Source organism: Poromitra crassiceps (assembly GCF_964638095.1).
Source record: "Poromitra crassiceps genome assembly, chromosome: 1".
Classification (NCBI taxonomy): Eukaryota; Metazoa; Chordata; class Actinopteri; order Beryciformes; family Melamphaidae; genus Poromitra; species Poromitra crassiceps.
In genome coordinates, this window is record NC_139623.1 from 48,367,032 (window position 1) to 48,439,120 (window position 72,089).

At 44.8% G+C, this 72,089-nt stretch overlaps 2 protein-coding genes across 2 annotated transcripts; both read left to right on the plus strand.

The window, feature by feature from the left end:
* Positions 1-17,331: 17,331 nt before the first annotated feature.
* Positions 17,332-33,606, plus strand: foxred1 (FAD-dependent oxidoreductase domain containing 1). Its single transcript, XM_083637148.1, has 12 exons — positions 17,332-17,590; positions 18,416-18,636; positions 22,409-22,519; positions 22,853-22,971; positions 23,397-23,491; positions 23,827-23,928; positions 24,171-24,247; positions 25,145-25,305; positions 25,517-25,646; positions 25,751-25,855; positions 27,174-27,435; positions 33,216-33,606. The coding sequence occupies exons 1-11, from the start codon at positions 17,437-17,439 to the stop codon at positions 27,426-27,428; spliced, it is 1,530 nt and encodes a 509-aa protein (XP_083493274.1). The 5' UTR covers positions 17,332-17,436; the 3' UTR covers positions 27,429-27,435; positions 33,216-33,606.
* A 22,228-nt stretch (positions 33,607-55,834) lies between these two features.
* Positions 55,835-56,974, plus strand: kcnj1b (potassium inwardly rectifying channel subfamily J member 1b; the record flags this gene model as incomplete). Its single annotated transcript, XM_083641910.1, has 1 exon — positions 55,835-56,974. One exon carries the CDS (start codon positions 55,835-55,837, stop codon positions 56,972-56,974), a length of 1,140 nt encoding a protein of 379 aa, XP_083498036.1.
* Between the last annotated feature and the right edge of the window lie 15,115 nt (positions 56,975-72,089).

A 72,089-nucleotide genomic window follows, 5' to 3' on the forward strand; every position in this document is an offset into this window, starting at 1 on the left:
GGGGGTCGGCCCATCGACGATGGTCGATGCCATCATCCATAGTGCCAAACCTAATGTGAACAGGTTAGCTAAAAGTTTAGCGTCGCCAGCGAGGGCCCCCACCGTTTCGGTCGGGGACGGGGTACGTTTCGAAATCCCTCCAGGCCTGAAAACTTTCTAGGGGAAACACTGCATTGTGACAAGACTGATCAGTGATGTCATAGGGGGCACACACAACACACACACACACACAGATGATGTTGTCAAGGAGGCACCTGACGGAGCCAGATTTTTTAATTAGGGCAGATTTAATTGCCCTAAGGCTGAGGCTATAGTTCAGTGATGTCATCAGTGATGATGTCATCAGTGTGAGGCTATATAAGTGATAGGAGTATTAATAAGTAGGTAGAATCGGAAGGAACCAGACAGAGATGATGATGACTTCCGCCCCTGGGCTGTGCGGGTGACCTGACGGAGCCGGATTTCAATTAGGTGATTGCCCTAATTACGATGTCATAGAGCAGGCGAGTCCACGACACGCAGTGGTCATCAGTGATGTCATAAGAGCAGGTGAGCTACAGGCAAGGCCGTGCAGCGGCTGGGCCTAGGCATCTCGCGCACTATTTCGCAAATGCCCCAGACAGACAGTGGGGTCAAAAGTTGCCCCCAAAATATTTTTTTAATTTCCTACACTGTTTCAAATCAATAGTCAACAATTTAATGTGACCAGTGGAATCATCTGAAATGGGTGATTGACACTGGACATTCATTCACACTGTGAGCGACATGATCAACAAGTCACCAGAAGTCCATCATTTCCTATAGAGGCTGAACTTCTGCAGTCATCATCGCCACAACGCCAATCAGTCTTCTGCACTTCCTTATTTCTCTACCCTGTGATTTAGATTCATGAACAGAAGTTCCGCCTGGCAAGTGCAAAATAGACGAGAAGTTGATTCCAGCCATTCAAAGCTTCTCAGTTTGCAACACTACAGGAAAAAACATGTCAAAAATGACGTTTGGAGACGGCCCGGTTGGATCCATCATTGAGGCTTATAGGCTAAGCTCTGAAACCATTTTGTTATTTGTATTTCCTGTCAATTTATGAAAGGCAATACAAAAAATATGTGCCTGTTCAAAACAGCGCTACAAACTGCCACATAGATAGATGCGAGCAGAGCCTCTGGCCCTGCCCACAATCAGCAAGAATAGACCGGCCCATTAAACAAGTCGCTCAGTTAACGGAGTCTGAGTGGCCCCTGCGACGCGTATGTTTCCCCATGCCTTCGATGCCTACTAGTGGCCAGCTGGGCTATCTGGTGAAAAGGGCCTTTCTGTGTGGAGTTTGCATGTGTTCTCCCCGTGCTCATCTGAGCTTTCCCTCCACATAGAAACATGCAAGAAGATCATGGTTTGGCCAGCGGCGGTTGGAAGAAGTTGGTCCCCTGATGCTTCACTGCAGCTGCCCACCGCTCCTGGCCAGCCTGGGGAGGAAGGATGAGCCAGGATGGGTCAAACGAGGAGGACAAATTTCACAGCGCCTCCAAAGCATGCGTGTGTACTGGCTGCCGTGCACGTGTGTGTGTGCATGCCACAATGGTGTTTGTGACAATAAAGACTGGGTTTAATCTTAAACTCAGTTACACTAGTTGTTGATTAATCAAATGTCAGGGTGGTGGAAGGTGTATCACAACCGCTGCAATTAAGGATAGTAGTGAGCAAGTTTATCTACTTGTCAGCCTTGGGAATATAATATTTATTGAGGGCGTTCGGATTTATTTTACGCAATGTAATATTCCCATTTCTGTCTGTATTCGTGGCTGTGTTTCATGTGTCACTTCCCGTCAACTATTTCATTTCAAATTATGGTACAGGTCAGGAAAGCTTTTAAAAATACAGGGATATGTAGCAACACACCTCAGTGGTTACTACCCTCAAATGTTGAAGGAGCAACTTGCTACACACCATAGCCAAACCCTCTTTCTGGTGCTGTATAGTTAACAGTAGAGACCAACCGCTAAGGATTTTTGTGATACCGATTACCGATTTTAGAGAGGGGGAAAATCACTGATAACCGATATGGCAGCCGATATAGTGAATTTTTGAGCTGGAGTGAAAACAGACCTTTTTCTATGTGGATTGTGCACAGATTTTGCACCGATATGACTATGCAAACGTAACAGTACAGAAGGCTGCTTTCTTAAACAAATGAAAGAATATTTAACATTATTAAACATTGTCAATGGATTATAGAAATTAATACTGAGAAAAATAAAGAATAAAAAAAAATGCTAAATAAACATCAGGCAGGCAGGCAGGCAGCTTTTGCCAAAATATAATCATATCTGCTTCTCTTGCAAAATATGACTCCTCACCTGACATCAACATTTTATTGTGAGATTATTAAAAAGCCATTTGTCCTTAATTTTGTAAACAGACTTTGGGTTCAGTTATTTACATCTGAGGATGCATTGCTGCATGTAAAGTCTGCTTTCATCCTACCTGGGTGCTGTCATACTCCTCAAAGTAACGTTACAGGGTGAGCGAGCACTGGTTTCTGATGATTTTTGAGCATGTTTTAAACTGTATGACAAACTATAGCAGAGATGTGCTGCAGTGTTGAGAGTATTGTAAACAATGCCAGAGCCTGCTCTGATCGATCCAAGCACCTTTTCTGCATTATATATCCAGTAAAAAAACAATTTTTCATACATACCGGCAATATCGGCAAACATTTAAGCTGATACCGATATGACGTATAACGCCAAATAAGGGGTTATATTGTACCGATATATCAGCATATGGTCTCTAGTTAACAGTACATTAGCTTGTATCAGAGATGTGGATATTATTGGCCAATCAAGATTTGAGTAGGTTGTTTAGGTTGTTTCGGGTTATTTTAACCGTGGTACATTAAGGAGCGACAGGTAGATGAGGTGAGTTATTACCTTCCCTATGAGACCCCATGAATGCCATTCAAAGATTCATCACCAATTCCTCCATGTGCCAGAATTTGTAGAATCGGGGTCAATCCTACATACTCAAACCACATTGACATCCTATAGAAGACACCTCAAATGTGACTATTCCCAGAGTCAAATATTGTACAAAATGTAACACCAATTGTAAACATCAAGCTCTCTAGTAGGATATGATTATAAGATGTCATGCTGTTTACAGGAAATGAAACAAGCCAGTTGATTAAACAAACTACATATTTGCAGTTATTGGAAATTGACAACTTCACATGTAAAAAAGGAAAAAACTCAGGTTTGCGTTCTGTGTTTTGTGCATTTTGGGAATAATATTTAGCACAAGTGTGCAAGTGAAAAGAGCAACTTGGGTGACTGTAGTTAGTTACAGGACTACAGAAGTAGCAGGCAAACCATTTATTTTACTGTCTTTATGGCTTTTTGACTTTTGACCAATGCTAACTTTTTTCTGCAGTCTAAGTTGTTGTTGTGAATTATTATGTCTGTTTTGTGGGCTGACACCTCAGGTTAAGCGCTGCTCTTGTAATAATCACCTATCTACTTTCCACATCTCAACAGAAACATCCAGTAAAGATGGAACAATCATTAAATAAAGAGGATTACAAAGACACTCAAGAAAGTATAAAATATAATCCAAAAACAATATTGTCTTTTCCTTTGCAGCTATGAGCTAACAGAATAAGACTACATTCAAAGTAGGCCGCCGACTACAGTACTCTTCAAAATGGGACATTCAAATGACCAGACAGGTTAATACAATGGCATGAAAATATGATGCATAACATCAGTATCTTTACAGTTCATAGATTCTGCTACAACACCAACAACAAAAGGAGAAAAGTTCTAACGCTAAAGCTGCATTTATTTTTGACTGTGGCTAACAGCGATTTGTGCTTACTGGGGTACAAATGGTCAATTTTCTGTGGAGATTACCCATGTTTTTGAAATATGATTCCACATTTAAAAACAAAATCGCACAGTACCAGACTTGGCTCAAACGTTCTGTCTTTATTTATCTAAATACTTAAACTATAGCTTGCACCTTTGCTTGGTAGGTAACGTTAAGCTATGACCTTTAGCTAACGTTAAATCACGTTACTTTTCCTCCGGGCTTGATCACGTTCGGTTCTCTTGTAACGTTATGGAGAAAATCTTATACCAGACTACTTTGAAAAAGCTAGCGATTTAATGCTGCCTTGTTGATCGGCAACTGTGTTTCCTCGCAGAACATGATTCAATATATATATATATATATATATATATATATATATATTACAAATCATTCAGATCAGCTCTTAAATTCGGCATAGATTAAACACCAAGCAATATTCCAACTTTCACAACTGATTCGCTAGCAATTTCACTATGTCCTTCCACCAAGATAAGTTACATCGTGTAATCACGTAACTTTATGGCAGTATTGCGAGCAGTCTGAACCTTCTAAAAGTTAACAGTATACATTTTATTGGAGTAAAATGCTGCTTTGTGGGTTTACTTGTACGCCGAAGCCAACACAGTGCCCCCGTTATTCGTGAAATGTGTTCAATCGTGTTCCAGGAGATATTAGTTATGGCATTTTGTCGATAAGCAAGACAACCACATTTTGTTGAATAGACTTTGGCATGACGTTCTCTTCATTCGAGAGGGAACGGGGCACTTATCGGGGCTATTCTCCCCCAAAAATTGTGTCACACGGGACTTCTTCCAAATGTATCTTCCTTCAGAGCGATTCCATGAAACGGACGCAGAAAAATAAAACTACGAACACTTCAGAACAGCACACATTTGCCGAGTGAAAATGGGAAATTAAAGTTGAAACCAGTCGGTCGGCAACAAAGCGTACATTTTCAACCATTAAATATGCACCATTTCGTCGAGACCGTTTGCAGACAAGTAACGTTAGCCTGGTGGGGCTACAACGGGACAACTCACCTTTCTCGGTGGGGGTTGCATTCTTATTTCTTGACATAAAAACTATGCGAAAGACGAAAGTTTATCCGGAAAACTTTGTGCAAAAGTTTCTGAGAAATGATATTACAGAACGAAATGTGAGCCTGGGTCAATCGGCCATAGTCCAATGAGTAGTAAGTTAAGAGTCCCGTTGAAAACACTGTGGCCCCAGGGAACAGAAAAACACCAATGTCAAGCTCGCCACAGTAAAACAACGTTTTTCCGGTTACCTTCCAAATAAAATCACGGGCAGCCTGAGCAAAAAAAGAACACTTCCGTTCATAATATTCAAAATAAAAGCTTCATTGACGAACATGAATTGGGGGGGGGGGGGGATCAATCGCTTTGCCATTAATTAATTAAGGAGAATGTTATAGTTTCTTGTGACTATATACTACAGAGAACTGTCACAATGTATAATACCCCAGTCTTGACAGCAGCACACAACACAGTTTGGGTGGTAAGAGCCTTTTTATATAAAAGATGCGGCAGCAAAAAGGTTACACTTGTGGGAAAAATCAAATAGACAGCAGTCTAAAACCAGCAGTGAATGTTTAAGATAAGTCCAGGATAAAAGTCTTTATGACGCTGCTGGAGAGGGGGGGGGGGCGTTGTCCGGTGAAGGCAGTACAGTCAGTAGGTATGGGACGGGCAATGTTAAAAACAGTGTCAACTGTCAATGTTCTTAAAGATAAGTCACTGAGTGCGTTTACATGCACACCAATAAACTGATAACTGTGAGTAATCAGTTTATGGCAATAATCTGATTTCTGCGTTTACATGCACTTTAATAATCCGACAATAGGAAAAACCCGGGTTTACATGATTCAGTCAATTAGTCAGATTTCTCTCCAGAAGGCGGCGGTAATTCAACTTTTTACATGCAACTTGTACATGCGCAGATGTATAAACCCACAAGAAACCTGATACGCTGTATACATGCACTGAAAAGACAGGTTATTGGCCAAAAACCTAGGTATGTTTATCGGTTTATTCATAACCTGATAACGGCCATAAACGGATAAAGCTTATCGGTTTATGCTGTTTACATGACCATTTGAATAATCAGGTAACTCCAGAAATCCGCTAATAAACTGTTTATTGTCTGCATGTAAACACACTCAATGACACCAGTCTTTAGGCCACCGCTGGTGGTGGTGGTGGGGGTGCTCGTTATTGTCCAGCTGTCCCACCGTTTCCTCTAACATCGGCTCCGTGCCGTCCTCCTCTGGGTCTGCACTCCACACTGCCCGTCCCGCCCGTCCACCTTCCGTTTGTCCGGCTGCCTTGGTCACACCAGCCCAGTCGGTCAAGTTGGTCAACTGGGCCCAAGATTTGGCGTAGGGCTGCAACAACTTCCCCCCGTGTTCTTGAGTGTGTTCTGAGGTTTGTTTACCTTCCAGTAGCAAGGCTTTCACCACATTTAGTGTGGGGTCCTTCTGCTGGCGTGCTTCCCAAGGCTCCACTTGCTCCGGGCCCTCTGCATGTGCTGCTGTGATGGCCATGGTGGCAGAGGCCTCTGGTGGTCTCCGTGACAAGGCGTCCGCATTGCCATTTTCTTTCCCTGGGCAGTATTTGAGAACATACCGTAGTTCAAATTTGACAGCTGTGCCACCCACTTCTGCTCCACTGCCCCAAGCTTTGCAGTGTTCAAGTGCACTAGTGGATTATTGTCAGTAAACACAGTAACCTCAGAGCCCCACAAGTAGTCTTTGAATTGTTCTGTTATAGCCCAATTCAGGGCAAGCAAGTTCCAATTTAAATGAGCTATAGTTCTTATCATTTCGCTCATTAGGGTCCAGTGATCGGCTTGCATAAGCTATTACCCGTTCTTTGCCCTCCTGCACCTGGGAAAGGACTGCCCCCAAGCCCTCAAAACTAGCGTCCGTGTATAGTCTGAAAGGCAGGTTGAAATCTGCATAAGCCAAAATAGGGGCGCTCACCAACTTGTTCTTCAAGGCTTCAAAAGCTGTTTGGCAGCTGGAGTCCCACTTGACAGGCTGAGTCTTCGAACAAAACTGTTTGACTCCACGTGTTAACGCTTGCAAGGGGGTAGCAACTCTGGCAAAGGCATGGATAAAACGCCTATAATACCCCACCAAGCCCAGGAAGGAACGTACCTGACGTACAGTAGTAGGTGGAGGCCAATCCTCCACGGCTTTGACCTTCTCTGGGTTAGGTAACACTCCTTGATGGCTCACTAAGTGGCCCAAGTAATGCACCTCCTTTTGAAACAGTGTGCACTTCTTTGGTTGCAACTTCAGTCCATGGGCTTGGAGTTTCTGAAACACTCGTTCTAGGTGGACAAGATGTTGATCAAAGGTTTCGGAGTACACAATTATATCATCCAGGTAAATTAAGAGAGAATCATTTACCTGTGAACCCAGACATCGCTGCATCAACCGCTGGAATGTGGCTGGCGCATTGCATAGTCCAAACTGCATTCTGTCAAATTCGAACAGCCCCAGCGCTGTGGTGTAAGCGGTTTTCTCCCGGTCAGCTGGGTCCATTTTGACCTGCCAGTAGCCACTGGCAAGGTCCAGGGTTGAGTACCACTCTGCTTTGGACAGGGTGGTGAGGGACTCCTCGGTGCGTGGTAAGGGGTAGGCGTCTTTATGGGTGAGGTCATTCAGCCGCCGGTAGTCAACACAGAACCTCCATGACCCATCCTTTTTCTTCACCAGAACGACTGGTGCTGCCCAGGGGCTGCTACTCTCCTTAACGATCCCCTTCTCCAGCATGGTCTGCAGAAGGGACCAAAGCTCCTGGTACAATTTAGGGGGCACCGGTCTGTACCGCTCTCAGGAGGGGGGGTGCATCACCTGTGGGGATTCAGTGTATGACAGCATCGGTGTGCCCAAAGTCTTCCATCATCCTGAGAAAATATGCACCTCCATTTTGAGAGGAAATGTTCCACCCTCTCTTGCTGTGGTTGAGGGAGGTCTGGGCAGTGAGGGACCCCACCCGATGTACCGTCTTCAGCAGTCTCTTGGATGGCTCGCACCGACACCTCCAACTTCCCCTCCGATTCCTGCAACACCAGGTTATTAGCATCGATTTGTTCAGGTGATATTTGACAGATTTTGGCCAATGGCTGACGCTGTGGTATTTCAATGGGGTAGGGATGTGGATTGCATAACCTTATAGGTACTTGGTTTCCTTTTACCTCTACCACGACATGTGCAACTTGCCACTCATTCTCACTGTCCAGGCCTTCTATCAGAGCTGTGTAGTGCATCTTACCAGTGTTCTCCGGAACATGTGTCCATAGCACCATTTCACTTTCCGGCGGGACCACGACTGGTTGCTGTTTGGTCAGACGAGCAGTGACTGGTCTGACTTCAGTGGGCCCAGATACCAGGACCCGTTGGCAGCAGGAACATGCCCGTTGCCACTCCTTTTGAGAGACAGGCGGAACTGTGCACTTAAAAGCTTTGAGTCCTGGATAAGCCCCTCCCTCAACAGCCTCCCACACTGGTCAGATCACATTCATGCCCAACAGCCCCTGGTGGGGCCCCATGCAGTCATCAGAAACAATGAGGACCCCCCTCTGTGGAACATCAATCCCTCCCACTTTAAAATCCAGCATTGCATAACCTACATAAGGAATCTGCAGGCCATTTGCGGCTTTCAATTTTAACCAGTTTATCTTTGTGCCATTTTCTGCCTGCACATCTTTAAAATTAGTCTTTAAAAAGGTTTCACTAAACAGGGTTACCTGTGAGCCTGTGTCCAGAAGACAGGGGATGTGTGTTCCTCCCACCAATACTTCTACTGCGGGACATTCCCAAACAAAAGAGGGCTGCTTGTTCTGTTTCCAGACCTCCGTCCACTCGCCCTACAGTGGCCGGGCCTGGGAGTTTAAAGGGGGCTGATTTGTTTGGCGCTGGGGGCACTCTTGTTGAATGCCCAGCCTGTCATTCCAACGTGGGTGGGTCTGGGGGCGCCTCTACCTGGACGGCTCGGGTACAGTTTTGGGCTGACTGTTACACTGCATGGTATTCACAATCTCCTCTTTCAGAGCTTGTTTCAATTCTGCAACCATGTTAAGCAGCTCAGTGCGAGTTTGGTCCTTCCACTGGGCAAGGGGGTCAGCAGGGGGCGCAGTGTAGATCTTGTGGCACAGTCCATCTCCCTCCTCTGCCCAGCCTTCTCTCTCCAGCTCTTTAGCCTCCTGCAACAACTCAGAAAAGGTCAGATTTGCATTCCTACGCATCTGCCTCTGGAGCTCCTTCTTCAGGGAGCCAGCATGTAGACCGAGTATCATCTGGTCTCTCAGTGTCAGTGTGTTGCAGATGAGCAGAACCATCTGGCTCGGCAGCCCCCCCATTTCTGAAATTCTGAATTTCTTCTCTCAATCGAAGGCCATCCTTTGTTTAATGTATTTAATGCCCTGCGCAGTTCGTTTAGTAATAAGCTTTTGATGCCTCGGTGCTCTACTGAGCGATTTAGAAGATCTTTTGATCCTGCTTCTGTAAAATTCTTTAATGAACACTGCTAGCCCTGCTTTGTGAGGCTCTCTCTCTCTCTACTGTATTATTGTTATTGTGCTGTATGTTACTGTTTCTTGTTTGTATCTGTACTCGCTCTGGTGGCAAACCATGTTTCCCCTCGAGGATTAAGAATAAACACCATACCATACCATACCATACCAAGGCTAACATCTCCCAGTGCCTCTCCCACACCTTGTTTAACATTTTAAAAATGCATCCGCAGATCAGCAGTTGAAGCCCGCCCTCCATACAGACCTCTAAGGAAATCAAATATTTTGTCAGCAGTATCTCTTTGTTGCCCCTCCATCAACCTCCATGAACCTCCCTCCTGGCATCACTTTCTAGAGCACTAAAAAGAGAGTCAATTTTTTGTTCTTCATTGTCTCCTTGAGCCCGAAGGGCTTTCATCCTGTTTTCCCAGTCTCCATACTGCACTGTATTTTTTCCATCAAATTTTGGGGCTAGTGGAACCCCCATATACCATGGCCACGTCGTGTTAAGGGCCTGTGTGTTCGGGGCCAGTGGGCCAGCTGCCTCGTCCGGCATTTTATCTTTTTTAACTAACTAACTCAGGGCAGCTGGGCAGGGAGAGGTGACATGGAGGTGAGTGAGAAAAGGTGATTAGATCACAAAAGTCTAATCTTAATGTTTATATTCTTCTAATCTGGCTTCAAGTGGCCAATTCGTTTTTGGCGGCGGCGGCCGCCACACTATAGAGGGTATGCACACCCACTGGAACATGCCCCCTCAGTCAGGAATGAGTGTCAAAATGAGTGTCAAGATCCTCCCTGAGCAGCAGGTGTCAGTTATCTAGGCTGATTACTGCATTCAAGCTCAGTCTTGCTGTGACTCAGTGGGCGTGACCCTGCAGTGACTTCTGCCTCTGTGACATCACATGCATACCCTCTATAGCATGGGGGGGGGGGGGGGGGGGGGGGGGGGGGGGGCTTGTGGCTTGTGTTGGCATGGGCACCCACTGGCAGAAACATAAATTGGCGCCTATGGTGGTGGGGGTGCTCGTTATTGTCCAGTTGTCGCACCGTTTCCTCTAACATCGGCTCCGTGCCGTCCTCCTCTGGGTCCGCACTCCACACTGCCCGTCCACCTTCCGTTTGTCCGGCTGCCTTGGTCACGCCTGCTCAGTTGGTTGTCGTGCTGCTGGGTGTCTGTGCTCTCGCTCTCCACGACCCACACCTCACCAGTTCTCCTCTGGTCTGCCAGCCTCTCGTCTCTCCCACAAGGAGCCATTAATCAGTCCCACACCTGTCTGATTGCGTGATGCGCTCCAGGTGTGTTGGGGGAGTGTCCCGTTTGCCTGCCAGGTAAGCAGAAAAACAAGAAAACCACTCCAAATAGAAAAAATATAAACATGCAATGTCACACTGGCTTCTTGGTTACACTTTGTGACAGAACCTTACATAAAACAATGCAGATTTATTTTGCATGATCTCACAGTACACATAGGCCTATAGCCATAGGCGCTGATTTATGTTTATGCCAGTGGGTGCCCATGCCAACACAAGCTACAAGCCCCCCCTTCCCCCATGACTGAATAATTACATCACAACAGTCTAATCTTAATGTTTATATTCTTCTAATCTGGCTTCAAGTGGCCAATTCCTCTTTGGCGGCGGCGGCCGCCACACTATAGCATTGGGGGGCTTGTGGCTTGTGCCCCCCCCACCTTCCCCCCAATGCTATAGTGTGGCGGCCGCCGCCGCCAAAGAAAAATTGGCCACTTGAAGCCAGATTAGAAGAATATAAACATTAAGATTAGACTGTTGTGATCTAATTGAGTCACCTTTTCTCACTCACCTCCATGTCACCTCTCCCTGCCCAGCTGCCCTGAGTTAGGCCCTCTGATTACACAATAATTTTATGCCCAGACAGACCAAACCAGTTTAGCCTTTAGTTTAGACAGTTTATCCAACTTGTTCCCACTCCGATATATCTAATAATATATATCATCATCCTGTCCTCTTCGAACACTGCAATCTGGGCTTGCTAAACCCTGCTCATCTGCTATTAATTTATGTGTTTACTTTTGCTACTAGGACATCCAAGCAAGTTCTGACAGAGAGCAATGCCATTGGAGCATTGGACAAACACATTTGCATATTTCCCCATGTCTTGTTCCTTGTTCCTTACAAACTTTTGACATGGAAGTAACCAAATTGTGGTGGGTGGAAATATTCATTAGCCTATTCTTAGCATGCAGTTTTGGAACATTCAATAAAGACAAATAAAAAATAGACTTGACACCCTAAGTGATACAGACATGGTATGAGAGTGGTGCCGGTATATATACCCGTCACACCAACTTCTGTTTCAGTGTAATGGTTAGTTCCTTCCTCTGCTCTCCCTAGGAGCACGGGAGCAGGGGATTTGTTCTTCTTCATGTATATTGCCATTAGGGACAGACAAGACACCCAACGCCCCCGCCTCCGCCCCCATCCCCCACGGGCACCCACGCCCGCCGCCCCCCCACCGACCGCACCCAGCAGCGGAGAAAAGATATAGACAGAGATATAAGACAAATATAGAGAACTGAAGACAATAAAAGAAGTAGGCTAATTACAGAAAAATAATATTGTAACGGGTTGGGTTTGTGTGCTACTGTGGTGTGTTGTACTGTTCTGTGCATGGGGGTTAACTGTGGGTTTGACGTGTCTGTGGGGATTTGCGGGGGGTCTGTGAAGGCGACATGTGGCCAGTGGGTGGGGTGAGAGGGGTGTTCACCTGTGATTGGCTGGGGGGAGGGGAGCTGTGAGAGCGGGGGACAGCTCGGGGAGTTGGTGTGTGGAGCCTGAGGGAGACGGCTGTGTTTGGGGAGAGCGGAGAAGCTAGGAGAGATAGCGGGGTTTCGGTGTGTGTTGTGGGGTTTGTGTTGGCGTGGGCTACGGCTGACAGTAGCCCCGGACCTGTGTTCAAAGAATAAAGTGCGGTAACTAGATCCTGACTCTCGCCTGCTTCCTGACAATGCTACACTGGCGTCAGAAGAAAAACTAACGACTGGAAGGCTCGAGCGCGACCTGGCGTTAGCGGTTAGCTGTTTGTGTGCTAGCTGCTACAAGGGCCACGTGGAATGGTGCGCCTAGAAGAACGCCTGTCGGTGGACGGGGGGGAAAAGGAGCTACCGACCCTGGAGTTTAGCTCGGTGCTTGCTAGCATGGAGGGCCGCATGAAGCAGGAGCTCAGCGCGGTACTTGCCGGCGTGGAGGCCCGCTTGATGCAGGAGATCAGACGGCTGTTGGAGGCGATGCCTGCCTGGGCAGAGGGGCTTATGAAGCTGCTACGGGACGTCGCGCAGCGCAGAGAGAAGCGGACGGAGGAGCCGCAAAGAGTGTGTTGGACCTGTGGAGAACCGGGCCACGTGGCGAGGTGGTGCCGAAGCGGTCCAGGGGGACAGACGGGGTACGCGGAGCAACGATACTGGGGACGGCCGGGTGTCTGCTGGTCGTGCGGAGCCTTCGGGCATCTCGCCAGGGGGTGTCCGGAGGCTGTCGGGGAGCAGAGGACGGCGGGAGAGGAGAGACGTGCAGGCGGCTGGCAGGTGAGACTCTGCTGGTCGTGTAAGAGGCCTGGACATTTGGCCAGAGACTGCACCGAGACAGTAGAGGACGGGGGAGAGACACAGGCTGGGGAGGATGTGAACAACCGGGGGGAAGAGAGCATTGTTAGGATCGGGAGAGCGACGCTCATATTTCCAGGTGAGCAGGTGTCGCTACTAACGCCGGAGGGACCGGCACAGCCGAGCTGCGCTACGCCCCCCACGGTTGCTGTACGGGAAGCCGAGGTGGTGGTCGCGGCCGGTTGTGTTCTCCCTGCTGTCCTGAACATGCCGCCCCCTGGGGGAGGGGGACAGGAGGACGAGCGCGGGCGAGAGGCGGAGAAAGAGGGGGAGTGTTCAGATGTGGACCTGGCGGGCGAGGGCGACATGGCCATTTGGTCGGTCGAAGCGGAGGAGTGGAAACGCAGGCAGGCGGAGGACGCGGATATCGGTCCGGTGTATACGTGGGTGGTGGCCGGACGCCGGCCCCCTGTGGAGGAGATTCACACGTTTTCCGGTGCCACGAAAGGACTGTGGGATATGTTTGCGAAGCTGCGTCTGAGTGAAGATGGAGTTTTGGGGAGGGGGGAGAAAAGAGGGTTCCAGACGGTTGTACCCAGCTCCCTCCGAGGGCTGGTACTGCGGTGGGCGCACAAGGGCCTCGGCTGTCTCGGGCATCGCGGGCCTGAGGAGACGCTCCGCCGTGTTCGTGGGGGACACTACTGGGGCAAACACAAGGAGGATGTGCGGAACTACTGCAGTGCGTGTGATGACTGTGGGACACAGGGGGGGGGGGCCGAGGAGAGTCACCCGGCGGAGGAGTGACCCCACTGGGGGGGGGGGAGAGGGACTAGTGTGCTTCTGGTGGGCCAGAAGCTTTGAGGTGAGGGGGAAGTGTAACGGGTTGGGTTTGTGTGCTACTGTGGTGTGTTGTACTGTTCTGTGCATGGGGCTTAACTGTGGGTTTGACGTGTCTGTGGGGATTTGCGGGGGGTCTGTCAAGGCGACATGTGGCCAGTGGGTGGGGTGAGAGGGGGGTTCACCTGTGATTGGCTGGGGGGAGGGGAGCTGTGAGAGCGGGGGACAGCTCGGGGAGTTGGTGTGTGGAGCCTGAGGGAGACGGCTGTGTTTGGGGAGAGCGGAGAAGCTAGGAGAGATAGCGGGGTTTCGGTGTGTGTTGTGGGGTTTGTGTTGGCGTGGGCTACGGCTGACAGTAGCCCCGGACCTGTGTTCAAAGAATAAAGTGCGGTAACTAGATCCTGACTCTCGCCTGCTTCCTGACAATGCTACAATATGCTATATTGAGAATAACACAGCATCTTTGTTGACAGAGTAACTGGGGTTTGTGCAGAAGAAGTGTGCAGAATTTGGTCTGTGATAGAATCAGCCCACAATGTGTATTGGCTTTAAATGAAAACTCCACCATCAGATACACGTAGATATTATCAAATTGTGATGTTCAATGCATTCTATTTTGATAGTGTTGTAATTTAACTTTTTTGTTGTACCCTTTCGGCCAACCTGCCTCATCTACTTAAGTTAAGTTAAGTTATCCTTTATTTATCCCCTTGGGGAAATTCATCCTCTGCATTTGACCCATCCTCTACTAGGAACCTTCCTAGAACTAGGAGCAGTGGGCAGCCACTGTGCAGCGCCCGGGGACCAACTCCAGTTCATCTATAGTGATTTCCTACATTTCCCAGAATGCCTTTCGACAACCCCCAGTGAACTCTGGCCTTGTGGCATCCAGCTGGCCACCATTGTAATGGCATTATGCATGAATAGAATATGCTCAATTCATGTGTGAACATGTGTGAATGGATGCCCACTTTTGTAAACCGGACGGGGGGACATTTTTTATTTTTTTCCACTAGTCAGTGAATCATCCTCAAAGACCATCTTTGATGACTTCCCTCTACTGGACATGTGGATGATTGGAGGATTAGATGAGGCATCTCTCTGACTTCCTAGATACTGTATCTGTGTATGTGCTTCTCCGTGTTTCTATAGTTATCAGATCATCCACCTGTATGCCAGTCACACTTACTGAACCCAATGTACTATATGTCCCTCTGTCAAAATAGTATAGGCCAAACTTTTCTATATAAAGGACGCTGACCCATGGGCATAACCAAGCATTCTTTGGGGGGGTCGGAAAATGGCACAGCATTTTCAAAGTGGTCCGTGGACCTCTCACCTCAAGATTCTGAATGAGAATGGCTTGGAGTCTCCCCTTTACAGACATGCCCACTTTATGTTGTGTTTTTGCATAAACCATGCAGTTTTTTTTGCATGCAGTATAAATGTGTTATTTTACCAATATTCAGAGATAAAAGAAAATAGGAACAATATCTAAAAGACAAAATCACAACATTGCAAGTGCAGTCCAATATATACAGTATATACATGAATAGGAGGAGCGTTAAGTAGGCATTAAATATGAATTGGCAGTGGAAGTTAAATAGGCGTTCAATTAAATTAAATTAAATATGAATTGACAGTCGAAGTTAAATAGGCGTTCAATTAAATTAAATTAAATTAAATAGGAATTACAGTCCAAGCGGCGCACAATGTAGTTATCAAGAGTAATCTAATGGGTGAGACTCAATCTCCTCCACGTCCTCTCGCACTGCTTCAACACAAATCACAAAGCAGTTAATTTGCCCCTGATGCATTCGGCAGCGGTGGCATTATAAGAGGCACATTTCATTGTCCAGGTTCCTCTTGTCAAGCCCGTTCATTACCAACTTCCTCCTAGCCTGCCTGTTATTGTGTGGGCATCCTGGCCTGCATGGTTCACTCTGAAAGACAGATCAGACAGCGAGCATGCAGCGCAGCGTGCAGCAGCATACAGCGCAGGCATACAAAAATAACCTTACACCAACCTGCACTGACCCATCAGGATACCTATATGCAATATATGAATCTAAAATAAAATAAAAATAGGCTACAGTGACCCGTGTTTTGACCACATTTCTTGACCCATGTGGTAAAGAATTTGAGGAAGTATAGTCGGCACGCTTTCAAACACATGGGAGAGAGAGAGGGAGTGCAATCAGACCGAGGCAGAGAGGCGGAGAGAGGGAGATTAAGAAACACTACAAATGGAAGGAAGACAGTTTAGATACCAAAAAACTATTAGGCAAAAACAAGTCCCATCACTGTTAGACCAGTTTCTGGAAAACGCATTCCAATGCAACAGTGAAGGGGTAAACATGGCAGTAGAAAGCTATATATTATTAATATATTTGACCTTTCTGCCTCCTTGCCAAACCTAAAGGCCAAAAACAGAAAACACAAAAACAACACCAACAACAATGACAACTGGTTTGATAATGAATGCAAAAACATCAGAAAGAAATTAATGAACTTATCAAACCAAAAACATAGAGACCCAGAAAACCAGAACACATGCCTCCACTATATGGTGAAACATTAAAACCATATAAAAACACAGTAAGAACAAAAAGAGAACAACATGTTAGACACCAACTACATGTTATTGAGGAATCCATAAAAACAAACACATTTTGGGAAAATTGGAACACCCTAAACAAACAAAAACACAATGATCTACCCATCCAAAATGGAGAGGCATGGGTAAACCACTTCTCAAACCTCTTTGGCCCAATAGAAAAGAACGAACAGCAAAAACACATACAAGACAAACTGCTAAATTTAGAGTCAATGATAAAAGACTATCAGAACCCACTAGATTGCCCAATCACACTAAAATAACTTGAAACCAAGAAGGCCTGTGGTGTTGATGGCATCTTAAATTAAATGATCAAATTCACTGACCTCAAATTCCAACAGGCCATATTAAAACTCTTTAACATCGTCCTTGGCTCTGGGATCTTCCCCAATATCTGGAACCAGGGACTGATAACTCGACCTCAACAACAACTATCATGGAATCTGTGCAGCAACCTCTGGACTTTGGGTGGACACTTACTTTTTTCACTGTAAACTGAATTTTGAAAACTACTAAATTACAGTAGGTGGCGGTACGCACCGACAATAGAAGAAGAAGAAGAAGAAGAAGAAGAAGAAGAAGAAGAAGAAGAAGAAGAAGAAGAAGAAGAAGAAGAAGAAGAAGAAGAAGAAGAAGAAGAAGAATCGTAACCTAGAAGAATCGAGTGTTCATGTTTCCATACATGAAAGAAGAAGAAGAAAAGGGATCGAGTGTTCAATGTTTCCATCATAGACTGTATAATAATAATCATGAAGCCACACTGCCTCCATGTGGTGAAATCCAAGAAAGCCACGCCGTCTCACTTTCTGTCTGCTTTGCAGGAGAGGAAGGCTATCTTGACGGTGACCTCAGGATTTTGGCCATAACGCGTCGTCGTGACTGACTTTCACTCCCATTATAGGCGGAGACATGCGGATACAGTCGCAGCGCTTGTTTTTGTTTACATTACTGCGGCTCTCTATTGCTAGCTAATGTAACATTAACTAGCTTCCAACAATGTCAACGTGGCGCAGACTGCATGTGAAGGTGCGGACGGCTCATGGATTATATTCCTCCAGACGAGTGACACAGCAACACACATGGATTTGTGGACATGGAAGTCAAAGCCTGAGCACCAGCAGACCTCTACTCCAGAATGACTTCTTCAAAGGTGGGCTGGTGTGCTGTTTGCTCATGTATGTGGAGAATTTTTTTGAGTTTGAGTTTAATCATTCTGACTTGCAATACATGATGTGGCATGGCACGTCGAAATCTACTCATTGTCTAAAAATATATCTGGTAGAACATGACTGGGGGCCTTTTATTAAGAGCAATACAATTCGGCAGGCGTATCGTCCTTCAATCATTAACGCTACTTATTTCAATAACATTTCAACTTTTGGATTTGGTTCCAACTTCTTGCTGCCCACCACGCTGTTTTGTTGGAAGAAGAATTGGAGTAACAAACGAGCCAATGAAGTAAGGTGAATTATGATCAAAATAATTACTGCCAAGTGGATTGTTGTGTATGCCGAATTGAAGTGCACTTGCCAATAATTTAGAAATGGCATTGAGTCTCTTATGAAGTATGCACCATTGCTGATATGCAAGGCCACATCAAATTGACAGAATTTTGAATGGAGTTTGGGCGAAGTTTTCTCTATGAGAGAATGACATCCGGGTTATGGCTCCTGCTCTATTCTTGAGAATAGAGTCACTTGTTTATTACAGGGTCTGTACGAATGCAGGGGCTCCAATATGTTTTCATGTGATGAACCCACCACCAGACAAATGCACTTTGTCTTCTGTCTGTAGACAGAGGTGGAGAATGTGAAGCTTCTGACCACATGCAGTCATCTTTCAGTTTGGCAGCCATAGTCTAATGGACACACACATAACTCAACTGTAACAAGCAACTATTTAGCCTCACAGCTCACAAACCATTCACACAACATACTATAATGGGAGAGGGAAATGTTCTGCTTTTGTGCTTTAGATCTGGAGTCCCAGCTGGCAGCCATGAGGAAGAAGGCGGCAGACGCCCTGCAAGGGAGCGACTGGAGCCCCCTGGAGAAGAACCCAAACCGTCCTCCAGGGAGGGCGGACATAGTGATCATAGGAGGGGGCGTGGTGGGCTGGTCCATCGCCTATTGGCTGAAGAAGAAGGAGATGGTGCAAGGAGGGGTGCGGGTGGTTGTGGTGGAGAAGGACCCAACGGTGAGGGGGCCCGTCGCCGCAACTTCAAGTCTTGGGCCTGTGTGGTTTTATATTTCACTTATTACAGCTGGGCAGATTGCAGCTTCAGTCCTTGTTTTACCAAACATTTCCAACTGTTCCTGAACTTCCTGTAACCCCCTGTTAAGAATAGATTTCACAAAGGAAATGATAATTAATGATCCATGTGGGGATTTTTTTATTATTATTATGCTATTACAGATACAGGCTTCATGAACAACATTCAGAGAGCCTAGCATTGATCTGCAGCTACTCATACATATATGTGAGACTGATTACCGTAAATTCCGGACTATAAGGCGCACCGGTCTATAAGCCGCACCTTCAAAGGTGACTATTTTTTTCTTATATAAGCCGCACCGGTCTATAAGCCGCGGGTGTTTTGATGTTTAATTACCATATGTAAGGCTTCGTGCACAGAGGGGATTGTCGGGAAAGAGATGGCTGTTTGGGGAAGCTCCCATTTATTAACATTTCAACAAAACAAAAGTCAGGTCACTAATCCCCAGACAAAATCACACATTGTGGTATTTTTTGTTTTTTTTACAGTGCACACAGTGTCCGCGGTGTGGTGAAAAGAGGGCAAGAGAGGAAATTAAAACAGAAGTGGATTTATAGTTAGAAAGAGTGCTAAAGAAGAGAGAATTCCGTTTTTTATTTTTTTATTTTAGTTACTCACAGTACTATTGACCAGTCCAACTCAAAAGATATTCGGCAGTTTCACTTTGAGCTCTTGTTCCGCCGCTGTCCATCAATGGTTATGACGAGTCTCGCTGGGTACAGTACGCCAAAGCGATATCCATTGACTTTAACCTTTTCGATGATGCTGTTGTATGTTGCGCGTTTCTGTTGCACCAACGCGGAGAGGTCCTGCCGGACGAAAAAGCGCGTACCCTCCCAGGTGAGGGGCTTCTTCCCCGCAGCCTGGAGGATGAGTTGACGGTCGGGCCAGCGGAGTAGGCAGATGAAGATGGCCCTCGGTGGCAGGCCGGGGTCTGGACGTGGCCGAGGCGCCCGGTGTGCCCTGTCCACCTCTGGTGGTTTCTCGCCTTCCTTCAGGTCCAGGATGTAACACAGGATTTTGCCACGAAAGCGTCCATGTCACCAATCTCAGCTCCCTCTTTTACATTGATCAGGCGAATGTTATTTCTTTTACTCCTGCTGATTAAGTCATCAACCTGCGTGTGCAGGGGTTCGATTTGTTTTTGCATTTTATCCACTTTCGGACTCACTGTGTTGTTTTTGTCCTCCAGTGCGCTGATGCGCTTTTCCGCATTAGAAACTCTGTTCGCTTATTTTCTTTAGTGAGTGAGTGGATGGACTTCTGCACGTTTTCAAACTTGTTTTCAAGCTGCTCAAACCTCTGAGCGATGTCGGACTTAATCGATAGTGTTTCACGGAGTAAAAGTTTAGCCCAAGCCGTGTATCTCCAGCCTCCAGCAGGTGAGTCATTTCCTCATTCATGGCGGTGATTTGCTTCGTCTTTTTCTTTCTGCTTACCTGTGTTGTGTTATGTTATGTTATGTTATGTTGTTAAAAGAGGGCAAGAGAGGAAATTAAAACAGAAGTGGATTTATAGTTAGAAAGAGTGCTAAAAAAGAGAGATTTTTTTTTTTTTTTGGAAAAAATCCATAGATAAGCCGCACCGTTATATAAGCCGCAGGGGGCAAAAAAGTACAAAAAACGGGAAAAAAGCCGCGGCTTATAGTCCGGAATTTACGGTAAGTATGATAAATAGAAGTCCTTGAGTTTTAGGGTCTCGTGCTGAGGAGGTGCTTGTTCAGTCTCTTCTTGAAGGCATCAACACTGCTTGATGTAATGTCTCCAACAACCGCGGGGGGAAGGCTGTTCCATGTTGCTATGGCAGAGTGGAGAAAGCTCCTGTCCAGGCATTTGGTGTTTGCCCTGGGCAGTGACAGGGCATGGTTGGGTGGGAGCCTCCGGGTGGTTGGACCTGGCACATGAGCGGGGGGTAGCAGCGCTTTCAGGTCTGCTGGGCACTTGGTAGTGTGCATTTTGAAAATAACAGTTGTTGCAGCAACTGTTCTGCGATGGCTCAATTTGGTGATGGCAAAATCCTTATGGGCAGAGTCCTCATCCACACCTATGATTTTAATTGCCTTTTTCTTTTTTTTGTTGCACCAGTAATTAGTAAAAGGACACAACTAAGAGAATTAGAATAGTAAGAATAGAGCAGGTGGGGGTATTTAAACATAATTCAGCTGACAATTGCAATGTTGATTGAATGGCATGGGGGGGGGGGACTAAAGTGTTATTATTAGAGTGCAAAAAGTAGAGCATACTGAGACAGAAAAAGTAGAATATAAAATTATTAAAAAAAAATGTAGCAGAATATTTTTTTAGAAGAATGTGAATTAAAAACAAACATGGGGGTGCCCAGGTGTTCACACCAACACGAGTGCCGCCAGTCATTCCCCGTCTTACCAGCAGCGTGGTCGAGCATTCCTACAGACACATTTGGCCGTGTCTGAGGGTGGGAAGCTGGACAAGGTTATAGGTCCTGGACGTATATGTCCACCTTGTGCCAAAATTACATTTCTCCTCCATTATTGTACAGTCCTAGTTTTTTGGTAGAAGTTTGTAAAATACTTTGGGCCCTATCTTCGCAAAAGCGGTAATTTAGCGTTTGTGCTCATTTAATGCCGCGTGCAATGCAAATTGGGGGCGTGCACAAGCGCATGCCTGTTATAATTGTACTGGACATAGGCGTGCCACATGCCAAACCAGGCGTTTCAGCGCAAAAATGTGGGGATAGATGCCATTATCCCATTGTCAGCAGCACGCACTTACTTTGCGCTAAGAGCTTTTAAAAGCACCTCTTACGTGCTAAATACTGCGCTTGAGCGAACCATAATCTCCGTGCTGCGCAGCGCAGTGCAGAGTAAAATTCCTTTTGGATATGTCATTACGCACAGCCTTGCCACGCCAGGACATCAAATTCTGCTGCTAAAATTGGGTATTAGCAGATAATTCAGTGAGGCAATCAACTATAACTCACTAAGAAACTTTTATCACATTGCAAAGAGGGAAATGAATTGAGAAAACTTGTTGGACAATGGACATAGGCTATTCACCTTCACCTATCCCATAACCCAGAGGGTTGTTGGCACCACAGACGATCTGTCAATAAGCTCTCTCCATCTCTTTCTGTCCTCGGCACGAGTGAGTCCACTCTATTACGCATGGAGAAAATTACAGCCTATTGCATGCCTCGCGCAAACAGCGATCGCGAGACAGGAATCTGATTGGTTTTATTGATGTAATGCCCAGGCATTGCCTGGCCACACCTGTGAATAATTCTGGTGCTTAAGACCGCCCAAATCCCGTTTGTGCTGGCATTTTGGGGGCGCAGATGATTTAGCACGGCTCTAATTTGTGCCTGCGGCAGGTGCCGTGGACGTTTCCGCATCCCCGCCGAGAATTGCATCCCCACCATATTTCCGGGCTGTTTTAACTTAGAAAACGGAGAGGTCACGTCTACCCAGACAATTATATCACTTTTAAACAGTTACATTTCTGTATAAATCATTACAATATGCTCCCGTGAGGTGGGGATGCGTTTAGCTGCTGCCGAGTGGGGCTGCAAAACTCGGCATAACACCTGGACACTAGAAGTGGCTTAACGGTAAAGCTTCGGTGCTTATTTTGAAATAACGACCAGCCGGCTGTACTGTACATTACCCCTTACATAACTGCTGTATAATTGCCTTCCGCTGTGTGTATTTCTCTCCAGTACTCCCGGGCCTCCACAGTTCTATCCGCAGGGGGGATCCGGCAGCAGTTCTCCCTGCCTGAGAACATCCACCTCTCCCTGGCCTCTGCAGACTTCATGAGGAGCATCAATGTAGGTCACTCGGAAGTAAACCACTCGTGTGGAGCCGCTGCCGGGTCACCGCACACTGAATGAGCCAACAATCCTTTAAATCTAGCAAATGTCACAGTGACCCAATCGGGGGTAAGAGCTTGTCACGTTGACATGTGAGGAAGAGCAGCTGAGGCTTATATATCCTATCCAGGTCTCTATTAATTCTCAAAAGGTTCTAGCTGTGTGTTTGCTCAAACCAGTTTGATGCAGCCCTTTAGCACTGTAGATGTTTTATGGGTTTTCCCCGTAGGGTAGAAATGATTATCTGTGGAGGTTTATGAGTCCAAAGTGATGAAAACTTTGTCCTCCCAGGAACACCTCAGTGTGCTGGATGAAGACCCAGTGGATCTGCAGTTCAACCACTCAGGGTACCTCTTCCTGGCTAGCGAGAATGTCGCCCACATCATGGAGGAGAACTACAGCACCCAGAGGTCAGTCCTGTTACCGTCGATATATGATAGCGTGCGTTCCACAGATGACAGAAAGTTGGAAATTCCGATTTCGTATTAGGGAAAATGCAATGGAATTGCCCTACATGTCAGAATTCCCAGTAGGAAACTAGAGCAAGATTTCTCAACCCCATCTGATGTCACATGAACCTGGTGGCACACACTTTTAACACGCTTATAATCCTAAAATTACACTTTGGCTCGAAATCTATCAGTCAGTCAGTGTGATAAATGGGGAAACTTAGACATTTTAAATGTAAAGTTGCTCTTACAGTTACTGAGGGGCCAATTTTAATCTTGTGTGCAACCTTCCAGCTGGGAATTTCCAACTTCTGACTTTGAATGGAACGCAAAACGTGTCTCATACTTGTGCTCCACCGGAAATGATTATTGTTGCATGATGCTAGGTACGCCGGAGCCAAGGTGTCACTTCTATCTCCCACGCAACTGAAGGAGAAATTCCCCTGGATCAACACGGACGGTGTGGTGCTAGCTTCATATGGTGAGCGGGATGAAGGCTGGACATATACTTGCTGTTAGCTAGGCGTTGGCGTTGGTTGTGCACATCCTATTGAAATTGACGTTACATCTACGCTCCAAATGGACACAAGATACGCGAGGCAGCCATCATGTGAATGTGTCATTAAAAGCAAGTATATTATCTCAACGCACAGCTTCATATTTCATAACCGAGAAATCATTCCAGTGTCTGCATTCATCATCAAGCTGTTGAACACTCAAAGATGTCTTTCATCTTAGGATTCCAATATATGGACATTAAGCATCATTTCTCTTTTTACTTGTCTTTCTTCCCTTCCTCTGCCGCTCTCAACGCAGGGTTGGAGAATGAGGGTTGGTTTGATCCCTGGACTCTGCTGAACGCCTTTAGAAGGAAAGCCATCTCTATGGGTGTCACTCAGTGCTTTGGAGAAGTTACAGGTTCGTTTTGGCCTCCTAATCACCAAAATATACCGATCTTCCCTATACTATAAACATTTTTCAGATCGCTAGTTTTGGTGATCACTCTTATTGCCTTTCAGAAAAGTTACAATCTTCCAAAAAACTTTGTATTCCTTTGTAACTCTATGCCTTCTGTATGCCTGTGTGAACAGGGAACGATCTTGTGTTGGAACAGCCAGTTGTCTGCTGGCTTAGTATTAATGCTAATGTTTCTTCTGCAGGTTTTAAGCATACAACAGACGTAATGACAACTGTTGATGGTGACCTTGTGGATTACAAGAGGATCAATTATGTCAATGTAAGTGTGACTATATGTCCTGTAGCTGTGATGGATTGCCTACAGTATTTTAACCGACAACCTGTTTTACATAGATTTAACGCTCCTAAGTCCTGACTCTCAAACACATGTAGAAAAAATCTGATACGCTACAAGGGGTTGTGCTCTCAACTTTTATACCATCTGGCAGCCAGTCCTGGACCAGGTAGAGAAAATGGACGCTTCAAGCATTTCAAATGTATAGATTTACCCCCCCCCCCTCTCTCATATTTATTTTCATTCATCTGTTTTTGTTGTTGTTGTTGTTTGTTTTTTTTGCTTTTCTTTCTTTTCTTTTTCTTTTATGTGTCTTTGTGTACTGATATACTGCGATGTATGACATGATGTATGTGGTGTAATAGGCTAGGGGTTCTCGTGGGATGGGTTTTTGTTTAAAAGTGTCAAGTGTATTTAAATCTGTATTTTGTATGATATAGTTTTTATTGTGACTTATATTCTAATTCACAATGAAAACTAACGTGAAATTATTAGAAAATGGCCGTGGAGCCACTCTGCACCCTGTCGCGGGCCGCATCTGGCCCCCGGGCCGCAAGTTGAGTATCACTGTTCTATGGTCTCTCCCGATTCTAAATATAGCTGAACCGTTTGGTTTGACCAAGTAAAACTATTTTTATAAGCATTTTATGAAATGTCTATGGGAAAATAAATGGCGGATGAAAATCTCTGGTACAGTGCTGAAGCAGGAAGTGACGTTCCACTTTGCCTCTATTCTGAACCCATTTGCTATATTTGCACATCTCAACCTGTACATGAATACTGCACACGGCAACAAAGACAAATTCCTCATTTGTAATCAATATGATTACTCACTATGGCTATTAAAATTATGTTGAATCTTGAATGCTTTGTGTTGAGCAGGTTCAGATGCCCAACAGTCTGGAGTACCAGCCGGTGGAGTGTGCCATTGTAGTGAATGCAGCGGGAGCTTTCTCTGGAAAACTGGCAAAGATGTTGGGCATTGGCTTTGGTCCCAAAGACAGCTTAGCTGGAATCCCCTTGCCTGTGGAGCCTCGGAAAAGGTACATCATTGAACCAAGGGTAACATTTCCCCTATCAAGCTTTCAGGTGCTATCAGTTCAATTTTATATGTATTAAGATTGACATATATTGGCTTGCTTCAAACTATGACCAGAAACACTGGGTAGATTCACATATCAGTTTGAAGAATGCAATTCTGGGGGAAACATTGAATAGTTGCTCCGTTTTTTTCTCTCCTTAAATTTTCTCCAGGTATGTATACGTAGTCAACTGTCCTGATGGTCCAGGCCTAGACACCCCCTTCTTGATCGACCACTCTGGAGTTTACTTCAGAAGAGAGGGGTTAGGAGGGAACTACATCACTGGGGCATCGCCAGAAGAGGTTAGTAGTAGTACTAGGCGGTAGGCGCTTTCCCCGCCTGTTTTTATAATGGGAATGAATGATATAATGGAAATTGAAGTGTGTTTCTATCTGCCTTGCCTCAGGAGGAGGAGCCAGATTCCAGTAATCTAGAGGTGGACCACCAGTTCTTTGAGCAGAAGGTGTGGCCCCACTTGGCCCAGCGTGTTCCTGCTTTTGAGAGCCTCAAGGTAGGGTGGGATCCAGCCTGCCCTTTATGTTGTATCATAAGTCCAGTGTATCAGGTTCTCAATGTTTCGTTGTAAATATATGATATCCCTTTTCAATAACATACTCTTATTATAATGGTTCAACCAATATGGGTTTTTGAAATCAGATATTTCAAGTGTGGCCCTGCCGCTTCGCTGGCCCGGCCACTAATAATAACAATACAGGCAAATACAATAAGTGGCCCTGCCGCTTCGCTGGCCCGGCCACTAATAATAATAATACAGGCAAATACAATAAGTGGCCCTGCCGCTTCGCTGGCCCGGCCACTAATAATAATAATAATACAGGCAAATACAATAAGTGGCCCTGCCGCTTCGCTGGCCCGGCCACTAATAATAATAATAATAATACAGGCAAATACAATAAGTGGCCCTGCCGCTTCGCTGGCCCGGCCACTAACAAGGCATTTTGCGGTATTTTGCGCATATAAACACTGCAGCAACAGGTCCACACATATAGAAGTTAGACAGTGCTGTGTGTACAGCCGATGTAATGAGACATAAATAATACAGAAGTGCTCATAAACAGTATTTACTATGATTTGAACTACTGTTGATGCACGGAGCAGGCATCTTGGAGTTTTTAGGTCAGGGCTGCTGAGGCTCCTCTGACTTTGGGAGAGAAAATACGAGCACCGTCGGAGCTCATGACCTTTGAACCGTCACACATCCCAGTTTTAAAGGAACGGGCCATAACGCTACATCCTGAGCCATCCATCCGTTCAGCAGATAAAGTTGGTCCACAAACTCCACGGGAGGTAACTCCATCGCCCTGGTTTGTTTCATAATCCTTTCAAAACGGGTGTGATTTATCAAGACTCGTGCAGCTCTTCTAGACTTTCCAAATGTTATCGGACCGAATGGATCAAATTCTGATCGTGAGATGATTTTGCACTCAAAATAATTTATCCACTCTTTTACAGCCAAAACAGCTTTTAAGTCATAATGTGGAAACAACATGGATGCTATAAAGAAGATGTGCTGTATTTTATTGCTCAGAGTGTTTAAACAACATGTTGATAGGCTGTTTTCACTTTTTGCGTGACAAACGAAGAGCAAAGGAAATGGTCAGGAACTCTTTTATGACACCAGATGAATGCAGAACAGGTACTCTCGCTGCCAGAAGGGGGAGACTGTACAAAAGTTACGTGCTATACATTTTTAATTTAAGGCCAATATTGCCCCCAATATGGCTCTAACCCTACTTCAGACCTGAACTCTTTTACATATCCTCAAACTAAAGGAAATTGGGTGCTCTTCCTCTTGTCCCTCCTCTCAGGTGACTGGCGCGTGGGCAGGCTTCTATGACTACAACACCTTCGACCAGAACGGCATCCTGGGCATTCACCCGCTGGTCAACAACATGTACTTTGCCACTGGCTTCAGTGGCCACGGCCTGCAGCACTCCCCCGCCGTGGGCCGAGCCATGGCCGAGCTCATCCTGGACGGGAACTTCAAAACGTTGGACCTGAGCGCCTTCAGCTTCAGACGCATCCTGGCCCAAGAGCCCATACTGGAGAGGAACATAGTGTAGAAGAAAGGTAGTCCTGATACGTGTTGTTTATGGTCAACTCTATGCAAGGTGATTTTTCTAATCGGCAAATGTACATACCGTGTAGAACATCACTTGAGACTAGGGTTCACAGACGTGTTCCCCGGAATTTCTTCACAACGAAGGATATTACTAGTTAATATCTAATCAAACAAACTGCATGATCGGAGGTTGGCGGAATGTACTACTGGCAAATAATTGTGCTTTGGGTACTTTGAATTGCGCTACATGTATATACTGTAAATGCAATCAATTTATAATTATTATTATTATTATTAATCGTCCGTTTCTTCCTCATTGTTATGATCCACTGGTTTATTTGGCTTTAAAATGACAATATAGCAACTGTTTGAGGCGGTAGTGATCATGTTTTCTTTTAGCTGAGTCAGACATTTGAAGGGGCCAAAGGATTAACAATCAAATGTGGTACAAAAGTGTAGGGATTTTATTTCAACTAAGCATCTCACGCGCTACGCACTGCTCGATTCCTAGGCTTGGCCACTGCGCTGGTTCGCCTGTCCTGCAGCTCGCATACGTAGCTTGGCCACTGCGTGGCCTCGCCTGCCCTAATGGCACTAATGACATCACTGATGACATCATCAATGATGTCAATCACTGAACTATAGCCTCAGCCTTAGGGCAGGCAGTTAATCTGCCCTAATTAAAAAATCCAGCTCTGCCACCAGGCCACCCGCACGGGTGCTCTTTACTCTTAAAATGGCATAGCTGTGACAGAGTCCACATTGCCAAATTCATATATAGATAGATCGATAGATAGATAGATAGATAGATAGATGGATAGATAGATGGATAGATAGATAGATAGATAGATATAGAAGATTCAAGCCACTTGGAGGATCACTTGTGTGGTGAATTAAGAAAAGGTCTTGAGTAGGGGTGTGAATCTTTTGGCATCTCACAATTCGATTCTGATTCCTGGGGTCACGATTCGATTCAAAATCGATTTCCGATTCAAAACGATTCCCGATTCAGTACATAGGGGGATTTCAGGAGCTACTCCAGTCCACTGTGTGCTAGTCTCGGCTCCCAGATGTTTGGTGAGCTGCGCCACCAAACGTCTGGGAATTTCACTGTCAGAAACTGTCTGTCCGAGCCCGGCGAGAACCGCCGGCAGCAGACACGCCTACATTTATTATTAGAATTTTATTTGGTAGCGTCAATGCCATTTATCATAGTCCTAACACAGAGCATGAAGCTGATATGCTCCAAACAAAATTTATAGCTGTGGTTTATTTTACAATAATTTTTCCTACCCGGAAGTGGTCTGCTTGCTACTGTGTGAAGTCATCAGCAGGCTCTGTAACGTTAGCCTCGGGAGTCGGGTTTATCGCTGGGGGAAAGACCTCTAGCCGCCGGGGCCGGATGAAACACGTCCTATTAACAGGTTATGTTTGTTTCTAAGTGATTAATATGTTTCTCCGCAAATGCGACGATGTTTTGCGAGACACCGGTTCTGCATGAGCGTCACTGCCCCCAGAAAGCAAGCCCGCCCACAACACTCATGATTGGTTCTCCGATGCAAGGCTTCCAACAGCGCCACCTAACGTTATGCAAAGATTTAAATAGTAATATTCTCAGTCTTACAGGAGTGAAACGGATTAAGACTGAGGGCTGAGTCTAACTGTGTGCTAAGAAAGGCGGTGTAGTAAATTATGGCATGAAAGCAGAATAAAGTGTATAACAGGGTTCGTACGGTCATGGAAAACCTTAGCCAGGCTAGGAAAACCTGGAAAAGTCATGGAAATTTAAAATAGAATTTCCAGGTCATGGAAAAGTCATGGTGAAAAAATAAAATCCCCAAAGTTTTTTCAAAATCTGATGTCTTAATTATGTAATGTTAACATTAATATGTGTTTGTGTCATCTATGTTTTACTCTGATTAGAGCAATATGTGAAATTCAGCATTCAGCCTGTTCGGTTAGCATTGTTAGCTAGTAGGTAGCTACAATGCTAACTGAACACAGGTTGCTATAGCAACCTGTAGCCTGTGTTTGGTTTTTCCCCCCGAGCGGGAAGTGCAGCGTCAACACAAATATGTCCGGGGCGGTCCGAGTTGTCTTGAATGCGGTATAACACACCGGCCAGACTACACCAACGTTTGTCATGTGTAGACAGATGCCTGCTGTTGCCTGCTGATCGCTTGGTGCTTGCAGCTTGATTGGCTGTCTTGCTGTATTTCCGTCTTCAATTGGTCGATTTCAAAATCGCCCCTCCTCTCGTCACTGCCACCCGCCGCTCGATGCCTTACAAAGCATGCTGGGATACCTGGCTACTAGGGTTGCACGGTATACCGAAATTTCAATACTTTTTCGATACTTTTTATTTAAAACGGTTCGGTATTGGAAGTTCCCAAAGTTTGGTACCATCACTTTAACTGGTCGTTGCTGTGCTTTTGAAATGAAGTTGCGGGATTCCTCATCTATAACGTTCCACACGACGCAACAAATAAACACACATTTCCCAGTGTCTCTGCCATCACACTGGACATCAACACTAGTGGGAGACTTCTCCCCCTCCATATACACAAATGTTATGCGTAACGAACATGAATCTTACCAAGAGGGAGAGAGCTAAGCTAAAGTAGCTAACAGCTAAGCTAAGTATAACTAGCGTGTTAGCGTTAGCTAGCCGGGTTAGGGTTAGCTAAGCATGTAAACAGCGGTGAAATTAGTGAGAGAGTTGGTAAAAGGAGGAGAGACCCGCGAGTGCTTGTGCAGAACTCGTGCACATTGTGTACAGCGGGTAATGAGCCGCTGTTATGAAGATTAAAGCGAGATTCAGGGAGTGACAGCCTGCGTCAAACGTCACGCAAGTGTGGCCGCACCGTAAGAAACAATATAACGTTCACAAGTAGGCACGTGCTGAAAACTGGTTTGGTGGTGGCCTGATACAGCTCCATAAACTCGGGGAGGCAGGCAGGCAGGGCTAGCCGCTTGCACTTGGCGCTTGAGGAAATAGGCTGCCTACATGTCATGGGCAACCGCAACAGACCAAACCCGGGCCGAGCAAAATGCAGGTTGTGTTGTGGCAAAACATTCCATATTTTGAACATGAGAGACATTAACGAGCCACGTGCAAAGGAGGCAAGCATCAAAGCGCTGCTGCTCGTCAACCTAACGTTACTGCAACTGCTCCCCACAGCGAGCGATCTGCTATCGTTACACCGAGCAGCACGTCTCTCTCGTCGACTACCAAGCAGGTGGCGATAACTGTGGAGGGAATGTTAAGGCAATGTTGGGCGCTAATTATCATTATTCTTTCACTCGTTCGAAGATGCCAACCTGCTACGTTAAGTGTGTGCGCGTGTGTGTCATACATACTGTACATAGTCAATGGCGTCAAAGAGAAAAAATTACAGAGATAATATTTTAGGTCCATATCGCTCAGCCCTACTCAAGATCTTTGTTGTCGTCAGTGTTGGGGCTAACGTGTTAGGGTGGCTTTACACGGTGAAACTTTCACGTAACTTTAGTTGGTTGAAACTGAGGTGAAACTAAGTTGCAAATGATTTGCATGGTCTAAAGCCTTCTGCAACACACTTCTAACTTGTCTGAAACTCAGCTGCAACAGTTGCAAAACTCTCAGCTTTGTGAAACTAGTTTCATGCAACAGCCAATCAAAACGCTGATAAGTAGGCTATTAATGCACTGATGGCTCTCTTCCTATTCTCCGGGACAGCCATAATGAAAGAAAGTAGCCAGCCAGTGGCAGAAGAAAACCTCATACAACACGTCCAAATTGATAATTATGCAGCTAGAAAACGATACAAAATAAGATACAAAGATACAAGTTACAATGGCAGTCCCCACTTGATACAGTAATCTACTGTAGCAAGAGAGAGAAAAGGAAAAACTATAGACGGATGAAACATTACCAACCTAGCTACTGTAGCTGTTTTAATGAAACAAGTGTTACATGAGACCATGGTTGATTATTTTACAATTGCTAAATGTCAAGTTGCATGAAAATTATGTTTCATGCAATTTGCAACCTGCAACTAGTTGGCTGAAAGTTTCACCGTGTAAAGCCAGCCTTACAGGCAATGTACACCAGTTGCGTTAGGGTGGCGTTGCGGATCCGGTAAAACTGCCGGATCGACTTTCGCCCATGTTAATTGATGGGCGATACATGCGGTACGGAAAGATTACGCACCCGTTCTATTTTTGTCGGACCGCATCTGTTCCAGAAGCGGTGTACGTTAGCCATTAGAGTACTAACTGACCATGTTAGTTTTTCAATTCTTGTAATCTGTTAATAGTGACATTTTAAATTTAGAATGTCGTACTCATTACTCACGTTTTCATGTATACGCCGAGAAAATGTTTGGTCATGGAAATTTAGTTTAAAGTCATGGAAATTCATTGGCCAAAATGTGTATGAACCCTGGATGAGAAGATTGTAGTTTTTATATTTAAAAAAGTTGTATCAACTGATTGCAATGTAACAGTGCAGTACACAAAGGCAAGGCTATCTTATTATAAAAGGGAGCAAGTGGGCAATGTTCTCTGTTTCAATCCCCCCTGGAAGTGATGTCATTGTATGACATCATCAGTGATGTCATAAGATTTAGAGCAAGTGGGCAATGTTCTCCGTTTGTTTCAATTTTTGTCCCACTGGCGAAATCACTGATGATGTAATAGACATTGTGACATCATCAGTGATACACACACCCCCAATAGAGCAGGCGAGGCCGCGCAAAGGCCGAGCTACGTATGCGAGCTGCAGGGCCAGCTCCGCGAGCAGGGCGGGCGAACCTAGGAATCGAGTGCGCGTAGCGCGCAATATGCCTAGTAAAAAGGTAACATTTATTCACCCTAAACTTGCACAAATAAAAACTAGTATTTCTCAGTTCTCATTGACTTCAATAATTTATTTATTCTTTCATTTATTTTTGTTTATTATTTTGTACTCCAATGAATATCCTCTGTTTTGTTTCACATTCCAGTGAGTGCGATTTGTTCTGCCTGTACCTGTAACCCTTTTTCCTAAAAATAACATAAAATTTAAATTAAAACTTGATCACAAGAAAATAAAAAATTGATTATTGGGAATTGGGAATCGATTCAGAATCATGGAAGATAAGAATCACGATTCTTACATGAATCGATTTGTTTTGGGACGCCCACCTAGTCTTGAGTTATGTTCTCTGCTCCATGTATATTTGCTGATAAGGAAGGCATCAGTAACGTGACAGGGTCTTGCATGGAGTTTGCCTTGATATTGTTCTCCCCATACCAGAGAGAACGGCACGTATCGGGGCTAGAAGAGGAGGAATGGATAGCAGGAGTAGAGACGGTTGTCTGGGGAAATCTGTTGGAGGAAAACTTGGGCAAGGGCTGGTGACCCTTTGTCCGGAAACTTTGTTTCAAAATCCTGGGAAATACCGACTTTGGCTTTAAACCTTCCATTGGACAACTGAATGTCTCGTACCATTATGCAATACCGTACTTTTGCAGCATAAAGGAAGAGTGTGTATGTCTGTACCTTTTATGAGTTAACACATATTTCCTGTTAATCCAAGAGGGAAATTCCAATGTTTGTATTAATGGAATTTATGGAATCCATGTGTGATGAACTCCTGAATCCAGATTAGAGATTTTTTATGAAGAATCCACAATTGATCTTTGTTGTGCGTCACATCGATCAAGTAAATCAGATTTTATGATTTATTCATGTTTTTGTGGAAAACTGAACATGAGTTGTGTCGTTCTGTGTCTGTCTGTCTCTCTCTCTCTGTTTGGGGAAAAGGTGCTGTAGTAGATGACTTGTGCACCAGATGGCGTCATTACAGTGTGGAGCTTTTCACATCCAGTGACTGCCACTAGACTCGCCACCACTTGACAGATTGAAGGCAAGATGAATGAGGTGTCAATTGTTCCTTGGAAATGATGGGGAAATATAGAGAAGGGCAAACTTTAGAAATCATTCATGTGACTAATACAGCTGACATGTCCTTATTTTGCCCTTAAAGATCATGACGTTAGTCTGGGTAGTGTAGCGGTAGATTCCCTGCCAACCAACACAAGGGCCGCAGGTCCCCGCCCCCACGTTTAAGCCGGATTGGGTGTATGTGTCGGTGTCCTGGTCGCTGTGCTAGTGCCTCCTCTGGTCGGTCGGGGTGCCTGTTCGGAGTGGAAGGGAACCAGGGGCGGACTGCATAATCGGGCACGTCGGGCAAATGCCCGGTGGCCTGGCCTGGCCTGGCCTGCAAAAAAAAAAAAAAATTTTTTGCAGGCCAGGCCAGGCCACTCACTGAACAGCAGGCCAGGCGTCGCCTACTGGTTTACTAGTGGTTTTATTACTTTATTCAGGTTTAAATTGGGTGCATCTCATTGTAAAATTGGACTTGGCCCAAATTTGGCTTCAAACGGCCCAAATCGGGCTTCAAACGGCCCAAATCTGGCTTTAAACGACCCAAATTGGGCTTCAAACGGCCCAAATCTGGCTTCAAACGGCCCAAATTGGGCTTCAAACGGCCCAAATTGAGCTTCAAACGGCCCAAATTTTTCGCGTCCGCCCGTATCGGCCTGGCCTGCTTGGTATCTAATGCCCGGCCTGAATTATGATCCCAGTACGCCCCTGAAGGGAACTGATGGGAATAGCGTGATCCTCCCCCGTGCTACGTCCTGCCGGTGAAATTCCCTGCTGTCAGGTGAAAAGAAACAGCTGGCAACTGCGTATGTGTCGGAGGAAGCATGGTGCTAATCTACGGCTCTCCCCAGATCGGCAGAGGGGGTGCAGCAGCGACCGGGCAGTAGGGGGAAATTGACCAAGTACAATTGGGGGGGGAATCAGAAGGTAAAAAATCAACAACAGTTATAAGGCGATTTTAAAGTTATTATACGGTCTATAAGCTGATTGGAATATCGTTTATTTTTTTTGGGGGGGGGGGGCCTTTAACACGTTCACTGCCAATGACGAGTTGACTCGTCAAAAAAAATCCAACGGTTGACTGCCAATGACAAGTTGACTCGTCAAAAAAAAAAAAAATTTGACGGTGGGACGTGGATCAACGCCCCCCACGTCTCCTATAAAAATATTGGAGCCACCGAACGTGTACAACCCATTCCACCGACCCACTAAGTGGCGACAGTGCTCTCCAGACTAGAAAAAGCCGAGCCAAAACTGCAGGGGAACGCGCGAGGAAACCATTCTCATACTGTAAAATGGATTGGCGAAAACGCTTTCGCTTTCGCGCATTATCGCGCTGGGAGCTGGCGGTGGGGGATTGCAAATTTGCATAATAGATTATGTGTGCAACACACTTTGAAACACCGGCAGAAAGCCCACAATCGCACGCAGCTTCATTGCAGCTGAGCTCACAACCGAAACGACTCATGCAGACTCGCCCAAAGAGCAGCAGCCAGGCAGCACAGACAGGCAGAGCCTCGCTTGTGACAAACGCTGCAAAGCCACCAGAGACACACCCACAGAGGGAGGAGTTTGAAGGAGAGGGGGGTTTCCTGCTGCTATGGAGGAAATTACTGTTCAAAACTATTGTTTAGATGTCTGACGTCTTACGCCAAAAATAAATGGTTAAAGTGACTGTTCTATCGAATTTCACAAAAAGCCATTTATCTCAGAATAAATTTTCAGACGCTGAAACCATGCTGTATTCTACTGCTAATGCCTACATAACTACTAACTCTACAAACTAACTCTTTTAGACAGAGAAAGCACACATTCTATTAGTTCTTTTGAGATCATTTGTGTTCACAAAATCTTAGCAGAAAAGAATCCTCGGCTCTTGAAAGATGAGCCAGAATCCTCAAAAAAAAAACTTGGCAGAACCTACCTACAGTATTGAAAAAACGGCTGGCAGTGAATGTGTTAAATGAGTTTGTATCAAGAAAATAGTTTAAAATGTGCTTGATATTATTTAAAGAAGTCATGAATGGGTTTGTCCTAAATCCTTATGGATAAACTGTTCATCTTCAGAAACAACAAAGCGACCACAAGTGCTAAAATAGCGGTTGTCAAACTCATGTTTTGAATAAGCTTATGAGAGACGGGGGGCTTGATCCTTGAGAAATCATTCAAGTCAAGTTGGTGGGGAACAAGAAGAGCCTGACCGATACTGGATTTTTGAGGCCGCTATCGATATTGGGGAGTGAACATTTTCCGATATCAATACATTAGCCGATATTCTTATATTACTGTAAAAGGAGAGCTCTAAGTTTCCATTTGACTTGTCACCATGGGCATCGGTCAGGATGCAGAAACTAATGAATGTCCAGAAACAGCTTTTGTCCAGAGGAAAGTATTTATTATTCCAGCACACAATATTTGGGCATTGAGGAAAAACACAGGAGCTGCCCTTTAAATGCTGTAAGACAAACAAATCATAGCATTAGGAAAAGATAAACAAATCAGATTTAGCCCATGTAAAATTAGGATAAACTTCTCCATCTGAACTACAATATACAAACCAAGAATAAGGATCAACAGTGTAAAGAATAAGGATATAAAACCAATAGAGTAAAACATAAGTTTTGCTTACCAGTGCTGTCTGTGCATCATGTCGCCCCATGCATTGGTGTGGAAGGAATGGAGGAAACTGAGGAGTGCAGACAAATGGGACACTCAGTGAGGGAACAAAATAACTAATTAGTGAGGAGTAAAGCTAGGGAAAGAAGTGAGGTAAAGGAAGTGGACTGGGTGAGGAGAGGAAGTGGAAAAACTAAAGGGAATCTTTAGAACAATTACATATACACATTTGTTACGGCCTTCAAAGTATAACAAAATGGCTCAACAGAAGACAAAAACACATTAAGGACGCCAGACAAGGCTTGCAAATTTGTAAAGAATGTTTATTTAAACAAACCGAAAAAATTTCAAAGTCACAAATTATACAAACCAAAAAGACTTCTTACAGTCTATCCCTCACGGTAACTACAGATGCGGCAACTGCACACAGTGTAACTTTACACACAAAGCCACCACTTTTACTCATCCACGTACAGGAAAACCCTTTAACATCAAAGGAGTGATAATATGTAAAAGTAATAATGTCATCTATATGCTCAAACAGGGGCGGACTGGGATCATAATTCAGGCCGGGCATTAGATACCAAGCAGGCCAGGCCGATACGGGCCGACGCGCGTGCCGGCGTCCGAAGGGCGGCGGCGGAAAATTTGGGGCGTTTGAAGCTCAATTTGGGCCGTTTGAAGCCCAATTTGGGCCGTTTGAAGCCAGATTTGGGTCGTTTAAAGCCAGATTTGGGCTGTTTGAAGCCCGATTTGGGCCGTTTGAAGCCCAATTTGGGCCGTTTGAAGCCCAATTTGGGCCAAGTCCAATTTTACAATGAGATGCACCCACTTTAAACCTGAATAAAGTAATAAAACCACTAGTAAACCAGTAGGCGGCGCCTGGCCTGCTGTTCAGTGAGTGGCCTGGCCTGGCTTGCAAAAAAAAAAAAAAAAATTTTTTTTTTTTTTTTTTTTGGCAGGCCAGGCCAGGCCAGGCCACCGGGCATTTGCCCGACGTGCCCGATTATGCAGTCCGCCACTGTGCTCAAATGTCCATGTGGCCTCGCCTACATAGGCAAAACCACCAGACCACTTAAGACCAGAATCTCAGAACACAGATCCAACATCCGTAACAATGACATCAGAAGCCCAGTGGCTGTCCACTTCACACAAGCTTCTCACAATGTTTCTTCTCTTAGATATTCTGGCAATGAACTTGTTAAACACCCTGTAGGTGGAGGTGACATCAACTCTCTACTACTTAAAAGAGAGGCCTTCTGGATTTTCACCCTGGACACTCGAGCCCCAAAAGGGCTGAGCGAAGATTTTGACTTGCGGCCATTTTTGTAGTCATTTGTAGTCCTTTTGTTGGTGTGCTTTTGTGTGTGCTAATCTCATTATGTCCACATTGTAAAGAATATTGCTCTGTCTAGTATCTCTGTCCTGTGTCATTTTCTTCACAGCTGTGGTATCTTCATATACTTTTTTACTACTACCACAATTTCAAAGTAGTAGAGACCACCTTGTAATAGTTCACATCACACTTTCTTCTAAAATATTACATTTCATTATGACGGTTTATACCTGATAACCCTAGTTTATGTGATATTCAAGTTGTTCTGAAAACTTCCATTATTACTTGTACTTTGAGACAATTACGTTTTGATATTGCCAGTTGCCATTTGATTATGTGAACAAGTGCACTGTATGTTTAATTCTATGTATCACATGATGTGTCAGGTGACCCCTGCGAGGGTACTTAAGGTGTGTGTGTCCCTACACTACATTTATGTCTGAGGAAGGGCTTTGCCCGAAACGTCACATTATTTTTGTGGTCAAATAAATATTTGGGAGCAGCTGCCAGTGTGCGGACTCTATTTTTATTACTTATTTGCACGTTGTTCATGCACCTGGTTTTAACCCCTCAATGGATGTGCGTGCCTTTTTTGTACTTTTTACACTCAGTGAGGGAACCAACAGGTGAACAAAATAACTAATTAGTGAGGAGTAAAGCTAGGGAAAGAAGTGAGGTAAAGGAAGTGAACTGGGTGAGGAGAGGAAGTGGAAAAACTAAAGGGAATCTTTAGAACAATTACATATACACATTTGTTACAGCCTTCAAAGTATAACAAAATGGCTCAACAGAAGACCACAACACATTAAGGCCGCCAGACAAGGCTTGCAAATTTGTAAAGAATGTTTATTTAAACAAACCGAAAAATTTTCAAAGTCACAAATTATACAAACCAAAAAGACTGGAGATCCGGCCAAACTGAGCAAAAGGCCTGGGCCAACCCCTTTGGGCCGTTGAAGCCAGACTAAAGCCTATAAAACAAGAAAAGCTAAACTATAACTAAAGCGAAAACAGGACTACCGGGGAATCCAGCATAAACTAAAATAACAAAGAAAGTTACCACTGGAGAGGAGAGATTCCTCTCCAGGCACTGCTGTGGGTCAGAGAGAGATCTGCCTGCCTCTACTGCAGCCTCCCTTTAACCCTAGCCAGGGCTGATCAACTCCAGGGGCCGTATGCACAAACATTCTGAGAATCCTCTCAGAGAGCTCCTAACTTAGCCCAAAAACTTCTAGCCAGGAGTCTTAGCTTAGGAGTGATTCAGGAAAGTTCTCAGAGCAACTCTGAGGAAGGAAATGACAGAAACTTTTATCTTAGTGAGGAGGTGTGGTTGACCCCATTGCTAGGTATGACTCATTATTTTAGAAGCTGTGATTGGTTGATCAACAAAGAAAAAAAGAAAAACACACTCAGTGATGAAATGGACAGTGAAATAAACCGTTCATAGAATTTAGTCTGTATTAAGACATGGTGAAATTATGAATATTATTTTATGTAATGAACAACTCAAATAAAGTAATAAATCAGAATCAGAACGTAAGTTATGACTATAACTATGGATCTATGAGACCGAACGATGAACGTCACCACGGTCTTACAAGTGAATGATGCGCCGCTTCTCCTTAATCTCCGAGACATTAATATCAACAAAGTCAGGTGACTGACCTCAGGAGGCCGGACCAGAGGGCGGAGCCTATAAATACCTCCAGGAGTCCGCGCCGACTTCCTCCAGCCTGGAACGCTTCATCCCGTTCCTAGCGACAAGAGATGGTGACGGTCATCGTTCGGTCTCATAGATCCATAGTTATAGTCATAACTTACGATCTATTTCGACCTCACTCAGACCGTCACCACGGTCTTACAAGTGGATGACGCATACCATCAAGGTTGCCAGGAACAGAAGATTCCAAGCCGTCACTTCTGCGTCCAGCTGGCGCCGCCACATTGACTCTGTAAAAACGAGAAAAAGTGCATGGAGCAGTCCATGATGCTGCTGCACAGATCTCTGCCACAGAAACCCCTTTCAAAGCTGCCCAGGAAGTGGCCATACTCCTAGTAGAGTGTGCCACCAGATCTCTAGGGACAGGAAGGTCCTGCCCACCGTAGGCATGAGAGATCGTGTCGACCACCCAGTGTGACAACCGCTGCTTAGAGACGGGAAAACCCAGTTTGTTCCCACCATAACAGACAAACAGCTGTGCGTGTGCGTGCCGCAAGGACTGAGTGCGTGCCACATAAGCCCTTAACACCCTTACTGGACACAATGTCTGCAGGTCTATGCTGTCCCCCGCTGAGGCGGGCTCTGGCTTGAACGAGCTGATTTCAATTACTTGATTTACAGTCTGAAAATTCACGACCTTGGGGAGAAATGAGGGATTGGGCCACAGTGACACCCCGGTGTCGTCAGCCTTCCACCTCAAACACTGTTCACTAACTGACAGAGCATGTAACTCACTTATTCTCTTGGCTGAACACATTGCCAAGAGGAACAGCGTCTTAAGCGAGAGAAACTTAAACTCGGCCTGCTCAATAGGCTCATACGGAGCCCGAGTCAGCGACCGCAACACCAAGGTGAGATCCCATGATGGAGCCCTCAGCACCCTGCCCGGCCGCAGCCGGTATGTGCCCTTGATGAATTCTGACACCAAGCGGTGTCTCCCCACAGACGCACCTTCCACTGCTTCATGGAAGCTGGAAATGGCTGCTGCATATACCTTAACAGTGCTAGATGCCCTCCCTGCGTCGAAGATCGACTGAAGGAAGCGTAGTACCCCCTGAACAGGGCAGGTGGATGGGTCCAGCTGCCACTTACGACACCAATCCGAGAATACCTTCCATTTCTGGCTGTAGCTAGCTTGTGTGGAAGGGGCCTTAGCGCTACGTATTGTATACATGACAGCTTCGTCTAGCCCAAGAGGGAGGGGCTGCGCAGCGGCCAGGCCCACAGCTTCATTGCCGCAGATTTGGCATGCCAAATCCGACCCTGTGCATGGGACAGAAGATCTGCCCTGACTGGCAGCGGCCATGGTTGGCCGTGGACCAACCGGAGGAGAACTGGAAACCAGTGCCTCCCCGGCCACCTGGGAGCTATTAACAAGACCCTGTAGTGCCCCGTGGCCACCCTGTGGAGTACATGGGGGATCAGAGGCAGCGGAGGAAAAGCATACAACAAGCCTGTTGGCCACTCTTGAGACAGAGCATCTGTTCTGCTCCAGGGCACCCCCTGAGGCCTCATCGAGAACCAGTTCTCGCAGTGAGTCGACTCTACTGTTGCAAACAGGTCCATCCGAGCCCTGCCGAATTGGGACCACAGCCGAGCTACGACCTTGGGATGTAGCCTCCACTCGTCCGGGAGAGGGCCTGTCCTGGACAGGAGATCTGCCGCTTGATTCTCCACCCCTGGGATATACATTGCCCTGAGAGACGCTAGGCGGGGAAAGGCCCACAGCCACAGCTTCCTGGCCACCTGGAAACAGCGGAGAGACCTGGTGCTCCCCTGGTGATTTATGTTGTACACCGTGGAGGAGTTGTCTGTCCTCACTAGGACATGTTTGTTCCTGATGAAGGGGAGAAGCTCCACCAAGGCCAGGTGGACCGCTCTCAACTCCAAAACGTTGATGTGCTCGCCCCTCCAAGGAGGCGTCCACACACCCCTTACCATCCTGCCTTCCCAGACTGCCCCCCAGCCTCTTAGGGAGGCATCCTTGGACACTACTGTCCTGCGTGATGGGATGACCCCCAGCGGAACCCCGGCTGTCAGAAAGGCCTTGTCCCTCCAGGGGTGCAGTGCCCCGACGAATGCCCGCGTCACTCTGAGTCTCACTATCCGGTCTCGTTCCGGATGGAGATTGAAGGCGTTCACCCATCTCTGCAGCGGCCGAGCCTTGAGAAGACCCAAGGGAAGCACCACTACTGCTGCTGCAATCATGCCTAGCAGCTTTTTTTAGCTGTCTGCCTTGACGGAACAGCTCGACCTGAGCCAAGAGTCTCATAACCCTCTGCGGGGTGAGAGAAGCCGACATCGTGAGGGAATTTAAGCACAGACCCACAAACATTGTATGCTGTGCCGGCTCGAGACTGCTTTTTCTCAAATTCACCTTGAAGCCGAGCGCCTGCACGTGATTGATGACCCTCTGCGTGTCCCGCACACTCTGACTGCGACTTGGGGCACAGATCAGCCAGTCGTCCAAGTACGGGAGGATCTTCAGGCCGGCCACCTGCAGTGGACGTAGAGCTGCTGCCACCACCCTGGTAAACACCCTTGGTGACAGAGACAGGCCAAATGGGAGGACCTTGAACTGGTAAGCTTCTCCTTGGAACGCAAACCGTAGAAATGGCCTGTGGTTTGGGCAGATGGGGACATGAAAGTATGCGTCCTTTAGGTCTATGGAAGTAAACCACTCTCCTTCCTCGATAGACTCCACAATCTGTTTGTTGGACAACATTTTGAAAGGCAGAACCTTTATGAAGGCATTTAGCCGCCTGAGGTCCAAAATGGGCCGCAGGCCGCCATCTTTTTTTGGAACTATGAAGTATCTGGAGTAGAACCCAGCGCGCTGTTCGCTGCTGTCTACTCTCACAATGGCCTGCTTCTGCAGTAGGGTTGAAATTTCTTCTGCTAAAATTTTTGCCTGGATTGAATCTCTGACCACGGTCATACCGACCGTGGAAAAAGGAGGGGGTCGCCGCCGAAACTGGATTCTGTATCCATTTGCCACCAAGGCCAGTACCCAAGGGTCTGACACACAGGTTTCCCAGCTGTCCAGGCGCAGCTGAGACACCGGTTCGACGGCTGACCCCTGTGTCCTAGGTGACGTTCCCGCTCACTCAACCAAAACTGCTCTTCTCGCTGTCACTGAGGCACTTCACTCCGCCATGGCTTCATCCCTCTCCTCTGTTCTCATACTCCTGAATCTATCTGCTGCTTTCAACACTGTTAACCACCAAATCCTTCTTTCCACCCTTTCTGACTTGGGTGTCACTGGGTCTGCACTCTCCTGGTTCTCCTCCTATCTTTCTGATCGCTCCTACCGGGTTTCTTGGAGAGGCTCCCTTTCTACTCCTTGCACCCTTTCCACTGGTGTTCCTCAGGGTTCTGTTCTAGGTCCTTTCCTGTTCCTCCTCTACATGGGTTCACTTGGTCACGTCATTTCATCTCACGGTTTTTCCTATCACTCCTATGCCGACGACACACAGCTTTACCTTTCCTTCCCCCCCTCTGATACTTCAATTGGGTCACGGATCTCTGCCTGCCTGAAAGACGTTGGTGTCTGGATGGCGGATCACCACCTCAAACTCAACCCTGGAAAAACCGAGATCATCTTCCTCCCTGGCAAAGAATCCCCCCTGACTGACCTCTCCATATCCATTGACAACCACACCGTAACTCCATCTCAAACAGCTAAAAACCTGGGAGTGATCCTTGACCACCAACTCACCTTCTCTGCCTACATTGCCGCAACAGCACGCTCCTCCCGGTTCTCCCTCTTCAATATTCGTAAGATACGCCCATTTCTCACCAGAGAAGCAACACAAATTCTGGTACAGTCACTGGTATTGTCACGCATCGACTACTGTAACGTCCTTTTGGCAGGCCTCCCTGCCTCTGAAATACTTCCTCTTCAGCTCATTCAGAACACAGCAGCCCGTCTGGTCTACAATTTACCTAGATTTTCCCATGTCACCCCCCTTTTTCGAGAGCTTCACTGGCTTCCCATCCTAGCACGCATCAAATTCAAAACTCTGGCACTAGCTTTCAAGGCCGTTCACCAAACAGCCCCTCGTACTTACAGTCTATGGTCACTTTTCAAACCTCTCACCGCCCGCTCCGCCCCTCCACTAGTGCAGGACGTCTCGCCCCTCCCCTGCTACGTGGGCTCAGAAGCCGCTCTCGGTCGAGACTTTTCTCCTACCTGGCCCCAAAATGGTGGAATGAACTTCCCCCGGACATCAGGACTGCTGCATCACTCGCCATTTTCCACAGAAAACTTAAAACTCATCTCTTCAGACTTTATATTGACTCTTCCAGAATTCCCTCCCTCCTCTCTGCCTGATTTCCATGTGTTTTTAATTGAATTTTCTGTTTCTTAAATGATTGCTCCTTTAATTGTTCTCACCTTTAATCTCCCCTTTTATATTGGCTTCTCATATTTTTACTACTGTCTTTCTATTTATCTATTCATGTTATTGTGTGCTGTATATGATCATGATGTAAGTCACTTTGGATAAAGGCGTCCGCTAAATACCAATAAAGTAAAGTAAAGTAAAGTGACGTTCCCCTGAGGCCTTGGACCTCTGGGGGGGCGGCCTCTCTGTCTCTGGGGCGTGCCCCTGGAGTACCCACCGGGCTGGTGCCCCTGCTGGCGCTGCAGAGGGCGTTTTGCACTGCCACCCGAGGTTGCAAACTCCACCCCCTGTCGCCTGCCACTCCCCCGGGACCATGAAGACTGGCGTGGGGGCTGAGATCCGCTGGCCCCATACCTGGCACAAAATGTGCGCCGCACACTTTCCCTAGTGCGGCGTGATTTCTCCGCTTTGTCCAACACTCCCTGAGAGTCTGGGTGAAAGACATTGCCAGGCACCACTGGCATGATTGTTAGATCTCTCCTCATATTGTCTGGCAAAGTGGTCTGCGCCAGCCAAACCTGCCTGCATGCCAGCATAGCGGCTGACATGGATGCACCAATATCCCTAGTAAGTTGACTATGAACTACCAGGGCCGTGTCCACCAAATCCCTGGTGTCCTGATCCTCAGGGCCAGTGGTCTTCCTAATGGCTGCCAGCAGAATCGGCAGGGCATTGCCCGACCGGGCTGCACGTGTGGCCGCATTGTAGGCGTGACACACCAACTTGTCTGTCTTTTGACATTCTTTAACTGGGCAACGAGGGTTAGCCGTCACTCGCTCCGGGCCGAGTGACGTCAGGGCCGCAAACTCCCCCTCACCTGGTGGCATGTTCGCCAGCCCAGTCTCTAGCCCATACTGGGACTTGACTAGTCTGCGACACCCAGAATTAAACAGTGGAGCCCTGTCTGGATTGTCCCACGACATTCTGAGCATGTTCAGATAATCCGGAGCCGCCGGGATAGCCACTGACAGCTGGGCCCGGTGAATACCGGCCCAAACGCCATCAACTGGAACCGGAGCCTCCGCCGGTATGTCCAGCCCCACAATTTTGGCTGCGCTCACGCATTTGGATACCACATCCATGGGTGAGGCCCCACTGGCGTCCTCACTGCCACGAGCCGACTCCGTCGCCCGCTGTGAAGACCCGAGTCTGTCATCTTGTGACGCATATAAATCGAGGACATCTGGGTGATCCTGCCCCTCGCTCTGATATGTGGGCAGCTCAAGGTCAGCAGACCCCCCTTGGTCTTGAGACTCTGGGGTTGCCACCGAGACCGTGTGACGGCCCTCCACAGCCGCAAGTCTCCCTGAGAGACTCTTGATTGCTGCTAGGATCTCCAGCTGGATGTCCCCTTGCTGTGGCTGATCCTCCACTGAGACCCGGTGCCGACGAGCCGGACTACCCGACCTCTGCCCACAATGTTGTTCAGGCGAGGCCTCACGTTTCCTGTGTCTCTTACTGCGACCAGAGGAGTGTCTGGCCTGTCCCTTCTCTTCTCTCGGTCTTTTGGTAGGTGGCCGTTCCGCCGCCTTCTCCAAAAGTACGGCTCTCTGCCGCCGTTCCTCCAGAGAGAGATCCAAGGCCTCCCCGCAAGGGTTGTCAATGTCCTCGAGGACATGGTCCAAACCGAGGCAGGGGGGACATTCCCGATGGCCATCCTGGGGGTCCATCCGACCACCACAGCCATAGCACTGATAGGCCATTCCCCCACCAGCTCGTTGTAGCTGGGGTACGGAGGCGGCACCAGGGTCCCCCTGTGCACAGGGGTTGCGGACCCACAAACACTCTCACCCAATGGTGTGTGTTGTTGTTGTTGTTGTTTTCCAGGTACTTTTTCCTGTTCCTACCCCCACTCTGCAAAAGATGGATGTAGAACAACAGTAATGAACACAACAGCTGTAGAACACTGCTTCTACCTGCTGTTTTATTTTTATTAATTAATTAATCACTTAATTAATTATTATATCAATATTGCTTAATCAATATGACTGTAAGAGCCCCACTCCCTGTTTGTGCACAAGGAAGGGCAGAAAGTTTTATTTTTGTCAACACAAGGCTTCTAATTATTGGATTTTGTCAAAAAGACAGCTTGTTTACATATCACAATTGTCTAAAGAAAAACCTTTTATTTCATATTATTTTTATTTTATTTTATTTTTATTCAGCTGGCAAGACTCGTCATCAGGAGGATCCTCCAAGCTGGTGGGAAACGGGTGACTGGAGCCCCAAGAGCTTGCCGTTCACTGGAGTGGCAGGTCCCAGCAACGCGGCATCACTCCAGTCCGACCAGCCTGTCGACTTCCTGGAGCTCTACCTCTGCGAGGAGCTGCTGCTGCTCATTGTTGAGCAGACAAACACCTATGCAGAACAGTGCATCGCTGTCCTCCATCAGCTGCGTCTCCCATTCTCCAGGGTCAATGCCTGGGTACCGCTGACCGTGGTAGAGCTGAAGCGGTTTCTGGGTTTGCTGTTCCTCACCGGCCTCATAAAGAAACCCAGCATCGCAGAATACTGGTCTGTTGATGGGGCACTTGAAACGCCATACTTCAGGAAAACAATGCCACGGAACAGGTTCCAGCTAATCTGGCGCTTTATTCACTTCAGTGACAACCGGGAGGTCGATGGCAGCGACCCACTGCACAAAGTGCGTCTCATCCTGGACCTGCTCCTCTGCAAATTCAGGGAGATGTACCGGCCCTCACAGAACATCAGTGTGGATGAAGGCATGCTTCTCTGGCGCGGGAGACTGCGGTTCAAAGTGTACAATCCTGCAAAACCCGTCAAGTACGGGATCAAGAGTTACATCCTGTGTGATTCTGAAAACGGCTATTGCTATTCCATGAAGCCATACTGTGGAACTAGCAATACACTGCAGGACACCGTGCGGTTCCTGGTCGACGGCCTTGAGGGTTTTGGCCACCGCCTCTGGATGGACAACTTTTACAACAGTGAGTCCATGTGTCGACTTCTCCTCAGCCTCCACATAGACTCAGCCGGCACACTCCGTGTGAACAGGGGAGAACCACCGTCAATCCGGCAGGTCAGCATGTCGGATCTGGCAGTCGGTGAACGACGCGCTCTCCACAACGATGCAGTGATGGTCCTGGCGTGGCGAGACAAGCGGATCGTCAGGATGATCACCACCTTCCACACGGATGAGATGAGGACCGTAGAGGTGAGACAGAAAGGGCAAAGTGAGAGAGTCCCCCAAAGAAAACCAGCATGCGTGGTTGAGTACAACCAGTATATGAATGGTGTAGATCGGCTAGACCAGAAGATCAGCTACTACCCATTCATCAGGAAGACTGCGAAATGGAGCTCCAAATTCGTGGCGTACCTGATGGAGATCGCGATGAGCAACGCCTTCATCATATACAGCAAACGCAACCCAACGGCCAGCTGCAAAACGCTGAAAGACTTCACCCTGCCGGTGATAAAGTCCTGGACGGAGGCATCTGTTCCCCCCCCCCCTCCTCCGGCGGCAGATGACCAACCTCCTCCTCGCCAAGCCACGCCAATCCACCCGCGCAAACGGTCCGCTTCCGCGAGGTTGACTGTTGACTTCGAAGGACATGTGCCGCTGCCAGTGGAAGTGCCACCCACAAAGGACAAGGCGTACAGGAGATGTGCGCACTGCGCAGCGAAAGGACATAGAAAAGAGACAAAGTATGTTTGCCCCAAATGTGACTACCTCCCTCTCTGCCTGTACCCCTGCTACTTCGAGTATCATGCCCAGTGACAGTTTCATCCTCTCCCCACTCCCTCCCCCACCCCACCCCCCCAAAAAAAAAAAAAAAAAAAAAAAAAAAAATTGATGAGGTCTATTGTTTATAGTCCGGTGGGCTGTCGTGCTTTGCATATTTTTTAGACAGCAATTGAAAGATAAGTGTACTTTCATCAAAAAAAAAAAAAAAAAGTTGATATCTTGTTTTCTTTATGTAAATAGGGACTTCCAGCATGACCCCAGCATGACCCCATAAATGTGAGCATTTTGTTGTTGGACCATGCTGTTTCCAGATATTTGTAGAAAATAAACAAAACATTCTTTTCACATACTTTTCCCGCAGGTAAACTAGACATTCTAACCTTTCATTTCAGCTATAGCATTTTGTTCAACTCAAAGGAGAATTCATTATTTGGCCTATGTTTACATAAAGTTGTCTTGATTTCCAACTATTTTGAAGGTCCATGTGAAGAAGATAAAACAGTGCAGGACATGTTGTGTTTTGAATATTGTTATTATGTTACACATCAAATGAAAGCTTTCAATGTGTAGTTTCATAAAAATAAAAAATAAAGGTGATATCTTGTTTCCCTATGTAAATAGAGACTTCAATATCCAGCATGACCCATGAAAGTGAACATTTTGATGTTAGACCAAGCTGTATACAGATATTTGTAGAAAATAAACAAAACATTCTTTTGACATACTTTTTCCCGCAGGTAAACTAGACATTCTAACCTTTCATTTCAGCTATAGCATTTTGTTCAACTCAAAGCAGAATTCATTCTGTCGCCTTTCTAACATAAAGATGTGATTATCTCAGAAACTAATTTCAGCATGCTCTTTTCGGTCGAAAACACTCTTTTTCAGAGGGGTGTATTTCCAAAATGGAACGGTTTATAAACACAGTTTTTTTTTTAAATGAAACAGAAGGGTTCAAAGTTTCATTGAGGCTATTGGTTGTCCATATAAGAGGAACACAAAAAATGATATGGCTATATTAAAATGCATTGCGGCCTATGTGGCACAGTACAGCACCTTTTGCCCAAGGGCCGTGGCACTCAAAGTGTTAATAAACAAACATTAATAATATAAAATTTTCTGTAGCTTAAGTTAAGTTAGTTAGTACATAAGTAAGTGTAGCTGGTGCTCAGTTGAACTTTATAGTTTTCATTGTGAATTAGAAAATGGCCAGGGGGCCACTTGGCACCCTATCGCGGGCCGCATCTGGCCCCTGGGCCGCAAGTTGAGTATCACACACACTAGGGCTGGGTCGGTTTGAAAATTTTAAAACCGGTTCGATATTGCCGTCTAAACCGGATCGAACCGGTATACCGATTTTTTTTGTAATTAAATTTTTTTTTTTTTTCAAGCAGGGCTCCCGAGTGTGGCCCATAACTGTCTGTAGTGCAACTTCAGTCCACCTGATAGCGATAATACACCTCTAAGCTGGTATTGTCAACCAGCAATGATACTGAATAAAAAGAAGCAGGACACCTGTGTAACAAACACCCTGTATTTATTTCTCATAACTATTCAGCTCAACTTTTCTTCTAAACATCAAAATAATAAATGAAATAAGACTTCTGCCTATAGTGCAACTTGAGAAAAAGGCTAATAAAAACACAAGCAGTGCAATCAGAATGGATTGGCTTACAGCTGAGCTGCCTTATAAACTTCAAAACTCACAAATTCACACAATATAGGGCCTAGGCATGGGTCGGTTTGAACATTTTGAAACCGGTTCGATATTCCCCAAAAAAACGTATCAAAGCGGCTGCAGTTGGTGGCGATAATGCACCTCTAAGCTGGTATGCTGCCAACCAGCACGAACACTGAATACAAATAAGCAGAACCTTTTAACTGTAACAACACACTGTTTTTATTTCTCATAACTATTCAGCTAAACTTTTCTTCAAACATCAACATAATAAACAAAATAAGACTTTGCCTACTAGTGCAACTTGAGAAGAGGCTAATACGAACAATAGTGCAATCAGAATGGACTGGCAAAAATTTTTTTTTTTTTTTTTTTTTTTTTTTTTTTAGGTTTTTTCGGTTTGCACGTGATCAAACCGGTTTGGGCTCGTATACCGAACCGAACCGGTAAAACCGGAAATCGACCCATGCCTAACACACACACGGGCAACATACGGCCCAATTCCTTTTTTTTAACAGTGCACCTGAACGCAATATGCAAGATACCCGCTGAATAAGTGTCCAAATGTTCATGTCATTCTGGCCAATACTCTTCTGTTATAGCATTTCAGTCTGGAATATGGAATATCTTTCAATAATATTTATGACTAAAAGGCTAAAAGTAATCTCATGTGTAAGAAATGACTGTTCTACATTGAAGTAGAAATTTAAATAATTAACTTGTTGGTTTTGGATTTATTTAGCTTCAAGAGTGCATTGTTATTCTTGTGTGACCCTCAACACAGGCTTTGAGAATCCCGGGCCACTTAGGCTACTGATACTTATGCTTAAAGGGATACACCACTTTTTGGGAAGTTTAGCTCATTTGCCACATCCCCCCCAGATAACCAAGATACACCATGCCTTACCGGCACTATCCGCTCAGTTTACAGTGAGCTACAGTCGTGAAGTTAGTAATTATCACCATAGAATGGAGGCTAATGGTACAGCTGTTAAAAATCTGCCAAAACACACATCTCACGCGCCAAAATACATGTTGTGCTTCGGGTACTCATCACACGATGAAATATTAATCCAAAATGCACATAATCTGTCTTTTTGGAAGGAAAAGAGGCGGCAATGTTTGGAAAGTAGTGCCGCCGACCGCTTTTCCTTCCAAAAAGACAGATTATGTGCATTTTGGATTAATATTTCATCGTGTGTGAGTACCTGAAGCACAACATGTATTTTGGCGCCGTGAGATGTGTGTTTTGGCAGATTTTTAACAGCTGTACCATTAGCCTCCATTCTATGGTGATAATTACTAACTTCATGACTGTAGCTCACTGTAAACTGAGCAGACAGTGCCGGTAAGGCATGGTGTATCTTGAGCTGTTTTCCCACATGCGCCTTTTACCGCTAAATGACCGGAATGTGGTCTAATGCCTTCATGTGTGAAAGTTGTTGTGCCGGTATAAGCGCGACCCCGTCGTCGCGGACATTTCACCAGTTTCGAGCCAGTCAGAAGAGCGGTATGCGCGATAAGGAACACAAATGTAGAACGGGTCCAGTCATTTGCCGCGACACCGGTCCTTCTCTCATGGGCGAGGTGTACACACGTTGCTTAACGTTCACTTCCAGCGTGCATCATCTAATCATTCGCGCACATCAAAGCAAACTACTTCCACATTTAGCTTCGTGCATTTGCTTTCTCTACATACATACAAGCGTTGGGCAGCTTGCAAGCCACTGCCATTCTCGCTGTGTCTGTCCTGTGTGGCTGCTGCGAAGTGCGGAGGACTGGCCTCTCTCGAGCAGAGAGGGGAGGGGGGAAATCGGCTGTGTTTATTATGCTGGCTTGACGCTGCTCTTAAGTCAAACGAGTGTGATTTATTGTGTGACAAGCGAACTTATTTCACCATGGAGTTTTGCCGACCCCCAAAATAAGCTCCCCCCTCCCCCCGCCCCCCAACATACAGGCAATTTCGCTGCTATATTCCCACTTGCGAGCGCCCAGGTGTGAAGGGAAATTCCGGGAAATGTCCGATATTGACTTACAGGTAATTTTCCGGTACGCATGTGGGAAAACGGCTTTGGTGGGGGGGATGTGGCAAATGAGCTAAACTTCCACAAAAGTGGTGTATCCCTTTAAATTAACACACTCATATTCTGGTTTATTTCAAGAAAAACATTTCGGCTAGTGGACATTCTAATTGGCTGGTAACTTTAAAATCTAGCAGCCATATTGGCAGGTGGTGAAAAAAGTTAATTTCAAGCCCTGCAGGCAGAGCAGGTTCACATAGGAGTGAAAAAAGGATAAAATATTGGTGGTTAAGACTGAATAATGACATCACAATTGTTAATTTAAAATGAGTTATTCCTCTAAACCTGGCTTCAAATGTCCCAAATTTTTCGCGCTGGCGCCGTTCAGCCCTCAGCACCATCTGGTAGCGAGGACATTTTTTTGTGGCCCTCTCTATCATCAAAGTTGCCCATCCATGGGTTACGGCATGACCTTTGGCTTAAATGAGATGAGAACAAATAATATTTGTTCGGCCCCCGGCAACAATCTGGGTTTCTCATGTGGCCCCCCATGAAAAATAGTTTCCCACCCCTCTAGAGTAGACCATCTCATTTAAGCCAAAGGTCCACAACGAAAGACCCCGATAGCCTTTCAGTCCTCATGCCTTTCAGGATGCAGGATGTACGATGGATTCACGAGATCCTCCACAATAAAACAGTGTGAGGTCTGTTGCTCATGGACTTATTTTAACAGTTGTCTTGTGACACGTATAGGCTTGTTGGATCACTCCTCCCACGTTGCTTTGTTTCTCACTTTCACCACTTCAAGGGCATTTTCCTTTTCTAGACTCATTGCCTTTCTATATAGCCATGTTACTCTATAGCCCTGTTACTGCAGACGACCTAAACCTATATAGCCCTGTTACTGCAGATGACCTCAACCTTTCTATATAGCGCTGTTACTCTATATAGCCCTGTTACTGCAGATGACCTAAACCTTTCTATATAGCCCTGTTACTGCAGATGACCTAAACCTTTCTATATAGCCCTGTTACTGCAGATGACCTAAACCTTTCTATATAGCCCTGTTACTGCAGATGACCTAAACCTTTCTATATAGCCCTGTTACTGCAGATGACCTCAACCTTTCTATCTAGCCCTGTTACTGCAGATGACCTAAACCTTTCTATATAGCCCTGTTACTGCAGATGACCTAAACCTTTCTATATAGCCCTGTTACTGCAGATGACCTAAACCTTTCTATATAGCCCTGTTACTGCAGATGACCTCAACCTTTCTATCTAGCGCTGTTACTCTATATAGCCCTGTTACTGCAGATGACCTAAACCTTTCTATATAGCCCTGTTACTGCAGATGACCTAAACCTTTCTATATAGCCCTGTTACTGCAGATGACCTCAACCTTTCTATATAGCCCTGTTACTGCAGATGACCTCAACCTTTCTATATAGCCCTGTTACTGCAGATTACCTAAACCTTTCTATATAGCCCTGTTACTGCAGATGAACTAAACTGCTGCTGATGCTCAAGTCAAGGGGCAGGAAACCGCACGGTGGAATGTTTTGCGCTTTCAACAGGCTCCAATCATGGAGAACATTTGAGGAGAACTGTAAGGCGTCCAGACCATGCAGCTCAATCTGTTCTGCTCAAATGACAAAATACTTATTTGGGATACTATTCAATTGATTTTTTTTTTGCATAGTTGGCCACTGTTGAACTAAATCATCATATAAACTGTATTTGTGTGGTTTCCTAATGCAGCTAAAGAAGGTTTTTTTTTTACAACCCATGCCGCTGCCACCACTTCAGGCTTAATATCAGGCAGATCCTGGAGTGATAAGTTAAATAATGAAGTTAATAATGCAAGACCTGACCTGACATGATACAGATACAAATATCAAACTATAAAACTTAGGTACTTCAACACTCATCGCATATTATGATTCTATTATCTGTAGAAAGAAAAATATGTAGGCTATCTGGAGTCATCACACAACACTTTGTAGACTGACTCATTCAATGAATAGGAGACAGAGATGGGTTTGCACCCAGAGTGGGGTAGTGGGTGCAGTTCCCCATTCAGAGCTTTAACCACAAAATGAAACTCATTTGAGTATAAAAACTGAAGCAAACCGTTCTTGAATATACAACATTTACATATACTACAGTCTCCTGAAATTGGCAGTAGCATCACAGTTTAGATTATAGGTTTTCTAGATTCCTGATTACATCAGTAACATACACAAGTAAAAAAAGAAATGTACACAATCACATTAATAAGGTAATGATCAAACTGGCGAGTGAACATTTCAAAAGTAGCCTAATATACAAAGATCTGCACCAATTTAATTTCCCCAGAACAACATACTGGAATATTTGTACATGTTTGGATAAATGTATTATTCATTGTGAATACCAAAATTCCAGTGTATAAATGTTTTTTGTTTGTTTTTGACAACATGAAGTTTTAAATTCTCAAAGTGTTGCCGCCTCTAGTGAGCAAGGGTGGAATAACAAAAGTCAAATCCTAATGATAAAAACAGAAAGATACACTCAGGAATTAAGATATACATACATGGGCACATTCATTCCTAAAAGTATCCCCCCCTTCTGCAGTACGGTCTTCACCAACATTACCCAAGGAGTCTGCTTTGTGCAGCCCTTCACATCAGCTATCACAGGCTGTTATCTTCCCACCTTACAGCTACAGCTCAACAGATGCAATCTATAACTCATATCACAGGTATTTACTGATGTAGAGCACAGTGCGTGTGATTTGGAGCCTAGTGATAATGTGTTATGGCAGACACGTCTGCAGGATTCTTTCAGTGCCTCTGCAGCTGAATCGACACAGCAGGAATGCTGGCTGCATCTTGAATTATTCCCTAGCTGTTCCCATGAGTTACATCCAGCTAATGGCATCTGTATCCCATGCAGAGGCCCACTCTTTCAGGCGCCTGCTCCATTCAAAACCTCCCTTAACGGATATGAAAATATGTTCCACCGATATGGGGGGAAAAAGGGTCCTTTCACAACCGCTCTTTGCCGGTGGAATATGGCAAAGATGCTCTGTCCCTGCAGCTCTTCATTTTGATGCAAATGTTAAGCAGCCTTGCAGGTTTGACAGAGAAGGGTGTGTGTGTGTGTGGGGGGGGGGGGGGGGTTGCAATTGAAGGATTTCTTTGTGAGGCCAAACGCAAATCCCAAATGTTCTCAGGGCTGAAAACAAAAACAGCATGGGTGCTGCACTGGCCCCCGTGGCCCCCCTCCTCCATACATGCACCTTCTGCCTGCACAATAGTGTTGAGGGCCAGAATGTGTGATCATATTCCACCCTGAAGAGGGCCCTCCTCATACTGTTCAGCGACCACTCTGCTCTGCTCAGCTGGCATTGGTGAGAGATGCAGCCTGCAGCCATCAATCTGGTAGAAGTCACTGGTTACTTTGGAGAGCAGTTTTGGTGGTGTGGGGGTTGAAGGGTCTCTCACTGGAAAAGTGACGCCCACTGGGAGCTTTCTGGCTGCTGGCTCCTCTGTCTGTATGAGGCCAGTGTACATGGTGGCATGTGGCTGGGATTAGGACATTTCACTGTGGATTAAGATCTTTCCAACGCCTTCATGGCCACTAGCGAGAAGAAAGGAGTGTGACGTTCCAGCAGTCTGCAGTTTGGGCCCATGGTCTCACTTAGCAGGTAAGATTTTTATTGATTAATTTCTGCACAACTAACTAGGGGTGCCATGATTTCCTCATTAGACTCTGTGTTTTGGTGTTTGTGTCTAAGCATTTTGAGATATCTTTGAGGTAGGCTACTCCTCCTTTTCATTATGTGTGCAAAATATAAATGCATTTTTGTTTTTCCTTAATTACTTACTGTGTTGGAACAGCTGCTTTGGGGAAAGTTGCTAAAGCTTTAGAGATTATATTTGCATAGATGTTCCTTTCTCTAGTTTCCCCACTATGCTGTGTGGGCATACAGCAACAGGTTTGCCAATTACATAAGAGAGAAATACAGATAGAGCTAAAGAGAGCACAACTCAAAAAGACACACAAGAATATTTATCTGGACCCCCATCAAGACAGTATAGGAAATATTACATATAAGAAAAACTAAACATTAATTAAAGTATATATATATATATATATATATATATATATATATATATATATATATATATATATATATACAGTATATATATATATATAGCTTTGTAACATCAATAATACTTCTCTGTGCTCAGAAAATGCTGCTTTTCATAACCTCTCAAATGCAGTCACTGTTAAGAAAAAACAAAAAACAGATTATTTCCAATGTGTGCTAATACTTACTCCAAAAAAGCTTGTTTAAATTGTTAGTACCCATGGTTACAAAGCAAACAGGTTTGCTATTTCTTAAATTTCACCTCCTTTTCCCCAAAGACCTCCTGTAGCCAACCTTGAGTCTAATCCAGAGCTGTTACAGTATGTAAGGCTGCATGCAAAAATCTGATCAATCTGTGTAACACTAACCTTATGACGACATATTGAACATTTGCTAAAGCTTTAGATAACACTTCAAATAGTGTTAACAACAATGAATTGGTTCTATACTAGCCTAGGCCTATACTAATAAATACATTTCTAATGTAATAATGAATGAGGAAAAAGTATAGTCCAGTATTGGTTCTGTATCTGGGGAGGCTGTAGCTCAGGAGGTAGAGTGAGTCGTCCACTAATCGCTTTGGATAAAAGAGGTTGGTGGTTCGATTCCCGCCTCCTCCAGTCTGCATGTCGAAGTGTCCTTGGGCAAGACCCTGAACCCCAAATTGCTCCTGATGGTGTGCCAGCACCCTGCGTGGCAGCCTGCCGCCATCGGTGTATGAATGGGTGAATGTACCTACTGATTGTAAAGTGCTTTGGATAAAAGCACTATATAAATGCAGGCCATTTACCATTTACCATTTGTATATTTGCATTGCAGGATATGGTTTAAGTCCAATTATTGTAGTGATCTTGCACTTGTTTCTTCCGCTCCAGGATGTTCCAGCTGATTCAAAGTCACATCCAGCCAGCTGGGCACCGAAGCCGCAAAACCCGCTTGGTCACCAAAGATGGCCGCTGCAACATCGAATTTGGCAACATAGAGTACAGCAGCCAATTTGCCTTCCTGGCGGACGTCTGGACCACCTTTGTGGAGATCCGCTGGCGCTTCGTCCTTCTCCTCTTTGTGGCCTCGTTCACGGGAAGCTGGTTCATTTTCAGCCTGCTATGGTACGGGATTGCCAAGAGCAACGGGGATCTGGCCGGACAGAACCAGACAGACGGGCACGTCTGGTGCATCGACAATGTCAACGGACTCACAACGGCCTTCCTGTACTCTTTGGAGACCCAGACCACCATCGGGTATGGCGGCAGGGCTCTGACTGGGCAGTGTGCCGGCACGGTGGCTCTCATTGTTGTCCAGTCTCTAATTGGAGTCTTCATCAATTGCTTCATGTGTGGGGTCATCTTGGCCAAGATCTCCTTACCCAAGAAAAGGGCAAAAACTGTCACCTTCAGTGATACAGCAGTCATCTGCTTGAAGAAAGGCAGTCTCTGTCTCCTGATCAGAGTGGCCAACCTTCGTAAGACCTTACTGATAGGGAGCCAGATCTATGGCAAGCTGCTTAGGACGACAACCACACCAGATGGTGAGACCATCATTCTGGACCAGGTGGACATTGACTTTATGGTCGACGCTGGCAAGGACAACTTGTTTTTCGTATGCCCACTGACGCTCTACCATGTGATTAACAGGTCAAGCCCGTTCTATGAGCTGTCAGCAGACACCCTTCCCCAGCAGGACTTTGAGCTGGTGGTCTTCTTGGACGGGACGGCAGAGTCCACCAGCTCCTCCTGTCAGGTCCGAACTTCCTACATCCCACAGGAGATCCACTGGGGATACAGCTTCCTGCCCATCATCTCCCGCACCAAGATGGGCAAATACCGCGTGGATTTCTCAAACTTTTCCAAAAGCGTCCGGGTCACCACACCCCAATGTGTCCACTGTTTTGAGACAGACGTGGAGCAGCGGAATCACAACAACCAAAACCACAATTACAACCAGAAGCTGGGGATTGACAACCCTGGGTTCCAGGTGATTGACATTCCTGACTCTGTGGATGTCACGAAAATGTGAGAAAAGAGCTCAAAGTATCCTCTAAAACAAAGGTTTTCAAAGTGGGAGGCGGGTCTCCCCAGGGGGGCTCCAAACTGTTTCAGGGGGAGGCTCAGTGAATGGAAGTGAAAAATATTACATTTTTGGTTAAAGAGATACCGGTAGTTCAGAGATACAGTAGTTTGGGGGGATTTGACATATTTTCCAACTTTCCCAGAGTCAGAAACTAGGGATGCACCGATATGAAAATTTTGGCCGATGCCGATAACCGATATTAACATTGCTGTTATGGCCGATGACCGATATTTACCGATGTCGATATGATCTGTATAAAACCACATTTTTATGATCATCACATTTTGTACATACTGAAAAACACATGTTAACACTGAATTTGAAAAAGTTATGCATTTCTTTATTTGCAAAGCCTTTGGAAAAGCCCATAAATCATAGATTTACTGCATTATTTCATATCAATGTGAAGAATTTGGCTGATAATGATAACCGATATTAACATTGCAACATCTGACCGATACCGATATGACCGATATGTTAAAAAATGACCAACATCGGCCGATACCGATATGATTGCCGATATATCGTGCATCCCTATCAGAAACAAATAATGTATTCAGACAGACCTTCCCCATGTACAATATTTGGTGTAGTCTGAAGTATGTCAAATAGCAACATCAGGCTATCTTGGCTCAATTGTTGAGTGTCTATGGGGTCAAATGAAATAATCATATGGCATCCAGGGATTGAGCGAAACTAAGCAAGTCAACTGGGGGGGAGGGGTGGGGGCTTTTTTTCTAGCTTTGTCTGAAGGGAGGCCCACAGTCTCAGACTTTGAAACCCCCTGCTCTAAAAGCACAGCAAACGTTAATCAGGATGTGGGAGAGAGTGTAATGAGGGATGTGGGTTCATCTTCCTGTTGTACACACTGTAACTGTCAGTCAGACTGTCAGTATATCTTGACATGGTGGTGTAGAACCTCCTCTAAAAATTTGTGAAGACATTTTTAGGACAGTGACACAATGGTAGATTATCGTGTCAATACTTTGTTTTCCTGCCCAGAGTTTCATGTGAAAATTTGCATTGTCATGTCATTAACCCTTTTGCCTTGGACAGACAAAACAATTCTGATCAAACTCTTGGTATTCATTCACATACCAATGAGAGTTACGTTGTTGCTCAATGCCTCATTACAATCAAAGCACCTTTGGGACTTAAGACTTGGGCTATAGGTGATGATGGCTGAGAGGGAAGGAGAGGAATTGAGGTTGAGATGCGTCGGCAAGTAGAAAAGCACCACGTGTAGCCTACTCCTTGAGAAGATTAGAGCCTGAGCCCATTATAATGAAAAAGTGTGTTATAAGGGCTGGCAGGAAAAGTAGGACAGACCGTACGTAGAGTTTTCTCACTATTCCTACTGAAAATACTAAATGTGTGCTGTTTTGTCATGTTGACAGATCTTTTATGCCTTGAAAATTAGGAAACTGTGAACATAGCTGCTAACTGACTTTTATTATGACCAGTCTACGTTTTGTAGATCATATTGTGTATTAATTGTTCTCAGGGAAGCAAAATCCTTTGTTAGAATAAATCCTTTTTTCACAAAACGACGACTTAGTCTTCATTCTTTGTGGGTTTTTTTGATATATGGGAGTATTTTCCATTCCAAAGACATTACCTTAAATTCATCATTCAATATCTCTCAAATATATATGATCCAGACTGTTAAAGGGTTCTCATTTTGTCAACCACCGTTTGTGTTCTCTAAAGCAAGAGAATGGAGCATTTAACTCTTAATTCAATTCAAAGTGAATGTATGCCGAGGTAAACAAGCATAACAAGGTTTTAAAATGAAAGACATGCATAGTGGATATGACTTGTCCATACACCCTTTCAACTTGTCTACTTTCTATTGCCTTGAGGCCTGAAATTAAAACCTTTGACGGTGTATTACAAAAAGTACTGGTGCAGTGCCCGTTCGCCCTGCTGCTGCACAGAGCGCTGTTCACTTGCTTATTCAATGTTCCTTAATATTGAGCGTGTCCAAATTCCGCCAAAGCCGACAATGCACATCCTTGGGTCTCCAGCGTGCACACCCACCAAGTGTAAAGTAGATTGGACGAACGGTTCTCCAAGATATGCAAAGGACACACACACACACACACACACACACACACACACACACACACAGTATTAGGGACCCCAGGAAGAATAGTCTGAGTAGTCAGACTAATGGGGATCCATAATAAACAAACAAACAAACACACACACCGAGATTCACACATAGAGATTCGTTGCTTCGCGGCACTAGAGAGAACACCCACGGAGGGGGCTGCCGCGGTTACCGCATCACCGTGGTTATGCACTCGCGTCACGCCCACCACAGAGTCAAGCTGATCACCATTTCACTGCACGCAAATGAGCAGAGGCGCAGATCATTCATTCGAATTGTGACTGCACTAATACAATGCGCACAATAGCCTATTCGCAGCAACAAAGAAGCACGAATGTCTCTCCGGGTGGAACTGGAAGTGTTGGTGTCAGGGGGGGAAATCCCTTTTTACACGCGCGTAAAAGGTCACTCTGGAACAAGATAACGTGAATGCAGTCAGGGAACTGCAAGCGCCATTTAGCGTATAACACCATAAGCCAATGGAGCAGGGAGTGCAGGAGAACCTGGCTGACGCAGGTGCCATTTGTGGGAGAGATGGAGACCAAAGTTTTTCATCATGGCAATGTCGAGGAGATATCACCTCGTAATAAGTGTCCACGAATGCAGAGAGGAACGTGCTGCATGTTGTCTGTGTTTCAATAACGAATGCATCCTTGCCGAGAATGACGTGCCTGCTGAATGTCGACCATTAAAATATTCCTGCTGCAGTCGGCCTCTAACATTAAAGTTAACCCTCTTGTTGTAGATATGAACCTGAATCGTATATAGAAGCCTGCAATGCCGTAGGCAGACTCGTTAGAGTATGATGGAGGTCCCTCGTTCCCATAACCCGCTGGCTAACTGGATGTTGGCCAACACCTCCTGGAATGTATTGGGTTGAAGCCCACTGTTACAATCGTCCCCTTTCCCCATGTAGATATGATCATATTCACTTCTATTGGGTTATGGCTGGTTTGTCTGTGATGAGTGTGGTGTACAATTGTAACGACAGGTGGCGCCCTTTCGTCTTTTGGGCTGCCGTAGTTATGTTTAAAATGGCCGCCGCACATGCGTGCTGCCCCTCAGTAAGCCCAGACAGAAGATCACAGCCCGGAGGACAGCTTGTTGTCAGCCGATGTTAGGTTATCGTTTCTTTGTGCACTCCTTCATGTCTTTTGCTTTGTCCCACTTTTGGGACCAAGAGGTTATTGTGGATGCTCCCTGCAAACCACCAGAGAGGAGCTGGCCCGGAGATCGTGACCATCAGAGGCTCCCATGCCAGACAGCCTGCGTGTGAGTACCCCACACCATTGTTCTTCTTCAGTATGTTGTGAGTCAGTCTGCCCCTAGATAACAATATATCCACCTTATTTTTGAATGGCCCGCTGTAAAAATAATTATGGGTACAAGGTCCGGTTTAAGTGACCTGATTGTTGCAGCTTGCCATTTCCTAAAACGGTTGATTTGAAAACTCGGCAGGCAAGATGGCCGCCTACACTTCCAAGGAGAATTCCTCCCCCATAAACTAACATAACTTGGCCAATAAGTCAGTGGCGTAGGCAGAAATTCAATTATAGGTGGGCCTGGATAAAATTGGTGGGGCACAGACAATCCATAACAACTAGGAATTTTGCGCGCTTCGCACGCGAAATTTCTGGATGTCATGAAGTCGTCATGCATTAGACTCTGGAGATGATGTGCCCTGCATTTTTAAGCTACAAAACCATTAGCTAGCAAGGCAGCAGCAAGTTTGCCTCTAGAAAACAACCAATTTTGCGCATTTGGGCAGCGCTGCATTGTGGTAGATTTCCGATGCAAACATCACACAGGAAATGAAATGTAATGTTGAATCACACAAATAAACAGAGTAGACAAAGACTGCAAACCACACATTGTCATTTTAGGTGATTTATTAACAACGACAACAACAACAAGCAAGCAGCAAGTTGATTGGCTGGGCGAGGGCAAGAAGTGGGCGGGCCTGTGCCTACCCGGGCCCGCCCATAGAAATGCCCCTGCAATAAGTATGTAACATACAAAATAAAACAAACGTTAATGTCTTAATTTGATGTAGAATGCAGAGGACATGTAATTGTTTACTTAAACTTGCTTTCCAGGAATATTGTATTTACTGCGCTGCTCTAAAATAACGTAGTTGGCTCGAGACTGTTTCGTCTTGGAACCCACTCGCTTTGCGCCAAAACACAATCGATTTGGGGGTGGAACATGCCAGGATTGGCCAACGGCAACGCCAGTGCCCAGTACTGTCAAATCAAATCATCGACAGAGACGCTATGGCCCGCCTCCCAGTATTTTCAGTGTATCAGAGTTAGATAGAGAACATGACAAATATAGCCACGTTATGCTTATAAACAACAAACTAACGCTTGTGATCCATATGGAAAGTTAACAGTGTTACTCGAAATGGTTAAAAGTTATATCAATTTGGTCATTCAGTGGCGTTTTACTGCCATGTAACATAGCTAGCTAGCCGCTAACATTAGCCACAGTAGGCTGCGCACTGCGCTCTTAAAGGGATATTTATCGATGAGATTTTTGCCAAGCTGGACCTGATTAGTGATTTGCTCCGTTCGCCCAGACGGGTGTCAAGCTGTCAGCAACAAGACTGGGAGGATCACACCGGAAGAAATACACATAGGCATCATGGCAGCTAGAAATAAGGTGGATAAGCTATAGAAGACTGGACTGGACCGACTTGTAACACCCACCAAATATGCCTGTTTTGTCTTTCCTGTTCCTGAATCCTCTTCCGTACCTCACACCTGTAAACATCATAATCCTATTCATCCTCATCGTTTCTGGCCTGGGACTGACATTTGCTCCTTGCTCTCTTTGGCATTGAAGATATGTGGATGTGGAACCTTGAACCTCGTGCTGTGTTAAGCCTTGAACACGTCTCACCTGTTCTATATATTGTGCTATATATAGCCTTGCTGGCATCGGGAGTATGACATCACTGGTGATGTCATAACTCACATCTCTCATCCCCGCTTGATGATGTCACACTGTCGGTGATGTCATAGATTCAATTGTGATGCCATCGGCGTGGTGATGCTGTCATCACAGGGACCTAGCTGGGCTTGGAGGCCCAGCGTATGCTCCGGAGAGCGGGCAGCGAATTAGCTTTGAGCAAAGCCTTTGTAACATTCCGTTTTAATCTCAATTAACGAGCTTTTTGTTTCAAATTTTGATTGAGATTGTAGATATAAAATGCCACGTTTTAGAAACATATTTTGCCAATGTTTTGTTTCAAACTTACGTTGATATTGTACATACTGTATCCCTGGTTTGCAGACATATAAAATGTCAACGTCTTATGCCTACAAAAATACATCATCCCTGCGGTACCCTATTATAAGAATAAGAATAAAAGAAGCAGTGACAGCTGGCCTTTAGAGGGCGTCGGTGTTGCCCCACTCACACTTGCACTGAAAAAAAACCTAATTATTATATTATTATTTTTTAATATCCATTTATTCAATATAAAGTTATTAAAATAATGTGCAAAAACAATGGCTGAAATAAAGAAAACGTTTTTCAAACTGTCCATACACCATTGTATACACCTTTTCCCCAATGTCCTTATTGACAGCAGGCAACACATAGATAGAGCATAAGAACAATATTTGATATGGCTTGTTTTTATTTAGCTGGAGAAAGCTTTCCGGCATCAAATAATTTTTTCAGTGAGACAGAATTCCAGAATGTTTTTTTTCCCCCTTGTTCCATTTGAATTTACAGAGCAAGTGCAACTCGATTTCATCTGCATAATAAAGAATAGAAATGCTTTAAAGAGTTTGCGTCCAGAAAATCCTTTCATCCTGTCAGAATGATTTTACTGTAGAATAGGCTACACACAAATAAACTTTTTGTACAACATGACATTTATTTTGTTAAAAAATTCAAATGAGTTAATAGTTCATTAAAAAATGTGTGAATTTGCATTCTTGGTGGATGAAGTTAGGCTACATTTTCCCCGTTTCATTCGGACAAATAACAAAATAGTTGGCAATTTACAGGAGTTACATAATATTTAGAAGTATATTCTACTATATTATACTACCTATTAATATAAAACACCCCATTAGATAGAAATTACCAAAAAAAAGAATCCTGTGTAAATACATTTCTTAAGAAGCAGCAGGTCGAATTTAGTGTCCTATATCATTTGGAGAAAATGACAAATTTTGTGCAGGGTGTACTTGATGCAGCTGGTATAAAACTTTAATGAACAATTTAGAGTTGTTTTTAATTATTTTGTAAATTTGTGAAACTACTGTACTAATGTCACCTTACAGTATGTAGGCCCGCCCACTTCAGCCATTTGTGTTACGAATTCCTGTTCAAAACGCCGACTCTTTTACCTGGTCAAACTGGAAGCAGGCCATGGGGATAAGCTCTGCCACAGGAAGTGTAAGCACAATTGGTTCCGATTGTGGTTATACACTTCCTGTTAGTCCCTAGAAGCAAAATGTTATCTCAAAATTGATCAGTCTAGCTAAAATCAACATTTTCACCTCTGGTGCTTGTGTGAAAAACTGGAGGACAAACTCAGAGTGGCAAATGTATTTTATTGACAACTCCTGGATTCCTATGGGAAGAAAATTGTAATTATTCCACATGTAAACATGTTTTATAAGGTCACTTGAATGTTGGAGTGTTTGCAGGATACATACTGTAGCAAGAAGAGATATTCCACTGAATTTGTTCTTCAATAATATTTCAACATGACATGATTGTATTAGTACAATGCTTATGAAAAGTTAAGCATGCACAAGAACCTCCCCAGCAGCCTTCCTTGCAACCAGTTCAAGTGCGTGGTTAAGTTTGGGTCGGAAAATACTACTTTCTTTAAGGTATCAATAACCGTTTATTTAGGGATTTAGAATAGTCAAACTCAACATGAGAAACGGTTTACTGACACACAGTAGACGACCGACCCCATTAAAGATATATACCAAGATTTTGGGAGATTGTTTCAGTTTAATTTTGATGTCTCCGTTCGTCTACTAACAGGACAATCTCCCAAAAACGTTTTGTGGTAACAACACTTTATAATAACGTTCAGTCGTAAGTCATTTATAAGCCTTTAGTTAATGATGAACTAACCATTTACAAAACATGAATATACATTTGTAGATTATTAATAAATGTTATGTTAACATATACAAATGTGTTGCAAGTCATCTATAAACCTTTAGTAAATGAGGCGTTCCTCACCTGTTGTAAATTATGTGTAAATAATTTACAATTAATTTACAAGGCTTTCTGCATCCCCTAAAGTGTAATGACACATAACTGTGTTACATACAAGGGGGTAGCTCTGTTTGTCAAAATTGAAGCCAATGCAGAAGTGACTTCTTTGCCTGCAGGGGGCGACCCATTGGTTTGTGGACTTCTGTTTTGAAGCCGCAAGTATGGCCTCAGTAAACACTTTCCTAATGTTTGGGGGCGTGATTGACAGGTCGCTTGTCCGCTGATCACACAGCTCCCCCCGATCACGGACCAATAGCAGCCGTGCTCTGTGGGAAACCCCTGGACTTGTGTCAAGATCCAAGATGGCAATGGCCAAAATGCCATACGTGAGGCATCAAAAAACAGAAGTCCACAGACCAATGGGTCACCCCCCTGCAGGCCATTCGAAAGAATGCAGGTTTAAGTGCACTTCCGCATTGGCTTCAATTTTGACAGAGCCACCCCCTTGGATGTAACACATTTATGTGTGATGAATAGTTTACACTTTAGATTAGCGGATGCAGAAAGCCTTGTAAATTAATTGTAAATGATTTACACATAATGTATAACAGGTGAGGAACACTTCATTTACTAAAAGTTTATAGATGACTTACAACACATTTGTGATATGTTAACATAGCATTTATTAATCATCTACAATGTATATTCATGTTTTGTAAGTGATTTGTTGATCATTAACTAAAGGTTTATAGATGACTTACAACACATTTGTGATGTTAACATAGCATTCATTAATGTTTTGTAAATGATTAGTTCATCATTAGCTAAAGGCTTTTAAATGACTTACGACTGAACGTTATTACAAAGTGTTACCCGCTTGGGTTCCTTTAGCAACTGAAAGTCACTGTCTTACTGTGGTAAAAGTGGTTTGATGTTTGTGAGGAAATTTACATCTACAATGTTGCACGGCCCTTTTGCTCTTGAAATGATGTGGTGGTTGGTTGGTGACGCACTGTGCATATAGCTGCACAAATCTTTTCAATCCACTTCCGTCTCAAGAATAGCACATAAACCACCTAAGCAGGCTCATTGTGTTGCAGGGAACACATTGTATGGCCACTGTTTAGGGGCCATCAATGAAGTAATGTTAATGAAAAATGTCTCAATAGCCATATTCAGACATGAACTCTGGACTGTGTCCATTGAATCAGGTCCAGACATCCGCTGGAGTTGTCCTTTCATACAAGAGGCATTTTTTCATGTCATTCGTTTTCACACGAGGACATCCTCCGTCGTGGGAAGGGGGCAGGGCATCACGTAGTAAAGTGTGGTGCGGAAATCATATAGTGCAGGGGTGGGCAATTTCTTTTTCCCTGAGGGCCATACTGACTTACATCAAGTGAGCGAAGGGCCGAGCAAGACGCCGCGTAGAGAGCGGACGCAGTGAATCCAGCTCCTAAACAAAATCCTGAGTTTACCGTTAAGTTCAACATTTTCTATAAGGAAACAACTACCTTCGTTGTTTAACATAAGCCATCGCCATCTAACTGAAAATGCCAACAGATAAAGACCCGCCGAAGGCAGTCAAAAGCGTAGAATCTAGACCCCTCACGAGGAACACGGCTAATACTACCGTTAGCGCTAACCGCAATGATAGCCACAGCACCCCGTCGGCTAGCTTGAACACTACTACTCTGCCGACATGGTTTCTTGAAGAGATGGATAAGGGATTCACCAACATCCAAACAATGATGGACCAAAGATTGATCTCTTTAGCTACATCAGTGGAAACACATTATCGGCGACGACCGAGCTCTGGGGCTACGTGTTCAAGAGGTTGAAAACAAGCAAGCTAGCCACTTGGAAAGCCTTAACTTCCTACACCAAGATGTTGGAGACCATCAGAGAAGGATGGAGGGGGAAATCGAGGCCCTTAAAGAAAAAATTGAAGATCTGGAGAATAGAGCGAGGAGACAGAACCTGAGACTGGTGGGCTTCCCGGAGGGTGTAGAGGAGAAGGACGCCATCACCTTCCTACAAGAGTGGCTCCCAAAGATACTAGGATTTGACGCTGGGGTCTCAATTGAGATAGAACGGGCTCACCGTACACTCCAGCGCCGCCCTGATGAAGGCAGCCTACCGCGGGCCCTTGTGATCCGTCTACTTCGCTTCACAGACGCGATGAAAATTCTTGACGCAGCATGGAAGAAAAAACCGCTCCGGTATGGCAACTCCAACATTATGATCTTCAGGGACATGTCCACGGCTCTCTACAAGAAAAGGAAGGCCTTCATGCCTTTGAAGCTGCACGGCAAGGACTCAGAGTTTTCTATTTTTATTTTTTATAGGCCTATATATAAATGATATTTTTATTTGATTTCTACCTAACCATACGGACTGCATTAAGCCACAGTATATAGCTACGTTTCCGTTGCCATAGCAACCTCAAGGCTGCTCTAGGTTAAAGTATTTTTGTACTTTCATATTATGGTTAGTGTCAATTGAATGTGATTGACATTTCAATATATCTCAAATGTACTTTATATGGGGCCTCTCATATACATTTTAAGACCCTAGATTTGCGTTTAATAGTGGTGTTGCGCCTGTTGAGTACAATTTCACCAAGTTTGGTTTCACTTACTCCGGCAGTTTATGTTGTTACTAGGTATGCCAATGAAAACAAATAGAGCCTGGTTTTGGAAATGTTTAGTTTAATTTGATTAATGTTCTTGCTTTCACCTATTCAACCTTAAAGTCTGCAATACTGAGCCACAAGCTGTTTAGTACAAGCTGTATGACAGTCTGGGATGGAGCGCAGCTCCCGGCATGCTCATGTTTTAGAATCTGGGTCAAACATGTAGCTGCATTAATGCACCACTAGGTGTCCCGATACAGCAGGCCATAAGTGGATGTGTCTCTGATGCCATGGCACTTCGATCGGTGGGGGATTTAATCTGCTCACTTGATTTTTTTTCCTTTATCTCTCTCAACTGTTTTATGTCATAATGCAATAATATTGCTAGTCTCATTTGACTTTTTTTTTTCATTTTTTTAATATTATATTTTAAGTCCTCAAACTCAAACGCCAAACTTCTTTATTTTTTTGGTGTATGTGTATGCGCATACATATATGTGGGTATGTATATTGTATGTGTGTGTAGTTGTTTCTACTCACAATTTAAATACTCTGACCTAGTTCAGGTAGCTTGGTTTCACCGTCAGGGTAGAGTAGGTTGTTACGTTTGTCGATGGGAAGAATCATAGGCCAGTTTACTTTTTCTTGGGGTGGGAACAGACAGAGCAGTTATTTTGCTTTATATTCTTTCATTATAGCACAAGACATAATACTCTTTTCTCACTCAGTGGCTGATTTTTTTTATTTTCCCCCCTCACCAGATGGTTGTGTGCTAGACGGATAATTATTATTGCACCACTACTGTAACGGTGTGTACAGCTATAACATATAGGTTTCTGAGTTGGAACACCAATGGAATTAACCAATATGTTAAACGCAAAAAAGTCCTCAATTTCCTTAGAAAGCACCATATTGATGTGGCATTCCTGCAGGAGTCACACTTGACAGATGTGGAACATTGCAAGCTAGGTAAACAGTGGCAAGGCCAGATATACTATTCATCATTCTCGTCTCAGGCTCGGGGGGTGGCCATTTTAATTAGGAAAGGGATCCCCTTTTAATTGGAACAGATGATAAAGGATAAAAGTGGCCGCTATGTATTGGTTAGAGGCTTTTTGGCTGATGAGCCAGTGACCATGATTAACATCTATGGTCCAAATCAGGATGATCCAAATTTCTTTGTGAACCTTCTTCTCAATATCACATGTCCCCACTCTGAACTTATCATTGGAGGAGACTTTAACCTGGTTTTAGACCCAGTCAAGGACAGATCCTCTTCAACCGCCAAACCAATGTCTTCGGCAGCTAGGGCTCTTAAAAAAGAACTAGTAGATTTGAACCTTGTAGATGTATGGAGAGGCATAAATTTATTCGCGAGTACTCATTCTATTCACACGTACATGACTCTCGGATTGATGTTTTCTTTGTTCATACAGGGAGGAAGCACCACATTACATCCTGTGAATATCTAGCTAAAACACACTCGGACCATGCCCCTCTTCTTCTCCATCTGGTCAAACAGGACCAATACAATAAACCTAAATGTTGGAGGTTCACTACTCATTTGGTCAATGACGAGGAATTTATAAAATTAATCAACGGGAAGATTGATCTCTTTCTTACCACAAACATAGGCTCTGCCTCCCCTTCCATAAGCTGGGAGTCTCTGAAGGCCTATATTATAGGTTTCACAATTAGCCACTCCTCCTGGAGGAAGAAACAATATCAATCTAAGACATCATCCCTAGAATCCCTAGAAATTGACATCAAGTCCCTTGAAATAGAACATTTCCGCTTTGGGGGGGGGGGGGGGGGGGGGCTGACGGGCCCGCAACCACAGGCACATCAACCAAATCTTTACAGAATTCTATAAATCCTTATACTCTTCACAGGGTGGGAGGTCTCATGATATGGGATGTTTTTTAGATGGCATGGATATCCCAAAGATATCGGATGAATCACAGATTGGAATGGAATACAAAATATCCAAACAAGAGGTATTAGATGCCCTGGCTAGGTTGCCAGGAGGGAAAGCACCTGGGCCTGATGGCTTTTCAATTGATTTCTTTAAAACATTTGCAAGCAAACTAATTGAGCCCCTTCTAGATATGTTCAATCATGCAATCGAAAGTAATAAATTACCCCAAACTTTGGAGCAAGCCCTCATCATAATTCTGTTAAAACCAGGGAAAGACCCCAAGCTGTGTGGATCGTACAGACCAATCTCACTTTTGGCATGTGAATATAAGATCCTTACTAAAATTATAGCTACCTGGCTTGAGAAAAAAATCCCCACATTGGTTAATATGGACCAGACCGGGTTCATTCAAAACCGATCCTCATATGACAACGTTAGAAGATTTCTTAACCTAGTGCATTGTCCATAAATGACCCAATCTTGGCTATCTCACTAGATGCGGAGAAAGCCTTCGACCGTGTTGAATGGCACTTTCTCTTTGCGGGCCTTCGTAGAATGAACTTTGGCCCCAATTTATTAAGAATGATCCAATTGCTATACCTGCATCCCACAGCCATGATTCAGACAAATTTAGATATATCACCCCTATTCGCCCTCTCACGCGGCACCCGGCAGGGGTGCCCACTTTCACCGTTACTTTTTGCATTGGTAATTGAGCCCTTAGCCATTGTATTAAGATCTCACCCCTCCATCTCCGGGATCAGGGTTGGGGGTGTGGACCACATCATCTCACTGTATGCGGACAATATAATCCTGTTTCTAACCAATCTAAACTCCTCCCTGCCTGCCCTCACAGATTTGCTCGCCACATATAGTGTAATATCAGGATATAAAGTTAACCTGCAAAAAAGTGTGGCCTTACCTCTTAACCCGTTGGCTGAACAATTCTCTCGGGTCAACTTCCCTTTCCAATGGGATGCTCAATATATTACTTACCTTGGTCTAAAGATTCCTACTCAGTTAAATATAATCTTCTCACTTAATTATGATTTATTGTTTAAGAAGGTGAAGATGGACCCAGACAGGTGGACCGGACTGACTATCTCTTTAATAGGGTGTGTGAATAGTATAAAGATGAATGTACTACCTCGATTTCTGTACTTATTCCAAACCCTCCCCATCCCAATTCCAAATAAGTTTTTTAAGAAATTGGAGAATATGATGTCAGGATTCTTATGGAAGGGGAAGGTACCCAGAATTAAAATTCCAGAATTAAAATTAAAACCCTAACACTCCCCAGCACGGCGGATTGAAGCTTCCTAATTTTGCACTTTTCTACAGGGCTGCTCAGATCAGAGCTATCTGGCTCTGGCAACTAAAGATGAATGACCCCCCTGCTTGGAGACAAATAGAGCAGTTTCATGCAGCGGATGTGCTGTTGGCTGGCATACCTTTTATTCGGTCATACCATACTTTGAAGAATGGCACAGACAACCCATTCATAAATCATACATCCAAATTATGGTCGACTATACAAACACGTCTCAATAGCGTAAAACCATTATACAATGACACCCCCTTCCATGTGAATCCGGCTTTGCCGCCTATATTAAGGGATGGTCGCACCAAGATGTGGCTTAACAAGGGGATCAAAACATTTGGAGATCTTTATGAGAACAGCGTACTTAGATCTTTTGACCAGCTAAGAGATGCCTTCAACCTCCCCAAGGAACACATCTACAGGTCAGACACTACATCAGCTCACAGCAAGGTGGGCATCCAACCTCTTTAGATCCTCTTCCAATTGACGAGATCCTAAAAGGAATCCAACACCCCAGGGGGTTTGTGTCCATAACTTACAGTAGAATGCTGGACTTGATGACAAATAAAACATTAAAATGTAGGTTTAAATGGGAACAAGATCTTGACTTCACTTTTGAAGACTATGACTGGGAGGCATTATGTGAGGGAGCTCAATACTTTTCTTATAATAGTCATAGTCAATAGTCATCAATAGTCTATAAGCTTTTGCAGTTCAATCTCATCCATATAATTTATTTTACCCCGGAAAGACTCCACAAGATGAATGACACCATATCAGAACTATGTCCTAGATGTAAGATAGAAACGGGAAGCCTTATTCATATGTTTTGGTAATGTATGAAACTGGAACAATACTGGGGTTCCATCTTTGATGCACTGAAGGAGATTACAGGAGTTGAGTTACCTTGCTCACCAAGATTGGTCTTACTGGGGGACATTTCGGTCCTTCCCATTGATAAGAGGAAAAAGACACGCTTCATTAAATTAGCTTTGATAGCTGGAAACAAATGCATTGCTATGCTATGGAAGAGTGCAAACCCGCCTCCTGTCTCCATGTGGCTCAAAGAAATTGCCTCATATATGGCCTCTGAAAAAATAATGTTCAATCTTAAAAAAAAAAACTGGTCTCTTTGATAAATGTTGGAGTGACTTTAGGCGGTACCTAGAAAATATATAATTGTCAGCTGGTTAAACAAAATATTGGTGTAACAACAGCTATTATATATTGCATACAATGGTTGCTTTCTTTTTAACTGTTTATGTCTTGATTGTCATTGTCTGTGTTGTATTGAATATACTGTCGTCCTTCCGTTTTGTTTTTCTGTTTTGTTTTCCCCCTGTTTCCTATTCACTAAGGGAGGGTGGGAGGGAAGTAACTGGCGGGGATTGATTTGGGGAGAATGTTTGTGAAAATCTCTACACTTGACCTGTAAACTGAAATGAAAAATGAAAATACCAATAAATATATTGTAAAAAGAAAAAGAAAAAAAAGGGAAAAAAGTAAGCAAAGGGCCACACATTGGAGATTATACCTGCAAACACTCCAGATTTTCACAGGAGTCTCCCTATTTTTAACCCTCTCTCCCATTGTGATTGGTAATTTCTTGTTAATCTTCTGATATAATAGTGATACAAATCCAATGGCTGTAGCAGATGAGATTTATTAACATAATTCTGCCTTTTATTGAGTTCTTGGAGGTCGTTTTGTTTTTCTTTGAGTCCAGCCCTGGGGCCGCTTTTTGCCCATGCGAGCACACATGCGCGCATGTTGACCCAGGGCCGCAAGAAATGACTGTAGAACAGTCATTTATTACACATTTGATTACTTTTAGCCTTTTAGTCATAAAGATTATTGAAAGATAGCCTATTCCATATT

Excerpts from the sequence above, each read along its gene's own strand:
- foxred1 (XM_083637148.1), top strand. The coding sequence starts at position 17,437 with ATGTCAACGTGGCGCAGACTGCATGTGAAGGTGCGGACGGCTCATGGA. Across the intron at positions 24,248-25,144 it reads AGAGGATCAATTATGTCAAT|GTTCAGATGCCCAACAGTCT; the intron begins GTAAGTGTGACT and ends TGTGTTGAGCAG. Across the intron at positions 25,856-27,173 it reads CTGCTTTTGAGAGCCTCAAG|GTGACTGGCGCGTGGGCAGG; the intron begins GTAGGGTGGGAT and ends CCCTCCTCTCAG.